This window comes from Chaetura pelagica, unplaced genomic scaffold (genome assembly GCF_000747805.2).
Source record: "Chaetura pelagica isolate M959 unplaced genomic scaffold, ChaPel_1.0 scaffold737, whole genome shotgun sequence".
NCBI classification, from domain to species: Eukaryota; Metazoa; Chordata; class Aves; order Apodiformes; family Apodidae; genus Chaetura; species Chaetura pelagica.
This window is the reverse complement of record NW_009953813.1, coordinates 587166-650855: the sequence shown is the minus strand read 5'-3', so window position 1 is coordinate 650855 and position 63690 is coordinate 587166. Positions and strand designations below refer to the sequence as shown.

Genomic DNA, 63690 nt, shown 5'->3' with positions numbered 1-63690 from the left:
CTGAGAAGCATCTTTCTTCTACTTGACTTGAGCAACAACCAGCACTGGCACCAGGCCCTCCTCCTGAGGACCAGCAGCTAGAGAGAGGTGACACTGTCCAAGCTGGAGGGGGGGAAGGAAAAAAATCTCTGGATCCTTCCCACCTCCTGTCCATCCCAATGCTGCGTGGTTCTCTCCACTCTCCCACAAGCCCTCTTCCACCCAGTCCAGCACATCACCTCTTCCCATCTCCTACAGTCCTGCTATGCCTGTCCTCTGCCTTTGCACACCCTGCCAAACTGCTCCTTCTCCTTCTCTCTGAACAGCAAAGCACAAACCTGGGGGCCTACAGACCAAAAGGAACAGGCAATAACAGACCTAGGGCTCTGCCCCAACAGAGTATCATCCATCTTATCTGTAACAACTCCCAGGGTAGGAGGTTTCCTAGCCTCCCTAGGTGGTCTTGCAACAGTTTCATGATGATAACAAGAAATTTTCTCAATATCCAGTCTAAATCATCCTGGCAAATTAGCAAATCAGTAAATTAATCTGCCATGGAAATTCAAGACCTTTAGTAACCACTATTACATGTTGGCAGACTGCTAGATTGCACAATAGTTTTCTTTTTGTTGCACTGAATAAATTTAGTTCTTTCAACCTCTTCTCACGTTTTGCAATTTCTTTTTGTTTCTTTCTGGACACTTTCCAGTATCCCTGTGTCCTCCTTGGAGCAGGACACCCAAAACTGTATTCAATGGCAATGATAATGCTTCTGCAGTGCCACACACAAGTCAGTCACCTCTCACACCTTATGGAGGACACTCCTTTAATATAACTTGAAATAGTATTTCTCTCTTTGGCAATAGCATCTCTTTGATGATTCATTTGTGATCCACAAGAATTCCTCAGTCTTTTTCTACCCATCCCTCTCCATCTAAAACCTGTCTCCGTAAATGTGCATTTAGATTTTTTTCTTTGCAAACAAAGGTCTCTGTTGCTGATTTTATCTTATCTGGACACACTCTCCAATTTCTTAAGGTCACTCTAAACCCTGACCCTGCCCTTCCAAGTGCCTGCAACCACTCCCAATTTGATGTCATTTGAAAGTTTTAAAAACATACTTTCACCTTCCAAACCATGGCCAACATATCACAAGTTTTTCCTCAGAAAGTGACCTTGCTGCTATATCACCCATTACTGCACTACTTGGATTAGTGGGGAGATGAAAGCGTGAATCTTCTTCAAGCTTCATTCTCTGTGAAGGTATTTAGAAATGCCACACTTATCTGGTAGGCTGCAACTTCTGCAAATACAGACATTAATGAAAAACTAATTCATGTGGTAAAGGTAGGATGCATTAAATTCAGTAGGAACTAACTAATGAAATTAGTAAATACAAGGAGAAGGCTATTTCCCAGTGAACTCTCTTTCTGGAGTCAGGCAGCTACAATTTGTCAGTCACAGGCTTAGACAACCAAAGCTGTTGGATGAACCCAGCCAGCGCAACCTTATCCATCCTGCCATATGAAGACAAAGATTCAGCAAATAATGAATCATAACTGATTTCTGGGATCAACACAACAAGAGAAGTATATCAGGGTACAGTTAATTTCAAACTGTCACTTTACTTTCATAATGTTGAAGCCACTAGGCACCATTTCTAAATTATTTTAGTATCACAGTATACAGAAGACAAATCAGATTTCTCAGAGTTAAGAATCTAAAATTATTCCATTTAAAAATGCTAAGATCAGAACAAGTTATTGCTCCAGCCCTACTCAAGATCCCTAAGCAAAGCATGAAGATAAGGACCAGCGGAGTCTCCACCACCCGACACGAAAGGAGCTTGGGAAATTCTGCTTACAAAATTTCTATAGTTGAATGAATACAACCTCTGAGAAAACACTCTGGAGATTTAAGAAACAGACACTTAAAAACCTATTTTAATTGGAAAAACCATTTTTCTATTATTTTTTTTCCCAGTGCTTATAACCCTACAAACCATTATTTTCCTATTTTTCAGCTGTAGCTTTTCCATGACATGCACAAGATGGCATGACAGGCAGCACCTTCTGAAACAAGTACAGGGGAAAGCACATGCAACCCTATGCAGTTAATACCAGCATCACCAATGCAACTCATTCTCAGCCTCCAGAAACTAACCCATGAGAAGGAATTTTCCCCCTTCTCTTTCCAGTGTGCTCAAGCTCACTGTCATTCAGCCTGATTGCATTATACAGTTGTACTTTTTAGGCTCTAAATTGTATTTTCTAAGAATCTGTGCATACAAACAGATTTCCGCCTCACATATTTATAAATAACACTATGCAAAATTCTCACCCATAAACCAGAAGTTCATGCAGTTCCGAAGACTCAGAGTTGCTGACAGCAGGGTGACACAGCTAAATACCTGCAGCTCCTCACCAGGTGCAAGCAACTACCTCTCTGTTTGCAACACCTTTAAAGAAAACCACTTCTACTAACCACAAAGTGGCTCTGTAATGAGAAGGCAATGAGTACCTGGAAAGACTTCTGGATACAAAAAAAGTCAGCACTAAATAAAGCAGACAGGACGTGGCAGGAGATGCACACTTCACAATGGCTTCCACTGGCCAGCTCCCTGCCCAACCTACACGTGTGAATTAAGCTCTATTTATAAGCCTTCCACCATTTTCTTTTTTTTTTAAATTATCTTAACACAGTACAGTTGTTATTTTGTTTCTGTTGAACGTAGCAACAGGAAGCCCCGTCAGTCCTGCAGCAAACTTTCCATTCCCCTGGCACTCCCATTCCTGCACCAGAAAAGCCGCATTTCTAAGGAGGTGTTTGACAGGGTGGGGGAGGAGAGGAAGAAGAGAAGAAAGCACATGCACAAAAAATTAAAATGCCTGTAAAATCTGCAAAATAGAAGCCAAATTCAATGTTTCTTTTCTTTTTTCCCCTTATCAAAAGGAAACGGTGATGCTATAATTTACGTTTTCTACAGATATCTTACTTTATTACCAGATACCTAAGTGCTAGACATGAAAATTATCTTTTAAAAAGGGTCAGTAAAAAAATAATCAGCATCTTTATACTCATGCATTCCAGTAATGAAAAATTTTCTAATTGTTCAGCACAAAATTTAGCATGGAAAGTTATTCTCTCTAGTCCCGGGCTAACACACTGAGTAAACAGCTACAAAAATTAAGCCTTAACTTGTTAAAAACAAAATAAACCTGATTTTATTACAAGCTTTGGCAAGACTGCTTTACTGCAGGATGAGCAAAGTTTTTGGGTGCTCCACCCTGCAACGTTAACTCATCTCCGCAGTATTTTCTCTTTCCACAGCCTCACAATGGCACGGGTAACACACACAGCTGCTCAGTGGAAACGTGCACCAACACAGGCTGCCAGCAATTTAGCTTTTACAAAACACCTTCTTTTCTTCAGGAACAAGAAACTATACATAAAATGTAGGAGCAAACACAAATCCAACTAGGAAAGACAAAAGAACCCACAACAAACCCAACTCTTTATAAAGCAGAATATGTATTAGGGATGCTTGAAACCAAAACTATGTTCCTGTCAAGCCCAATATCAATTATTTTTTTTTAAATCATAGACAGTCCTGAAATGTGGCAAAGCACAAGAAATAAAAAATAATACCAACTAATTTCTGATCCCTGGCATGATCTTCTACCATTATTTTACCGACATGAGGAATACGGGGAGTCCCCCCACATTTGATCCCTGAACATCTTCCCATTATTAATTTTTCTTCCAGCAAAGGCACTAATGCTCCCACCAGCAATGCCTTTTGACCTTGGAGTCTGTGAACACACCAACATTGACCACAGCCATGATTCCCTTTGCCAAAGCCTCCCTGGAGGGCAAAGCATGAGATAGGATGGAAGGACCCGCCAGGAACCCACACAAGGCAGCCAGCTGCAGGGACCTCGAAGGCAGCAACACCAACCCCGTATGTGTTACAGGGCATGACTTGATTATCAACTTACATACACATCTTGGTACAGCCCTGCCTCAGGGTCAACCTCTGTCACAAACAGAGACAACATAAAAGTGGCTTAATCCAAACGCAAGCTGTTTTTGAAAGGCTAAAAAAATATCACAGTGATGGACGCCGTTCAGCTTTGCAAAGGCTACAGAAAGGAAACCAGGTTAGGTGGCTGGTCACAGAAGGTGTGTCTTTAAAAAGCACAGAAAAAGGCAAAGTGACAAGGCACAAATGGTACTTACCGCTTCCTCTCGGGCTCTGCTCTCATCACGATCCTTCAGAAAATCCACCTCATCTTCAGTTTTCATTTCCAACTTCCCTGTGAAAACAGAGGGTTTGCACAGGCAATTTAAAAACAAACTTCTTTCAGCGCTGCTGATATTTTTCTGTTTATTTAAAACCAGTCTAAAAAAAAAAAAAAAAAAAGAAAAAAAGAAGTAAATCCAACTGAAAAACCCCTTCAACAAGTCTACTTGACTTCCAACATCTGGTTTCATTCCCGACTTTGCCGCTTGTTTGTTATTAGTTTTAACAACTATCGTGTCTGGGACTGAAGGAAACTATGAAACAGCAGCAAGCATGGGGTAAAACTCCTGAAAAGCTCTAAGCAAGGCTGAGCACATCTGCATTTATTTGCCCATGTGTTTTCTTGGCTCCTGTTCATCTAGTTAAAGAACAACATTTTTGCTGTTTTTCTTCTTAACATAACCTGAAGATAATGCAAGAAACCAGCCTGGCCTCCTCTCAAACAGGTATTTTAAGTATTGAAAAAATATAATCACAAACTTCAAAAATTCATCCCACCTGCAGTGCTTTAAGGTCCCTGGACTAGGAAGGCAAACCCTCTTCTGCTGAAGTTTACAAAGTCCCAGCTGACTTTCCCCTTCCTCATGCTCCCATGATGGTGTCACCGCTGCAGGGCTACAAACATCATGTCCCAGCTGCTTTCTCTGCCCAGCAAAGCTTTCATTACTCACCATTCCCCTAGGGTTCTCCCTTGTGCGCACCTTTTCCTGGCACAAAGTCAACGTCCTGCTACTCTTTCAGCCCTAAGCTAATGACTCTCATGACACTCAGGATACTTTTAGAGGAGTGAAGTGATTTGACCAAAGCCACCCAGATGGAGAGCAGCTGCTTTAGGGCTAAAGCTCCTCTAATCCCACTCTCACATTTCTACTAAAAACAAACACTGGATGGATGACAACGCCTTCTTAAGGGCGACGTATGTTTGCAGTGAATTTACCTGTTCAGGGATTTAGTAAGAGGAGCCTCCCATCTTCACGGGAAATTGCTCTAACAACTATCTCCAATGGTTTTCCATTAGCATTAAAGTCTACCCTTGATTTTGGGATTATCTGTTTTTCCGAAATGTTCTATTCATAAACTAATTCAGTATCATTAAGTCAAACTGGCATGATTTTGGCTCAACTGGGTGAGTTTATGGGCAGACTCTCAGAAATCAGAAGTAAGCTACAAATTTCTACAAGTCTCATTCTTTAGCAAAGCAGAAATCACCATCACAATGAGATCTGCTCACAGTTGTGCCAATGCCGCGATGGTGGAGATCTTGGTCCAAAGACAGAACGCACAAAGAGAAAAAACCTCTGATGCACTGAGGCCAGGTAAACAAGCAGTGTGGTGCTGGGTAAGAACTAGAGGACAAATACATGTGCCCTCAGGATGAAATTCATGGGGACAATTTTTTGCACTCTGCCACATCTTCCTAAACTTCTACTAAGAACCTTATCTCAAACAAAAAGCACCATAATGCTACCACAGAGATCTCTGGGGCACAGAGCACCTTAACACATCGCACATCGTTAGTGACGTTTGCTATCAGTGCATCCTGCTGTTCTAACAGGGGAAGGAAACTGCAGTAAGTGTTCTTCCATAGGGAAAATGCTATTAATGAGAGTGAGGCAAACACTTGTAAAAATCAAAATAAGGCTATAGTATTCTATCTGGCAATGAGTATTTTCTTTAAATGCTGAGATCTACAAGAGATACACCAGGGATATTTCTCTCAGGAGACAAGTTAGGGAGCAGTGATTACAGCATTTGTTAATTTCAGATGCCAAATCCCAACCATACCTCACCTTGCTGGGGTTGCTTTCTGCCAAGAAGCTTCATCTATTCAGAGGTGTTTTGTCAGCATACACACCATCTCTCCTCTTCTCACCCAGCCTAGCTACTGTGGTATGACTTCATATCATAACTGCCTGCAGTGAGTAACATCTCTCTGCCTGACTTACAAATAATGTGCTTGCAGAAGCCATTACCCAGCTGTAATGCAGTTCTCAGCCTACAGCTATCAGCATGAGGAGCTGCCTTATGAAAGTTGGATCTTCTAGCTTCATTGCCTTCCTTCAGTGTTGTGGTCAGTCACTAGCTATTTGTCTGGATAAGGCAATCAGCCCTTTAAAGCTTCTCTTTTGGGGGATAGGCTGAAAGTTAGTGGAGGCAGAGAGACAAAGAGGTATATATTTGTGAGAAATTTCACAATACAAATAAAAAAATTAAAGAGCTCAACGATTTGGAGCAATGCCAACAGCAATTATCAGCTGGTCACATCTCTGATAAATTAGCATGACAATAAAACCCTCTGACCACACGCATTTCTGAGAAACAGCCTTGTGACATACATTTCCTTTGGGAAGGCTTTATTGTAGTTCACAGAAAAAAAGATCTGATTCATTCTGAGCACTGACAACTCCTGCATGGCTACAAACTACTCTGTACAAACCCAGACTGCAGGGAAAACTCCTCAGCACTGACACAGCCAACCAGAACTGACACAAAGAACTGCAGACTGCCACTGAACTTGGACACAAAACACACTACCCAAGGCTTAGACATCAACATGAAGAATGTACACAGCAATAATAACAAACAATAAATCTGTTCTCTTGAATCACTGCCATACCAGAGTTCTAGATACTGCTTTATAGGAGGTGAATTTCAGAAATAATTCAAATAGTGAGCTTGGATTCATAGTAGTCACTTGTCTCTGCTTTAAACTATTTTAATCCTAAAGTTCTTAAAGAGAATATACTCGAGCTGAAATTTTGCTTTGTGTAGCAGCCAATAAACAAGTCTTCTATATGGAGAGGTCAGAATGTTGTATTCCAAGACCTTTTAGCCCTAAATTTTTATGTACTTTAAATCAGTAACAGGGTCACCTCGTTTTCCTCCACCCACCCCTTTCTGTACCCTAACAGAAAATGATACCTTAATACTAATTTCCTACTTCAGTCACTATCTTACTGGACTGTTTAGTCCTTTCTCCTTTTAAAACCTTGCCTAGACAACGTCATGCCTCCAAGAATCCAAGCAGAGATAAAGACCTAGGCTGTGCGGAGGGAGCCGGCAGCACAGGAGGCTCCCAGAGGAAGGAGCCCTGCCACGGACTGACTCCCAGTCACTCCCATCTCATTGAACTGTCAATCCACCACAGCACTCAAACAGTTTCTTTCAGAAAATAGCTTTCTAGTCCACCTTAAAATCTTTCTATTTATTTACCAATGATCTCCTGATAAACGTTTACTGGTGATCTCTTGACACAAACTTTCTAAAAATCCTGAACAAAAATAGGATTTTCTGGACTCACCACTGAATGTGCCCCGCCAGCGCCCAAACCAATCCTTTCCCCTGCCCCCAGTTATTCTGCTATCACATATAAAACCAAATCCTCTGCCATCACACTATTCTGCATTTAGACTGAAGAAGAAGCTCCCAGCATTAGAACAGTGAAACAGCTTTATAGCTTTACAACTTCATGATTTATATCATGGCAGATCGTTGTGTTTTTTTTAATTGTTTAAATGTTTTGCTTGTTTGCTTGTTCCATGCTGGGAAAGCAAGAGGCATGGTATCATTTTCTCTAAGCAAAGAAAAAAAATGGCAACTGAAAAAGTTCAGCTGCTTCCATCTAACAGCTGCCTGAACAGGTGGAATATCATGATCAGATTAGCTCTATACTTCAGTAGCAAATTCACCTATGATTTAATTCCAGGCTGGAGCAACAAACCTATTTCTCTCAGTTTATCCCTTTATTACCCTTTTTGGTGTTACCTGGTGAGGTTTTCTATTAGCTCCTGCCACACTGGCACCAGACGTCTACGCTGTCCCCCAAGTCCCACTGCTGTCCCACATCACCACACATCCGCACGGAATGCTGGTCTCACTTCCCAGCCGATGGCAGCAAGAAAACTCATCATCCGAGTTCCAGTACTGCTTAAAATGCACTGGAAAACACCACCGTCTGCTCTGACCAACAAAAAGCTTTGCAGCCCGGAAAAGGCAGTGGGGGTAGGGCTCACTGGCTGTTTTAAATGACCTAATACTGCCAATTAGGAAGTGGCTTTGCACAGTTCAGAAGGACACTGGCAGCTGTTTCAAGTGGATGAGCAAAGAAAATGCAAGAGAGCCCCGTTGTACCCTCTGACTTGCACGTTAACAAAAATAAAGGGGAGAGGCAAGGAAACAGCACTAAGCAAATAAACCCTCAGGCCCATATGAAAGCATATAACTTGAAGATAAGGTAATCCAAACAGCTCCCTCCCATTCATTCCTTCTCCAGGGAGGATGCACGAGCTAGAAATTCTTCTCTGAAAATTCATAGAAGATGTCCTATTCTTAACTTCCGTGCAAGCCAACAACATGCACTTGACCTCAAAGTTTTAATGTGTAGCTTCAGATTCCTTCTTTCTCAGAAGAAAAACCCCAAACACCTACGCTTCCTCTGCAAGGCAGGCCGCCTGCTCTTACTGCCTTTCCTTTGCTGATGAGATGTTAGAGACACACCTACAAAGAAAAAAATAAAAAGCAGGGAAACAACTGACATTTCCTACCTGTAACAGGCTCCGCTTCCTGCACTGCTGGGCTCTTCTTAGTCAAGGAACTTAAATCCACTTCTCCATTGAGGCTGGCTCCAACATCCACTGCAGCCTGTGGCTGAAGTCCTGCTTTTTCTGCAGCTAGTAATTCAGGGGAACAAGGTGTCTCTGCTGCAAAAACCACCGCATCAAAACTTTTCACCATTTTAGGAACTTTATCCAGAGAGGATCCATCATCTGCAGAAACCAAACTCTTTACTCCCACATTTTCCAGTGACTCATCATCACGTAAAAGGCCCAAACATGGCAAGAAGGGCAATTCAGGTACAACTTGGCTTTGCTTTCCATCAGGCTCAGCCAAGACCTCCCCCTGAGCTGCTTTTGCAGCAGGACCAGCATCACCCTCGCCAGCCGGACACACGGTGTCGGTGCTGGAGTCGCTGTCACACGTGGGCTCCTCTGCAATGGGGTGAAGCGCTGCCCGGGGCAGAACACTTTCCACATCCTCCTGTTCTTCTGGATATGCTACAATGGGGGTTGTTGCCACCGGCCTTAACACTTCCTTACCCCCACGTGCATCACTTAGGGCCTCCACTTCTGAAGAAATTTCTTCCATTTTCTTTAATTCAGGGGTGCTGTTGCATGGGGAGATTAGCTGTTGGGTTTGTCTGGGACCATCCTCTTGGTTCAGCCCAGCAGCCAGACAAGAGTTGTTCTCCACACCCAGCAACTCGCCTGCTGATATGTGTCCACGACCGGTGCCTTTTCCTGCACCCACAGCCCCACACGCCTCCTCGGTGGGGCCTGTCCCTCTCAGCCCAGCATCCACATCACTGCCGCCTGCCACAGGCGCCCCCTGACAGCAGGCAGAGGGTTTCACAACAGCAGAAAGAAGTTCCTCTGAGAGAACCTGCTCAGTGCCACTTGCACAAGCCTCAGGCTCGGTTTCGCCTCCTTCAGCCTGCTGGGAGAGGCTCTGTTCCGGGGAGGCCTCGTCCCCTGCATGGTCCCCAGGCCAGCAGGCCCCAGCAGCTACCCTGCCATGCTCCTTGCCTCGCTGCTGGGCGAGCTCTGCCAAACCCGCCGCCACTGCCACTTCCTGGTTTTGTTCAGATTCTTCATCATGACTTACAGAGGGTGTGCCTATTAAATTATCCTCCCCACGGTCTGCGCCCTTGGCACACGGAGCTAATGCCGGGTCATTACCTTGCAGAGCTGCCTCTTGCCTGGGAGGTGCCACTGCAGCTTCTCCCTCCCAACCTGCAGCCGGCCTCTCTCCTCTGGGGAGGGCAGTGAGAGATTTAATCTCACCACTCAGCCCCTCCTGCTCCAGAGCACTCTCTGCTATCTCTGCTTCGCTTTGTGAAGGCTCTTTATCTGCCGGGCATGTGCTGGCATCCTCTGGAGGGAGCGATGCAGGCTCACGTTTGCTCTCTTGAGCAGTGTCTGATTCTAATCTGTCACCCATTTCATCCTTAGCAACAGTTTGATCAGCAGAAGGGCAGCAGTATGCAACTTCCTGACCACCTCTGTCTGCAGAATCTGTGCTTCCTCCATCTCCGCTGCTGCTGCTAGTATCAGTTCCTGCTGGCTCCTCTCCATGGGCTTCACTGCCCTCCATTGCTTCAGCTGCATGTTCAGTGATCTTGCCACTTTCCTGGCAACACGTAGGTTCTGCACTGCTTTGGTTAGATCCACCAGCATCATCGTATTCAGGTTTAGCATCAGGACCATCAGTTTCCACAATGTCTTCCATTGAAGACGAGCTGGAATCCCCTTCCACCTGCCCTTCTCGCTCTCCACGCTTACCACTGGCATGAATTTCCAAACCAGGATCAGGTTTTGATGCACATGCAGGAACCTTCACCCCATTCACTGCTGGCAACACTGCTCCAGCACTCTCAGTGGCATCTTGCCTCACTGCAACACGTGCACTGCCTTGGCTTTCCAAGCAGCCGCTGTTTACCTGATCAGTGCTTGAGTCCACTCCAGTCTCTTCATTATCACAAGTCTTGCAAATGTCAATAGGGACATCCCCAGTGCCACCATCCACATTCGTACCGTCACTTGCTGGTACAGCTTCCACTTTTGCATCCTCCCCATCTGCACACTCAGTGCCATTAAAACCACTGAGTAAGGGCTGAGCAGCACCAGCTGACTCTTCTTCAGCTGGTGATGGTTCTTCTAGGTTAGCAGTCCTCCTTTCAGCAGCCTCAGCCATCCCATCCTCTACCTGCTGCCGGCCCGCAGCCCTCTCAGCCGCCCCTGTACAGTTCCTGCACTCAGTTTGGCCCATAGCCACATCCACGCCCTCCAAGGAAGCTGGGGCTTCGCCTGCTGCTTCACCCGCAGCAACAGCACTGTCAGCTGCACGTCCCTCGGCAGCTTGCGCTTCCTGATGGGGACTATCTTTACTGCACAAGCTGTCTTGATCGAAACCAACTCCAGCAGATGTCATTCCAGCTTCCTCATTTGTATTTCCACAGGATGGAAGATTTACAGCACCGTTTACACTTGAACACAGGCTCAGTGTGCAGTTCTTCTCATCTGATGCAGTCCCAGAGCCTTCAGCAGAGGTTGGCCCCTCCTCTTCCTTTTTACTCAATGTCACTGTATTTTTACTTCCACAGAAGCACTCTGGGCTCTTTGCATCCCCCAGACTCAGCAAGTCTTTTGGCGCCTCATTAAAAGCTCCCAAACTCCTGCTGTTGCATTTCTCCTCTTGGTGGGTTTGGTCTGAGAGCTGCCTCATGTCCACCTGAGCAAGATCAAATGGACTCTCCTGCCTTCCTTCTCTTGCCGTTTCTTCTAGGCTCTGAGAGGTAGTGGCCAGGTGACTACCTGGCTCTGCTCCTTTATCACAGCTGTCTCCAGAATCTCCCAGCACAGGCTCTGTTGGCTGCCTTAAACTCTAGAACAAGACAAATAAAAATTATTTAGCTTTGTCACACATTTACACTGTCTTCATCCTTTGCTAGATCTGTACCTATGTAATGCTACTTTATGTGACTTCTCTACCTGGTGCCCCTGGAACAGTGTTACAAACATATTGCTGTATTTTGCCTGTTGGTTTTGTTACACAGTAATATTGAAATAATTTGTATGATAGAGAGGTTGGTTGGAAAGAGCACCTGGAGATCTTCTAGTCCAACTCCTTGCCTGAAGCTGGACTATGGCCAATGCAACATCAGGTCAGCCATGACTTTGTCCTGCCAAGTCCCCATAATCTCTGATGACAAAGTACCCACCACCTCTCTGGGCAATCTGTTCCCACACCACTCTCCCATGAAGTTTTCCTAACAGCCAGCCTGAACCCCCGGAAGCTGAACTTTTTTCCCCTCTACTCCCTTGTTACACTATCTGCCATCACTGAGAAGAGTTGTTATCTTTGTAGTTGTCCATCAAGCAGCTGTAGTCACAGTTCTTGAGCCCACTTAAATTCAAGATCAGTAAACAGCAGAATCAACTTACCAAATAACACAAATTTATACCAGTCTAGGCCCAAAGGGCTTGAGCAAATGCTGCTTAACAGCAACTTCAGACCCCTGCCCAATGGCACTCCCCTGTTCTCATCAGTGTTGCTCCATTTTCTCTTTATTGATAGAAATGCTACTTCAGACATGGGAACTGGCTACGTCCCAAAACTGCCACTTTTTTCCTACTCTTAGGGCTGAACTAATCACCTAATCTATTCCTGACAATTGCACACATAATTAAATAGCTGAAATGTACTTCCTAAATATAAATTAAAATCTAAGAATTACAGCATACTATTAAAATTAATATGTGCATCATCACAGAACAGCTGCAACGTACTCAATTCCTCTCTAATTTGCATTTTTCTTCCAGAGCATCTCCTTTGTCACGGATCCCCTGTGCTTTCAGTTTGTTACAATCAAACCTTTAATGAAAAAGGTCTGTTTCAATATCTTCTTTTTTATTCTCTTTGCTGCACATCAATGTCCACACCTTAGAAAAAGTGACTTGTTAAATTAACAGGGAACCTCAATCCTTCAACGCACATGCCACAGACCTCCCTTGATTTTCTGTGGCAGGCTCGAGGTTTTGCACCATAAGCTTTTGAGGTCTGGCTGGTGTCTTAGGAAATGCCTGTGACTCTCAACATACACAAAACTGTAATAAACTATTTCAAACCTGTTATTTCTCACATTCATTTGTAAAAATACTCCAAAAATTACATGCATCCCAAAAGCCAAATTTAAACAGGTCCCTGCGAATTTTAAGACTCTAGTTCTCAGAGAAGTAGAATTTCAGACCAAAAATACCAGCTTAAACACCCCTTTTCTCCCTGAATATTAAAAAGGCCAATATGTTGGCTGATGGATCATAGGGAAATTCTGGGTATTCCTATACAAATAGTGGCTAAAATCATTATTGCTACATTGACGGTACTGCATTTACACATCTTCCCATATTCTGAGGACTACAAACTGAGCACCATCACCAAATCACAGACCACTAAAGGTGCTTCTGCTGTTTGCCATGATTCTCCTATTTAAAATCATTCCACTGCCCAGCTCCCTTAAGTGCTGTCACCTACACCAGCAGTCTCTGTTTTTGAGGCATCCCAAGACATGTTGGCATGGGAGGCAGGCAGGGATGAATTGCCATCCATCACGTAGCCCCAGGGAGGGGACACAAGGCTCTGCCTGCAGCTGTACCCACAGGCTGCAGCTATTTTTTTGCAAGGGCAAAAAAACAGGATCAAATAGCTTGCCGGCTGTCTGGTGGCTATAACCCAGCTGCAGAGCACAGAGGCTGTGATGCTGGTTTCCAGCCAGGCTGAGCAGATAGAGACAACACAGCCAGGATGAACTGACACAGACAACAGTGACACTTGCTTGGGGACAAGCAAGTTTTTCATGAGGAGGGGCCGTGGCAGCCCCAGCACCCTCACGGTGAAGTCACTCTGGCAATAGCCTGAAAAATAGAGCTGTCTCCAAAGGAAGCCAACTGGCTTTTAACTGACCCAAAATGAACCTAAATGAAATAATTACAAGGCTGCTTTCCAAATTCAAATCAGATTAGATGTGAAGTGAAACAGTGCTGGAAAGAAAAAGTCTAAACATAGCCTTTTCTGATTTCATTGTCAGGCAAAATGTACCCATCTGGCATTCGCACGAGCAAACACGCAGCGAGCTGGACGTGCTGGCTGTGCTTTCGTGTCTTTTGATGGAAAGGGGAAGCAATTTCACAGCTAGCCTGGCTTTGCCACTCATACCACCAGTTCCTGTTGAGATCGGGAGTAATTAACATCTCAGGCACCCAGGGAAGGGTGGAATGGCTCATGGCGACCCACACCACTCAATGTCCAACCCCAGAGCCCACTGCCTTCAGGCAGCAATTCCCCCCCTTCCTTAGTTAAAGGAACAAAAATATCCTGTTATTTAGATCCCACAGCTCTGTAATAGTGGATGAACCAGCTGATGAAGAAATGCCCCCAAGTGATGCCAGCTGCACAAGACCTCTGGGTATTTCTTAGAAGTGGCACAGAAGTGTCCTGCTGTTTCACCTTCCCATGCCAACTGAGTCCCCATGTCACCCATTTTAAAGCAGTGAGGAAGCCCTTTCAAAGCCCCATGGTTCTGACCACTGTGGGGTCCAAGAAGATCACAGCAAGGGGAGCACTATGGACATACATCCTGCATGGCCAGGACAGGTTTGTCCTCCAAGTCCTACACCAAGGGGCTATGGTAATGGCTATTTTCTCCATCACCTGCTCCAGAGATGTGTTCCCTCAGATTCCTCTCTGACCCTGAAATTTCCACCTGAACAGAGATGTACCCACTGCACGCAGCCCCCAGAGACCCAGCCCTGCTCTGGAACCTGCCTTATGCTGCCTGATGGCTGCCAGACACCCTGGAGCGACAGTCCAACTCAAGGGAGGTTTCCCTGTCCATCCAAGCAGGTCTCAACATAACAGAGAAGGCAGGAGCTGGGAGCAGAGAGAGCCCAAGCAGAAGCAGCATTGCACAGTCCCAAGACTGCTTCTCTTCTGAGAGAGAAAATTTGCAGCCTAGTTCATGTTTATATGATCTCCCCATGCTTAAATGAGAAGGAAACAGGCTGGTGCCCACCTGGATGTTTGCTAACAACAACCAGAAAAAAACATACAGGTAAATACAACCCTAAAGTGTGTCTTTGTGGGGAAGTCCTCCCCAGGTGCCAGGCTGCCTGTGAGACAGCAACCAGCCAGCTCCATTTCTCTTTCATCCTTTCAGGTAGTTCCTTACCATGTGCTGGTGGCTCTGCATGTGCATCTGAAGGTGCCTTATGTCACTCTCCAAGCTGGCTGCTGCCCCTTCCTTGGCTTCAGCCGTCAGCATGTAAACATCCAGCCCACGGTGGTGCTTGATGCTGTAGTCCCCTGAGTGCACAGTGTGGGACAAGGTGCTCCAGGAATCCGGTTCCTTGGCTTCCTCTCTGCAATAAAACAAGGGCAGGTTAATCTGCAGGCAAGGAGGGATGCTGCATTGCAGGACACGCACGCTGTTCTTCTCTCTGGACAGTCATCTAATCAACAGCCCAAGTGAAACAGAGCTCTGGCTCCAGGGCCAGACAGGCAAATACATATGCATGCTCCTCAGTCTTGAAAATTAAAGTGATTCAGAACTAATGCCAGTCACAAACTTTATTTCACCTGCTCCTTCCCCCCCTCCGGACTACAAAACACAAGCAGCAAAGGGTACAACAATTACTTTCTAAAACTGAATTTATTGCAGGTGAAGATCACCAAAGCAGCTGTTGCAGAAAAAGAGACACCTGAAAGACAGAACTGCAGGGGGACAACTCAGAGCAAACAAGGATACAGATGCTACAACTTCTACACTGAAACCAGCTCATCACTTCACAAACACTCAACAGCCATTAAACTGGAGCGATTTTTTCACTCCTGAAATGAATTTAGCTTGCTCTGTGAAACTGTTTCTGAGCCAAGATATTCTCAGTGTTGTGAGAGAGCTGTTCTTCTGCAGCAGTATCACAGATTTGCCTTTAATCAATCAAAAGGAAAGAAATGAAAAAAAGACGCTGTTGTAGATCAGAATAAAAACCATAACTCAGCAGTTACATGTATTCAATAGAAATTTAAATTAGCTCATCTCTTCTTGAATGTCAAACCCTGATTTTGCACAGGCTTGCAACTCAAAGCAGTCATTTTTCAGGTCTCATGGAGCTACACAGAAGCTACATTGCTCCTTTAAGAGGGTGAGGAAACATTATCTTACCAAGGTATTCATCTAAAGCTTCAGGTTTATAGCTTTTATTTTTAATCAGAACTGATCCTCTCAGGAAAGCCAAGATCTGTTTTAATTGTCCTGGGACACAGCAGCTTGCCTAGTACCCTCCTGAGCATAGTATCCCCCAGGAGAGATGTGGAGCTGAGCTGGAACATTACGGGAAGGGGGGCTTACACTGATCTGCTCGGTGGTCTAAGAAATTGAAATTTCGCTGTTTCACTTTCACTAGGGCTGCATCTACTGAGAGAAAGTCCCAGCTGACAGCAGGTCCCTTCCCTGTCAAGGAGACCAGCCACTGCCATAGCAGGCACCCCCATGATCTCCCTCTGCAGCACAGTTAGAGATTTCCCCAAAAGGGAGCTGTGATTGTGTGCAATTAGGAACTGAAGAAGGTACGTAGACAGCAAATTCATACCATCAACCAGGCAATTGCACACAGATTTCAGCATCTTTGCCATCTGGTTTCTTAATTCAAAAGCAGCAAACCTTTCTAATGGACAGGCACCCACCTAAGAAACCACAGGGCTACCTCTCTGGAATGCCACGCAATTTCAAAAGCAAAGTAATAACGAGCAAATGATACCACAACTGGCAAAAGGAATGGGCAGAACAGGGTGGGGAAAGGTCAGACAGTTCATCACACAGCACAGAAACCTGTGCAGATGATGGTGGTGGCAGGGACTGTCACTGCTCTGGCTCAGCACAACCACTTGCCACCTCCCATGACTCCTTTTGGGCTACATCTGCAAGGAAATTCAGACAAAGCAAAACTATCTTACACCTATTTGCTGCCATTTAATTCAACTGACTTCAGTACAATTAGTCTTGACTTAAACAGAATATTCCTACAGAGAAACAGAAGGAAGAATTCAGTTTTTGATGACAATTAGTACAAATCCATGGAGGCACTGAAGTCAACTGAGCCATTCCAAGTGACTAAATAAATGACCTTCCTTTATCAAGGAAATTCAGGTATTTCTGTCTGCTATAGTTTTTCTTTTCAGCTGTAATATATATGAGAAACTTCTGGACTCAGGATCACTCTCAGTGTACAACAAGGCAGTCAGCACAAAACCCATCAACATCACCCAGATTCAAGAACGCTCCAGAGTGTGCTCCACTTTCTCATCAGCTTCAAGTACCCTTACGAGCATCTTCAAATCAGTACCCACCAAGCAGCTTACACAACTTGAGCCTTAAAGGACCCTCGGTGACTTCAACAGCCTCAAAATCTGCAGCAAGATGACATGCAAGCACAGTCCCCTGCAAGACCATAAACACACCCACCCCTCCTGCCATCAGCCACTTTCACTCAGCCCAGACAGATCAAATCACCACTTCTGCTTACAAAAACCACATTTTCTTTTCATATTCAAGCTGTCGACCTGTCACAATCTATAAAGGGCTTTAAAACTTTAAAACTATGTTTTTTAAAATTTCCAGTATAGTCCAAATCAACTCATCCCTGGAGGATAAGGAGCCGCACAGTACTTGTGTGCTGAATCTCTTCTCAGGTACTCATGTGCTGAATCTCCTGAAGGAGCAGAGAATGGCCCCAGGCCAGACAGCAGCAGAAAGAGGGAGAGGAAAGCCTGCACCCACACAGTGTGACTCCCAGCTGCCTACAGACATGGACAAGATATTTTTTAAGAAGAGGAAAGATACGTGAGAAAGGGAGAACAAAACCCCTGGCCCCCTTCCAAAGTTGCAGAAAAGGTGCTCAGTAGCCCAGCTTTGAAATTGAAATTCAGTGGTGCCAGTGCTCCCGGCAGGTGTGTGTTCTGGTACAGACGTAACAGGTCTTCAATGGAGGGGAGAGGAAGAGGAGGGTGAAGAGATCAGAAAAAGAACGAAAAAGCCTCAGTGGGTTAAGCAGAACCTCAAGTCAGGAAGATTTATCCCACAGTTTTACAAATTGGGAAGGAAGGCAGTGTGGGAACTCAAGGTGTTACTTCCTGGGGATATCCCCTCCAGATTTCTGAGCTGAAATCAGCTGAGACAAAACAAACTCAGTAGTGTTGCCAGCTCTTATGATGTTATTGCAAGTCTGACAACAGCTGTGGGTTTATCCTGAAAGCATCAGCACTTAGATTTATGTGATAAAGAAAAAAAAACCAACAACAACTAAATTTTTTTTCTTCTTTAATTAAACAAAGCTCCTAGTATTATGATTGCAGTGAAAACCTAGGAAATAGTAGGATTTAGATGCTCCTATCTGCTAGGTAAATAAAAACTAAAGTGAACTGAATTTTCAACCTTACATCCTTTTAAAATTTGGAATGATTCCTGTTAATATATCATCACAGGGAAAATACTAGATCAGACAGACTGTGATCAGGGATAAACAAGGAATGGTGCCTACTGGGACAGGATGCTGGACTTGGTGGCAACTGCACAACACAGCCATAGCACAGGCAACTTAAATCAAGCCAACAATCCCACAAGGGAAGATTCAGAGCCTCACACAATTCCCAGCTTGTAGTAAGAGCACACAGGTAAAGGGGGCTCAGCCCATGTGTTCCCAGGGGTATAAGCACCCTGCTTCCATAGAGCTGCCATGACCAGACACTGAAGTCAGCAATGTTTTCAGCCCCAGTAAACTACTTCAGAAAGCATCTGCACCACAGACTTCTCTTTGCCCATGCAAAAACTGAATTCAGTGGAACAACTTCAATTTAAAATATCAACCTTTTGACTATCATCCCAATTTGGCACTATAAGAAATGCTTCCTTTTAAGAGCACACTTAAACTCTCTGCCGAACATGAACCGGATGTTTTGGAAATCATAGTGTTAAAGGACTTTCTAAATTGGAGTGTAAAGAAAGGTGGTACCAGGCAAATCCTCTTGCAGCTCTGGCTCAGAAAAGCAGAAAAGTGTATTCAATTATAGTAGTAAAGTTACTGAAAAAGCTTCCTCATTTGAGAGGCACTACAGATTACAGCACAGACTTCATCAATTACTTATGTAAAATCAGAACAATAGCAAGTGATAACAATGGATTGCAAAATGTTCATAAAACCCTTCTGCTACCAGGGAGTTATTCCTCATGTGTTTTAATTAAATCAGTTTAATTCTGGAAATACAGACTTGTACTGACTTCTAGGTTCACATGCTGAGCCACCTGGTTGTTACAGGGAGATCTGAAGGAAGAACAATTCCTGAGCTACACAGAAATGCTTTATAGCAATAAGCAAGTAGGGAAACCAGCAAAAGCATAACTAGTATTACAGTAAAAAACTGAGAGACAAAGACTGTTACAGTCTGTAAAGTCTTGTTTGCAGGGATTTCAAAAATCTAAGAGTGCTTTTATGGGCTTTACTTTTTTTCTTACTCTCCTTTTCAATGGATATAAATCTCTCTCAGCTGTAAATGAACAACAAACATTTGGCTTCACAGAAAGAAAACGACACTCTGGGGCTACTAGACAGCACTCTGCTCTGCAGAAATGAAATTAGAAATAAAATCTGTATTTCTATGTTTTACAACGCAGCACTTCCAACTTCTCTGAAATTCTGCCCACTTGCTATTTCTTGGAGCCATTTTCCTTGCCTGACTTTGAGAGCACTAAAGAACATGGAGCTGGCAGGCAGATTATATTACTACACCGAACTGCACTCAAAAACATCAACTCCTGCAAACTGCAGCTGCCCTGTTGCAGAAGCCAAGTTACTGACAAGGAGAATACTACCCCTGTTTAATAAACTGTGCTACCTCTTCAGAGCCAGTCCTCTGCCCACAGCCCACACCAGCATTGCCCAGCTCCAACGCAGGGACGTAGCAGGCTCGAAGGAAAGACCCTTCACTTTGGAATTTGCTTCCATCAGGCTCAGAAATTGTTGAAACCCAGAGGGCTATGCAACCTGCTTAGCTTACAAAGCTTAGCAAGTGAAGATAATTTATTTAAATAGTATTTAAACTTTGCATTTACGTTTTTTCTTTAAAAAAGAAAATCTATTAACAAAGCTATTTGCAAACAAGAACATTCCTAGAAAAAATCCTTATATATTTTTTTTCCTAAAACACTTCTACCCTTATCCACTGCCCTATTCCATCTGCACTGCAGGACAATGTTTACTGTGCAGTTTTAATCTCAAAGACAAAATGAAGAACCCTCAGGAATGATACAGAACTGAAGAATAAACCCTGCTGTTGGCATCCTGCTCTCCATCGACCTAAGCGTGCTCTATCACAGCTCCTCAGTTTGGAAAGAAACAGCACATGCACCTTTCCTGCCAGAGGATGCAGAAGTACACAAGCTTGAGACTAGAGAAAGGAGTACTTCAAGGGCTGCAAAATTTAAATTGGAAGCCTCTTTCATTTTTATTTTTTTTACATGAAGAACTGCAACAGTTGAAAAGTAAAAGCTAATCTAATAAACAGAAATTCAAAATGTCACCCATGCAATTAGTTTTTGAGAAAAATATTTACACTGCAGCTGAATCAAGTTGCTTTGCAGCCAAAGTCTGGCAAAACTGCAACAACAGAGAACATTCTGTGTCTGCTTTTTAATTATTGTATCCTAATTACAGCAAAATTTCACCCCTTCCCAATGCTGGCTGGGAGAATCATTGTAAAATGCACGGTCCTGCAAATTAGCAAGTAAGTGAACAATAAAATCCCCCCAAGGATAATGCATCACAAAACACACTGCATTCACTTATTTGGTGATGTGCAGCTTAATTACTTGTAAAAATAATTACTCCTTTGTAGGGGCTCTCACTAACATGCGTTGCTGCTCTGTATTTTGCTGAGTGGTAGGAGCTGGGTGCCAAATCTGCGTGCGTGGATCATACTCTGCAGAAGCAGAGTGCAGACAAGAGGCTGTACAGTATCCACTGTGTTTGGATAGCACATAAATTATATATATATTCTCTCTGTGGAATTTGGCTGCTTTTCTGTATTTTGAAACTCAGTATTTCTCCTCTCAACAGGGATTTTCAAGTTTCAATCCCATTCTCATTGCAGAAAGTGCTAAGAAAACAAAAACAGGGGAATGAGGGAAATCAGGCTGTGTCCGTTCTGCAGCCGCCACCCTCCCGCGTGGAAGGGCTGCAGTGCTTCCCGTGGCACGTGGTGCTCCCACCGCCCCACCAGCCCCAAGCTCACAGCACTCTGCTTCACCACTGTCCCACCCATTGAAAAAGGGAAACATGACTTCCAGCATCCACACATTTCTGTTTGCAGGGCTTCAGAGAGACAGCAAGGGTTTCAGAGTCCTGGGATATGTGGCATGGCTGTCAGATGTTTATCTGTTGTATTTCCACTCAGCGGTCCAAGAGGAAAACTAACAATAATTAACAGCTTAAGTATATACAAAGAATAGGTTTCAGGATCTTGATGGTAACATTACTGAAGTTCCTAGTGTCTTCTTTTCCAAGATGAACCTTAAGGGTCATCAGAGAAATCCCTTGGATTATACCAGTAGCATCAGTTTAAGTGAATGGCACAGGGCAATGCCATGTAATCCAAGTGCTCTTCTGTTTTTGTTCCACTGTGCAAGAATTGCTACTCCAGTATTGGAACTAGTTATGGAATACTCCACCAAATACATGAATAAATAGCTGTTGTAATAGTTTTGTTTATTTCTCATTTCTTTTTAAATTACCAGATCTAGTCATACTCAGATTGCAGTATTCGCTGTGAGCTCTATAATCAAGTTTTGGCCAGTTATGTATACTGGCACTGGTACCTGTTATCTACAAGATGCTGCCTTACTTCAATACAATTATCATTATTTAATTGAACCAAAACCCCTCCAAAACTCTGAAGAACAAATGCAAAAAATGCAACAGTCAACCACCACCATGAAGCCTGCCAGTATCCCTCTCTTGGGCAGCTGTACATGTTCAAAGAAGATCTTTTTCACTTGTGTTTGCATAAGGTTCATCTTAATTAATCAGTATTACAGTGAGTTGTTTTGGGCTTTAAGGGACAGCTGGCAACAGAACACTGTAAAACAGGCAAGGAGAACACAAGAATATTATTGCCTTTCCCCTAATCCCTAACAACCTGCTCCCATTGTTGCTAGCAAGAAAGGTAAAAGCAAAATTGCCTTTAGAACATACAGCAAAGGTAAGTGTGACACAGAACAGAAAACTAGCAGAGGAACCATCAAATCATCCTTACTCGGTCAAAAGCTGGTGCAGCTTCTGGTAGCCCCTCTCCAAGGCCAAGCTCACCGGCGTTGCCCCTTCGTTGTTGTGGATGCTGAGAGCTCCTCTTCCACCTGGCTGCTGGAGCAGAAACCATGTCAGCCGCAGCAGACCTAGCCTCACCGCAAAATGCATCAGAGTCTCCCGAGGGATGTTCTCTGGGAAGAAAGAAGAAGAAGAAAAAAGAAATGGCGATTTGTAGGCTGTGGGTTCAGTGGATACCACATCCGCACCTCCCAACCACACCACACACAATGACCAGCATGGAGCTGACAGCTCAAAAGCTGAGAAACCTGCAGCACCTGGAAAAGCACACTGGCTGCCAATATCCAGGAGATACCAATACTTTAAAGTGAGGGACATGCTATGGTACGCTCGAAGGGCTCAGGAACTCTCATGGTGAGACTGACCACAGAAGTCAATGTGAAAAAAAACACCATTTCATCAACAGCCATAGCAACCACCAAATTGCAGCACTTCCAAACAGGACCTGGCATGCTCAGGTGAGTTTTCCTAGATGTCCAAGCCTTCTCACAACCCAGAACCAGGTTTTAGGAACAGAGAAGTTTTGTTTTTTAACAGGATGCTGATTTGTCCCAAGGCATGAAGAAAATCAATTACATCTGAATCACAAATCTAAAACAGTTTTAAAAGACAACAGTTAAATACACTGTGTAAATAAAAGTGCTGGTTTGATTATGCCTCACACCAGCATTTCTCAGCTCCATCATTCTGAGGAGCAGCATTTTTAAACTAGCAATCTCTGCTGCTTTTTTGTTTAATAACCATGACCTTCTAATTTGATAAAAGTCACTCTTGAGCCTGAGCTTTCATCTCAGAAAAGTATCCCCCTACTCTAAAAGCTGCAGCCTTAAAACAAGGCTCTGAAAATCTTCAGCCAGAAATGAGCTCCAGATGCACTGCTGAAATACAGTATTTGCAGATCAAAGCCTGTTACTTCTATATGAAGGGCAAAAGCATTTGGGTTAAAAAAACTGTGAGAAATAAAAAAACAATGTTCTTATAATTAACAAAGGATTTCAGTAATGACTGGCAGCAGCAACAACAACAAAGCACTAACTGGGTCTCAGTAAACCATGCCAATGAGCACAACTGGTGTAATACCTTTAATATCATAGCAGTGATTTATTGGGTTATTAATTTGGTTGCCAGCCAAACCTATATGGCAGGTTTAAAAATGCAAGTGTATAATGGCTTTAGGATTTAGGTAAGCATTTTCTCCTCAAGAAGTATGCCCCAAGAGAAATTACTTCTTCAAAGTGCTGTTGTTTTTCTTTCTTGCTTGCTTTCTTAAGGGACATCATTAAGACCTTCAGTGAAAAACAAAGCAGAAATGGGGAGTTCTCCCCTGCCTGACGCACAATTTTTCCCAACTTTTTGGATCAATTCCTGAAGAACTAATTAGCACTCAAGAACCAAAAGCTTTCTGGCACCATATCCCTTCCAAATTACTCCAAATTAGTTCTCTGGGCTACAAACCAATTCTTCCCCCCAACCTCCTCCTGATTACCATAAAGCAAAAGCATGATGTCCTGAATACATGAGCATATCTGAATGGAGGTTCCAGCTGATCAGTGAATAGCTGAGCTCACCTAGAAATAAATTCTCAGCCTGTGGGATAGCAGTGGCAAAGATTTTGGTATAAAGTGCTATGAAGTGTAATGCTTTAGAAATAAACAATGCAACAAGGTACTTAATCCATCGTTGTCACAGTCTCAGACTTAAAGAATAATGAAAAGTAACACACCATATGGACAGACAAAGAAAAGGCTACTGATGAGGTTGCAAAAAGGAGAAAGTGTTGATACATGTGGATCTTAGCCAGAGTGAAAACAGATGCCAAAGGTTTCACTCAACTTGCACAACACTCCTACACTACCTGTACAAACACACTAGTGGAGTCACCAAGCACAACTGAAACTGTGCAACTCTTCCTACTGAGATGTAGGAGGCATAAAAGCACTTCTGTTAGTGCAAACGACTGCCATCTGAATATAGGATGTGTTACACTGGCCTGACCACATCTGTTCTAGCAAGATGCAGGCAAATACGGATCCTGTCCCTGATCCAGATGGTTGCTACTCTCTATCTCATCCTTTCATAGATGAAATGCCCCCTCCTCATTGCACATGTGATATAATCTGCTCTTCTAAATTCCACCTTTTCCCCATTCTTTTTCAACAATCTTTATCATCCAGTTAGTGAGCACAGCAGTCCCAGCGTTTGCGTGGATGCATCTACAAACACGACTGAACTGAGCACAGCCCTGCCCTGATGCCTTTGAGCAACAGCGACGTGCACAGAAGATCTGTACAAGAAGACATGGCGTGTTGCCATCCAGAACATATTAAACACACAAACTCACTATCCAGGCCTATTTGGAAAGATCTGCCTAAAATATAAACTGGCATGAGGCCATCCTAACAGATGGGCACAGATGATGGCAGCAAAGAGACAAAGTACCGTACATACAACAACTGCAGGGGCCCCAGGCACTGGCTTTAGAAGGTTTTGGAGTGTGCAAAACTTGCATGGCTGCAGTTATAAGGAGTATGCCATCTGTGGGCTGGATTAACTACTGATACACAATGAAAAATATATCTGTGGGTGTATGATGCTGCTCAGAGGCAGACAAGAGCTGGTCCGCATCAAATACGGAAGTGTTGCTGGATGGAAAGGAAGACTGATAGATCCTTCCAGCCTTCCTATCTCTTAAGGAGTGAAGCTTGTAGCACAAAATGTTGGAAATTCAGTCCATTATTTTAGAGTCGTCTTGTGGTGCAAAACGTCTGTCCCAGGCATGGAAAAACAAAAGCTTTAATATGCAATAGCCAGAGCTCCTTCTCCTGCCACAGATCAACCACAAGCTCCTCATCTTAAAATGGCTGTCCTTTGAATGTCAACAAAAAGGCTTCTTGTAACTAGGAAATTGTGGAAATACAAGACACACAATACTGGAAAGGACAAGGTTGTTTTGTTCCTTTCTCATTTCCTAGTAATAGCCAAGAGTTGAAACATATGATTATTGTCCCATAATGGCAGGGCACTCTAATCCAGCTGGCAAAACATAAGACTTTAGATACATTATTTTTATGTGCTTTTTTGCAGCTGTGATACATGGATAGTTTATCTGGGTAACTAAGGACAAAATTTCCACAGAAGACTGTCAAATCTACTTTGCCAACAGTAAAGGATGAAGGTTTAAGGTGTTGTTAGCAGAATACAAGTAAGAATTGAAGGGGGAAAAAAAAAGTTTGGGTATGACACAAAGTACACACAGAACGTTCTCTAAGTAAAAGCTTTCATTTTGATCTTGATTAAATGACAGAATGAAAATACTGTTCCTTTTTAAAAGTTGCTTGCTCTTCATGTAGAGCAACCCACACTTAACTCATTGTTTATCCTCCATGCCCTGAGACATCTCATCCAGGAACAGAGAACCATGGACCAGCCAGCACCTCTTACTAGTCTTCCTGTGATGGCAACCTTCACATGGTTCTCACCCAAAATCACATATACTTGTCAATTTTGAAATCTACCATCAAATCTGGTCTCAAAATCTTTTTAACTGCTGGCAATGTTCTCACTGGTGAGATCAATTCTTGAGGAACACAGAGAGCAAAAGGAGCAACAAGTGATGACTTAATGCTGAGGACTTAGAGGAAGGTTCCAGAAGACAACAGCACTGAAGAAAGGTCAAGGCAGGGCAGAGATGCTGTGTTTGGAGTTACAAGTTCAGTTAATGAAAAAATGTGCGGGTAATTCCTTTTTAATCTTATAAACAATACATTTTTCAAAGCACATGAAAAGATCTTCACAACCCCTTTTCCACTAATATCAAAGGGCAGAGAAACTTTCTCATGCCAATGATTTCTCAGCCACAGACTGAGCAATACATCTGAGTACTCAGCAGTACATTTCAGACACTGCCTGAACCAGAACCATTTTCTGCTTCCCATTTTCCACCACAAAGGAATTAAATTTAGGTATGGAAAAGATTTTTTACATCTTAACGAGAACAACAGCTGATCTATAGCTTTGTGCTGTTGGCACAGAAAAGATCTTATCACTTTATACCATACAGTCCTTTATCAGAGGGTAGAGAAAGTGAGCAATAGACTGAAAGGGTATGAAACCCACCTAATAGAACACCTATAACTATTACACTGAAACGGTTCAATAAGAAACTATAAAAAGAGGGCAGCTGAAGAACAGATTAAAGCTTGATGTCTGAAAAATTTAATAAACTTTTTAACTTTAATATTCTCCCATGGAAAAAAGATAGCTCCCAATCATAGCATTTCCTTCTAACTATTTCTGAAAGCTTTTAAAAGTTGTGGTTAGTTTTGCTTTTTGTTTTTTGGGGTTTGTTTTTATTTTATTTTATTTTGTTTTGTTTTTCTTCTTAAATATAAGGTACTTTTTTGATTACTTTCTCTCTTCAGACAAACTCTCTCTGTAACAAACACAAAGTCATAATTTCTAACCACAGTGACACTTGTGTTGCACTGTACACTGCAATTCTACCACGATTGTATGTAGTTATTCAACTAGTAACCCAAATCCATTCACACTATTTCAAAGCAGGGCAAAGCATTTCCCTCTCTACCCACCCTCCTACCTGGCAAGCTCACAGGTTTCACTTCTCAAGCAGCACTTTCTGCACCCAGGTATTTATTCCACAGCCTTTCTGGGAAGCTGTACATATTCAAGACAGTAACTGCCATTCCTAAAGTTAACGAGCTGTTAAGTGTTGTACCTAATGAGATGGTCTCCTGGTTATCTGCCTGCAATCATGGCTGACTATCTCGAAGCTGATCAAAGGGACTGCTGATCCTTACGCTCCCAGAGGATGGCTCCACACCACGGATGATCACTGCAACCTTCTGCCAACATTAACTAGCTCTTGGAAGCACCATCTCAGAAAGCTCACACCACTGAAACTGAACTGTTTGGGTTTCACCACTTACTTTTAATGAGCAAGATGAAACTACGGTTTCCTCGGGTTTTGTCAGACTGTTACTTAAAAGAAATTTTGAAAGTGATTTGTTTTATACTGATAATTAACTCGGAGATTAAGTTCTCTAAGCTTTTCATACCTGAGCCTTGGATAGTCTCTAATTCTTTTTTCTGCAACACAACAAGCCATAATCATCACTCATACCTTTGAATACTCTTAGTTTTCTAGTCAGCTTATTTTTAGTCATTTAAAACAGAAAATCACAGTCCTGTATTTATTTTGCATGGATCCCCACAATACATATTAAATTTTGATTTATAGATACAAAGTGTAACAATCTGTTCCATTTGAACAGCTACCTTTAATTGCCACTTTAAACAGTAAATAACCCTACTTTTGACAGTAGTAACAACTATGTTCTTTAGAAAGTTACAGTGTGTTTACAGTGGCAATGAAGATGGACACCATTACACAGCACCTAAAAGTAATGCTGTGTTTGGAATACCATGGTAACAAGAGTAATCCTTAATTATGGATATTCTGAAATTGCAGGTGCTGTTCAAGCTCATATGGATGGACAGATAATTAAGAGGAAGGCCCAGGAACCCTTCATTGCAGAGGGACAATATGTGGCTGGGATAAGAGCTCTGTCCTTGGGGGACAATTGCCCCAGCACAGAAGCACCAGGGACGGCAGCTGTGCAGGGAGTAGGTCAGGACACACTTGCCCAAATGGTTCAGACCCACTCTTTACCTGCAGTGCAGATCCCTCTCACACATACACACGTGTCCTGCCTTGCCCTGCCACACTCCAGCTGAGCAGGATCATGACACCATGCACAGTGGTGCTGTCTCCATCTCCTTCGGCCTCAGCAAGGGAAGATAGAGCCCAAGCACCTCCAAAGTCAGGAAACTTAGGTGCTCCCATCCCTGCTTCTGCTAGCATAGCTCCAACTGGGGTCAGGAAGGTATTTTACTCTCCCAAAGTCCCAACATCTAGGACCTCTGTAAAATATTTTATATCTGTGGATGAAGAGATACTTAATGCAAGTCTCTCTGGGGTCCTCTTCTCTAAGCTAAAAATTAAAAGCTCAGAGTGTTCTCCGAGATCTTCTGCAAATAACCAGCAGGATTCTGAACCTCATGTTCTACACAGCAGGTGGGTTCAGGGAGAATGAGAAAAATAGAGAGGAAAGTCAACTTGGAAGTCAGATGCACAACATACTAAGAACGAACCAAACAGCAAAAAACACAGCCACCGTTACTGGAGAAAAGACCAAAGCACCACAGGTCCCTCCTAACTGCTTTTGTAAAAGCTGGACTGCTACTTCAGTCCTTCGAAAAGCAACTTCTAAACATGCTTGACAGCCACCTCTGAGCCGCAGCCCCATCCCGCTGCGGCACTCGGGGCACTGGCTGAGGCTCCCGGCCCTCTCCTGCCTTCACAGGGTTTGCTGAACAGCAGCGTTTTGTTCCCAATCCACAAGAGCCCATAGAGACATGCCAGCTTAGAGGCAGCCTTAAAAATCTTTCAAGAAGGGATCTGACATTTTCTTTTGTTCTCATTTCTATACTATTTTCTCCTTAGAGAAGGTTATTTGAAGTATCTGGTGCTGACATTTAGCACAATGTGAAATATGAATTGGAATAGCTGTTCATAGGTAGTGACGCAGCGCAGGACATGGTGTCCCACTGGGGGGACACTGGCCAGAACACGTAATTGTTCAAATGCTCCCACAGTTTCTTTGCTGTGCTTTTTTCTCTCCCACACACAAATTAACCCACAAGCAGCAGTACAGGGTGCTACGTTTTACCACAGATGTTCTTCTCATCTATTGCTCCATCATAAATCAGGGACATCTCTTCCATCTCGCTTTAGCAAAACAGAGTTTTCTGACCAAAAGGATGCTTACACATGCAAATATTTCCTGTTACAAGCATAAAATTTCCCTCAAATTCCTTATGTATAATTATCTCACTGCAAAAAAAATTACCAGATAAACCTGCCTCTAGAAAAAAGCTGATCAGAAAACAAGAGACAGACCAAAACGCCAATAAACTGCTCTTTCACAGCTATTTATTGAAGGACTCACTGCAAAGGAACGTATTTTATAGCCCCTGTACTCTTGGATGAAAGCAGTTATATTTATCTACTTATACTTTTGTCTACAAAAAGTCACCACAAGCTGCCAAAAGGCTCAGCATTCAGGAGGTCAGCACTCCAGAGCTCCCCCTCCTCCCTGTAGATTCAGTGGATGCTCCACAGGTTCATTATCATACAGAGCCCTACAGGACCATGACTTCCAGGCACACAGCCACCTTACATGAAATTATTTGCCAAAATGCCATGAAAAAATCTTTGTAAGAATTCATGCACACTGGAACTAACCACCTAGTGCCTCAAAACGATTCTTTAAGCTCCCCTGTGACACAGCAGAACTCCAAGGACATGGACACATCACAGCATCCCAAACACTTTGGTATTTCTGCTTCAGTACTTTCCCAAGACTTTTTGAGAGCCTTAGGCTGATTTATAAGATATCAGTAGCCCTCACTGCTCTGGTTAAGGGTCAGGCTTTCCCACCTTCACACTCCTTCATTCTTAAAAACATCCAGGCTTATTCTGGGGAACAGGGGTGTTTGTCCAGCCAGAGTACAACCAGGAATGCAATACAAATCCTAAGGCGAAGAGCCTTAGCTTCTCCAAGAAAACTAAGATTTACTGTACACATTGCAGTCACTTTGCACCTGTGCTATAAAAACAACACTTAAGCAAAAGCTCCAGCACTTACCAACAGCCTTCATGGCACAAGGATAATACTTGCAGGACCATCAGACTTGGTCCACATAGGTTTCTTTCAGGAAACCTCAGGAGCCTGATGCTGACACACATACCACTGCATACACACCAAATAAAACCCTTCTGGGTATATGCTAAAATATTAACCATTTACAACAACTTGATCTATTTCATAAGAGAAGAAACAGAGCAAACACCAGTGCCTTGTATATTTTAAGGTGGCTGAAGTGCAAAGCACAGGATGCAGATGTAGCAGTGACAGGCTGGAGCACATCCCGTCTCTAAGCACAGTGGCCAAAACGTATTTGAAAGGCACATGGAGGCTTCCCAAAGCAAGCAATCCTTTCTCCCAGGCTTTTTTCCCCTTTCTCCCAGTCCACGTGTCTCATATGTGCCCCGCAGGTCCTTACCGGTCAGGGACTGGTCTGCTCCCAGCACGTTCCATTCCGCCGGCAGTTTCAGGTGTCGAAATGCCAAAGCCACTTTCTCATCCAAAAAGTCCACGTCAGCAGCAGGTGGTCTTGACCGGTCCAGGAACCGGGTGAAGTTTAGCGCCTGCTGATTGCCTGCACAGGTGGCCAAAAACTGGGCAGCATCGTAGGCTTCATCCTGGACAAACTGGAAAGTCTCTTCTGCCACAACCAAAACGGGATGACCTTCTCTAGAGGCACAAAGTGCCACCTTCACTGTCTCACAGCAGTCATGGCCTGCAAAATAAAATGAAGGGAAATGGTAAATAGAACAATCAGATGTGTTGAAGAAACAGAACTGAGCAACACCTTTGACATTTAAGAGTCTGTACATTATCTTAGGAATTTTTAGGTATAATCAGAAACAAGTATTTCTTACAGCCTTTAAAAGGAAAAGATGTGCCAAACATAGACAAGTTGCACAATATAAACCAAGAAATACAAGCCACTCTTACCTGAAAATACTATTTTTGGACACCCACAAGGAGACTCGAGAGAGTTAAGTAATTCAAGTTAAGACTTTTCAAACATACCAATGGAAATCAGAATCCAAACAGTCAGATTATACAGTCAAACTTTTCCAGCTCCACAGGACTCCAGTAACTCACCAGAAACCAGAACCCAAGTGCTGCAAATCTGTGTACTCTGAAGGCTGTCACAACAGCTGGCTTGTACATAAAACACTGCAATATCACCTAAAACACAGACCTAAAAAGAAGCAGCCATGGCTACGAGAGTGTGACCTGCCTGGGCATGCCCAGTACATGCCCCCTCATCTCACTGCTGCACCTGCCTTTTGCTTTTGGGTTCACATGACAAAACTAAAACTAAGCTGCTTCTCCTAAATAAAATCATGGAAATGGCCACTTTCCATATTTACATAACAAAAAGGGTTGGAAGTTTTACGGCTTCTAAGTTTATTTATTTATTTAAGGCAGGGGAGGCAAGAGAAAGGATGCCCTGGCATGGCAGCAAATTTCATTAGCCCGGAAACAAATAAAAAAAAATAAAAACAAAACCCACAACACCTTTTTGCAATTTTAAAAGGAAAAATTTACTATGTGTCCAACCCAGCTAGCACTTGTATTTGTCAGACATGCTCCTTCAATAATAAGGTTTGTGTTTCAAGTTCACCGTGTGGCAGTTTCTTGTTCCAGTCCCGGACTGACGTCATGGCTGTTTTTGCCAAAACAGCATGGACCCTGCACTAATTACTGGAAAAGCTTCTTTTTGCCCATGACCTCAGCATACTACTACATTCATGAAACTCTGGTTAATTAAATACAAAATGACGATTTATTTTTAAAGGCTTGAAAATTCTATTTAAGCCCCTATTTGCGGTCAGTGGGAAAGTTTCGTTCTTATGTCGGGGCCCTTTGCTGTTGATTTCCCTGACAAAAGGGAAAATATGTCCCTAATCTTCATGGTCTTTCAGCCAACCCTCCAAAGCTGTTCTGAGGCTTTTGGCATGTATACAGGTTTTGTCTGCTGAAAGAGGCGATCCTGAAGTTAATTGAAAGGTCAAGACTGCTATTTGGACACTGCGGGTAGCACCAAAATTGTCAGACAAGGCTGTGTGGCTTCCTAAGGAGAGAAAATGCAGTTGGAAAGGTATCAAAGACCAGTAAAGAAGGGGAAGAAAACACACGTGGATGTTGCTGCTACACCTCAATAATACAACTGGGAGACTCTGAAGCTGAAAAGTGAGAAAATGCCTTTCCTTCCAGCACCAGGCATCTATCTATTAGCAAGAGGGTGAAAGCTGAAGGAATAGATTTACTAATATCAATGCTATAGAAAAGTGTAAGGGTAGGAAGACCCAATTCTACTGTTCTTGGAAATATTGGACATGCACATCCCCAGTCAATAGGATGAGCAGTGGCAGGGATCTCAGTATCCCTAACAAAACAAATGCACAAACTCCACCCACCCTCACAGTAGGAGCCTCAAATATTCAAGGGAGAAGAGCAGAGACAGTACAGCTTTGGGGGAACCTGCCTGTAATGTGATTCTGTTAAGTGTACATCCCTCCACCTTCTTGCTTAGCTCATCTTCTTAAGGATATCAGAATAAGGAGCTTCAAAGACACTGATTTTGTTTAAAAGCTCCACAAAAGCAGCAAGTTGCATGCAGCCTGTTGACAACACTGTGTTACCTACAGGGCCTGACTCAAGTGCTGCAAACTTGGCTCTCCTTCATGCTAAGCAGTAGAAGCTAGAATGCAAAGTTAAAAAAATTCATAATAAGACTTCTTAAAAGCATGAGGAAAGCTACATTTTATTTTTTTAAACTATTTTCTGTCTATTTCCTTAAGAATCCCATCTGCAAAATAACAGCTGACTGCCAGGATTGAAGCAGAAAACAAACACGGCCTGTGAGCAACTACAGAGAAACACTTCAAGTCAGTCACTTCCCTATCATGAAGTCCACCAAACAACTCTTCTGTTCAGCAGCAAAAGCTCCTCCACTGTGACAAACACTAGAGAAACCTCAGTCAAGACACATGGTCTCCTTAACCTAGTACATCATGGATCCAGTGTTACATCATGGATTCAATGGTACATCATGGATCCATATGCTCCACCCGCGGGAACATGGATGAAGCACATGTGAAATACCAGCCCCTAACTTATGCAAAGCTACAGGATCGTTCAATCCAACACAAGGGAAGGTGACAAAAAGGCCCTGTCCTGATCTGCAGCCAATGATTGTTCTCTTGAAATTCCCCCAGATATCTAACACAGCCAGTAAAGTGAGGTGACAGAGTTGATGATCCATTTTCATCTAACAGGATCAAACAAGCGTCCTGCTAAACCCTGGGGATTGTTCTTCGAAAAGGCAACTGCTTTGATGTTTTCCTGCCCTAGATCTGAGGAGATGTCAGACTCAGGGGTAAGAGTCTGGGAGAGATTCTGACTTTTGGCAAAGAGTTCAAACGAAAGAGAGGAGCGAGTAAGTAACAAGCATGGCCAATACTACTGAGATTGCTCAAGAGGTCTCTGCCCTTTGCTTTGAAGCAACTACAGGAACGATGTAAGCAAACATGTCCCCAGCATATGAACCTTCTGAAAGACCCATCAGTGGGGCAACGTTTCTCCCTACATCAAAGACCTTTGCTTCCTTTGCCTAGGCTAGTATCTGACCCTAACAGCCCCCTTTTCCCAAAGCATTAGCAAAAGTGAGCTAAGTATTCTGGCGTTCTCAGGAGATAAGTGGTTATCATCTGTAAAACAAGCCCAAGTCTGAATTTATGAGGTTCAGTAACTTGCCCAAGATCACAAAGAGCTCCAGGCAGTGCCAGAACAGACATTATTGCTCTCTTATCATCTCTCTTCTGCTCTGGCTGGTAGATAGTGGGGCTTTCTCCTACCATGGGTTAAGCACACATCGGTGTGTTTGACTATCAACTGCTCTAACTCCCTCATACACCTTCCCCAGAAGTGGAACAGAAAAATGTCTGACTCATGAAACAGGCAAAAGAAAAACCAAACCCTGGGTGTGTCAGGAAAAGTGATGAGCCTATTTTAGCCTATTTATAAAGGTTTGCATTACGGTAGGCTGAAAACACATTAATAAATCACACGTATGAGCACATCCGCAGAAGGGAAAAGAAATCTCCTTGCTTTACAAGATCAGGTTCACAATGCCACCCAGCACCCCTCCTGCCTATCTTCAGCCTTCTCCAGAAACCAGGTCATTTGGCCAAAACAGCAAGCAAAAGGGCAAATGATGAAATACTGAACATTGCCACAATGGTATAATCCAGCTGTATCCCAGTTTGAATTTTAACTCTTCTGACACACACGACAGTGCTTCTACCTTCCTGATGTCTCAGACTGCACAGAATAACTTAATGTGGCCTTTCCTCTTCATGTATAATCTATTTTTCATCATAGTATGAAATTAGGTCACTTATATGCTGGCTTAACTGTGATAAAAGTCAAATAGCCCACCCCTTAATTCCTCACGCATTGCATTTTACTCCATTTCTCCTTCTGCTCCTCAGTTACTTTGAATTTAGCTTGGAAACACCCCACTACTTGGAGCTTTTTTGAGAAGTGCCAACATATTGCAGAAAAAACATAGAATTAAAAAACTATTTCAGTCTATATAGGGATAGGTGCAGTGACTGCTTCTGTTGTGTTAGAGTGTGTTCCTAATCTTCATGTAAAAAAACACTTTAGAAGTTATTTTAAATGAGACAATGACTCTTGAACTAAAGAATTCCTTACTGGGCTCTTTAATGAAACTTGCTTTGGGGAAGACACAAGAATAAAAAATGAAAACAGGGGGTTCTGGTGTCTCTGTAATTATCCCTGAAGAGATGAGATGCATCAGTATGAGACACTGACTCCTCTAAACAATAACCATGAAAACAATGAGTAGAAGAAAAGGTGGAGATTTCCAGCCTATAAGTAACTAGCAGACAAATTAATGTACAGCCTTAGACCTGGCCACCTAATTGGTACCTGTGTCTTTGACCTGGGGTGTGGTTAAAAAGGCAGCAGCAAAACCTGTGAGAGTGTTTCTCATTAAATAAGGAACATGGAGACAAAACACCCCTAAACAGAGCTTTTCTAAAACATTATTTCATTTCCTACTCCTCTAAAAGTGGAAATCCTGTCCAAACCTCCTATTTTCAGCATTCACATTAGAGCTATCAAACAATGGGCCCCCAGCCTGGGTGGTTATTTAAAGCCCTACTGGAAGCACATGTTTGGGTTTGCCTGGTAGGTGACTAAGGACTCCAGTGCTAATTGCATCCTCTGAGTTACCATGGTGGGGCTGGGTTGAAAGAGGTCTTATAGAGAGATTTAAGCAGGACAGGAAAGCCAAAGAGCAAATGTGATGATTTTCATGGAGTACCCTGGATTTGCACCCTCAAGATGTTCCCATCTGGTGGCTCGTGGGCAGGGAGGCCTATGGCCTTCAAAAAAGTGCTTCTTTTCTGCTTCAGAAAACCAGATTCTGGTTTTGAAAATCAGAGCCCACTCTTAATGTGCATTTTTGTGATTTAGACAGTTATTGTGTTCACTCTTGCAACACAGGAAACCTTATGAAATACATAGGCACAGCACCAGCAAGAGACAGGATCCTTTGTTGTTCCTTTTAAACCCTATTCATATGGAAAGTGTAGAAAACATTTTTAAGGCCCTTTATACTGCGGATGCTTAAAAATATGCAGAAGTGTAAGACCCCACACATTACATCTTAAATAATTCCAATACAGATTCAATCACTTTTTCCTGTGACTGATGTCATCTAGAACTGGCATCATTTCCTTTTAATTACACTGCCTAGAGCAATTAAGTACACCAAAGAGGATGGACTGCAAAAAGTCTTCCTGGCTGCACTATTTTATTCTATTTTAGGGGGGTTTTTGTTTCATAATTAAGAGTATTTTCAAATACACAACTGGTATTGCCAAGTGGTCATTTGTTATGCAACTTGTTTACCCTTTTGGTCTACCAGTACAAAGATTGCAATTCATGAAATACAGCTTTTTCTATGAAAAGTTGTTTCTTAGGGGAAAAAACAGTTTGCGGCAGAATAGAATAAAGCATGAACATATGTAAAGGATTTCACAGTAAAAGTTTGAAATGAAGATATTGCCAAGCTAATTAAAATTAATTGTAGTTGATGCTTTTAAATAGCAGGGAGAAAGTAAGAAACAACCAAAACCTATGGAATTATGAACAAGTTAAAGACTGAACCTGCTTCTCCACCTTTGCTTAAGCATGGAGAAAGCTCCCAATGAGTCCAGTTATTTGGAGTAAATGGGAGATTTTTCAGCCTCATGGAAACTGCTGGCAACCAGCTACCAGCAGACAGACAGCCTCTCAGCCCTCTTTCTGCAGCTAATTTTGCTCCTCCTCCCCTCTGAAAAACATAGAGGACCTTTTGAGGTCAACCAACAAGATAAAAGGGATTTAGGTATACAGAGGAAAGGCCTAGAGTGATAAAACACACTGCAACAGTACACAAAAAGGTACACATGAAAATATCTGATTTACTGTTTCAGTGACTTGGCTGATAGACAGGGTACTTCTTACCCTTACTGGACGAATAGCTGCTGCAGCTCTGGATTTACAGTACTGTCCCTATTTGAAATTTCATTTCTAATTTCCTCCACTGAGCTCTTCTGCATCTCCACACATTACACTCCAGTCTCTACTCACAAAAAAATGTGCCAAATAATGCAGCTGCACACAGACTTGCACCAGAAGCACTGCACAACTACTCCAGCTCTAAGCACAGCATCCTGCTTTGTGAGCTTTGCCCTGCAAGAAAGTTCTCCCAGATGTGCCCAACAGCTTCCCAACACCAAGATGCCTCCACTGCCCACAGCAGGCTGTGGTTAAGGCTTTTGACTCGTGGACAGGGATGGGGTTGTTCCTTCTTTTGTTGGTTTGTTTGCCAGATCATGATTTGAGGCTTTTTATGATTAGGGTTGGTTTTTCCCCAGCAAGGGAAAAGCTGTTCTAGCAGAAGTGGGAGATGAGGCTGCTGTTTTGCAGTCAAGTTTCGCCTCCCCACTTTATCACAGACTTTCTACACTATCACATGCAATCTGCTTGGCCACTTAATGTTTCAGTTACCCTCCCTAACCTGCAGAAATGTTGGAAAAAATAAAAAATAATAAAAAAATTAAAGGCTGTGACAGCCTCAGTTACTTTCATAACAAGGACTTGTAGACAAGTTCTGTTTATGGCCAGTGCTAAGTAGGACAAGCCTCTGTGACTTAAGTGGACACATCCATCCCCAGCAGTACAATTTCAGCAGCAAGAACACTCTAGCCATAGCAGCAGAGCTGACATCATCTCCCTCCATCCTTCCATGCTCAATCTTTAGCATATTATTAATACCAAAACTTCACCAACCAAGATTTTGCAACTAATTGCTTAAGTAATATCCAGTGCCATTAGATCTCTGTGAACCATGTCAATGGACCTTCATGTGGTGCCTGACCAGACAGCACTTAAAATTGTTCTGCAGAACTACAGAGTGCCTCTGATACTGAGGAAATCTTCTTCAATGATGGAGAATTTGAACCAGATCATTTAGAAATTGAAGCAGTGCAACAGTGACAGTAAAGCAATAGTTAAATGTTTCTGGTACCTTTTCATCAAGGCAAATAGAAATTCAGTTTGGACAATGTAACCTGATTTGTCCTGAGGCTGGCAAGAGAGGTACTGGAAACACACAAAGCATCATCCACTGTCTAATCCTTGTACCTCAGCAGCTTATTTTGATACTTCAAGTTACGACAGATGAGCTCAATGAAAATCTGTTTCTTACAAGGAGAAATTATTTCCTTTAAATTATCACAGTCATTAGCAGGACAGGATTAGCACCCTGATCCATCCTTCAGAGCAACTGCAGAAACACAGGGAAGTAGTTTGTCCTTTGAGTGATTGCTGAATCTACATTTAGCCACATCCTCAAGTAAATAAAACTGCTCCCATAAATTTAGGATCCAAAGTCCTTTCCCCTATTATGTACAGAAATAAATGCTTACATTATAATAGTGTTGTTAAGTATATATATATTCAGTGTTTAAGGCTGATGATAGCATACGAAAGAGGCAGATTGCTCTAGTAATTATAAAATGCAGCAGTCACTTGACTGCAGTTGTAAGGTTTTATTTAGGTAAAGTCTTTCAGGATACAGAGAATTTTCAAACACAATGAGAATTTAGGAGGTGTTCTGACAGTTTGTATTTCCATTCCATTTTCTTTAATTTTGCATCTACAACCACCTCATGCTGTCAAGGTTATATTTTTTTTTTAATGTGATTTCCTTTGAAAGGTGAGCTAAAACAGTCTACTTAATTTTGGCAGCAAACATAATCAAACCATTTCTCTTTCTGTTTTTAATGCCTCCAGACATCACCAAAACTACTGACAAAGTCAAGGAAAAATATGAAATCTGGTTTTGTTTTTACATTAGCTTTAATAGAATTTTGGTTACTCCTTTCACCCCAGCCCCTGACGGACTTCATCTGAAGTCTCCTGGGGATCATGTGAAGGACTGAGGATTTGGGATGAGGATTAGGGAAGAGCCTCCAAGTGCAGAAGAAGAGCAGAGGAGGTTCAAGACAAGCAGGCCAAGAGGCTCAGTCTGCTCATGAGTGAATCCTTCATCCACCTGAGCGATCCCTGATGCATTGCTGTGCTCCCAGGGATGTGCAGCATGTCTTGCATTGCAGGGACAAACAAAAGATGCTCAAAGCTGGAAATGAAGGATGATATTTTGGCTAACAGCTGAGTTTCCTTGCAGAGCACTTGCTAAGTGCCAGGGGCTGGGTGTTCAAACAAGGGCTGGTCTCTCACACACTGCCTCTTGTTCATGGCTAATCCTGCAGTGAGGTCAAATAAGCCAGCTCTGAGTCACCACAACCATCTCCAAGGCAACTGGCTGAATATACAGTGTAAACACATGATTACAGATTCACTGTCGAGTTCAGGAAAGAGGAGGACGAAGAGCTGGGCTGAAGTAAGTCATGCTCTTATTGAAATCAGAACAGTCAGTGCTGAAGAAACTGGAGAAACACGGTGTCAGCGGAGAGTATGAAAAATGTTTTTTCCAGTTTTGCTTCTCCCCAGCATCTCCTTCAGCACTGAAGTCTCTTTTTCTCAGGTGATTGCTCCAAAATAAGGTAAAAGCACAGAAAAGGGTGTTATCCAAATGGCTCTTTACATCTGAGATGTCACCTATGCCCTCGCACTGCAGCCCTGGACGGTGCTTTCTGGGAGAAATGGGACTACATTTCTGAAAGGTTTGTTACATCTTTGATACAAGCTGCATTTTGGGACTGTACCCACCCCTACCTAGCATCCCATGCCAAAGTTCATGACTTTAGTGGGGAAAAACAACAAAAAAAGCCTATTATAACTAAAGGAACAATTGAGAACAATTCCCTCCTTTCCCTTTGAACCACAAACAGAGTCAGATTTCCCATAAACACCAACAAAATGCCCCCCTGGGAACCCTCCCCAGTGACACTATTATATTTGGGGTGGGCAGGAAGGCAGAGCCCAGAGCACTACCCTGGGTCCTGCCTGGCAGCTACTACCCCAACTCATCCCTGATACTCCCAGGACATCGGGGCCAGGGGGGATCAGAAAGCATCGCCCAGAAATTCCAGCCAATCCACCAGTTCCTGCAGGGGCTGAGGGGGAACACTGAAGCTTTTCAGTTCCTTTCTTGGCGACGCAGCCGCGGTCCCGAGGGGGAGGTGAGGTCATGGCAAGCGGGGCTGGCAGAGCCCTGTGCCTGCCACACAAAGGCAGGGAAGGAGTCACCCCCTCTTCTCCCTCCTCAGGGACAAAATAAGCACTAATCTAATTGATTGCATGGGGCTCCAGTCATCGGTAACTGTAAAAAAGACTCCTCTTCCCAAGCCAACTGAAGAACTCAAACAGCACAAAAAGAGGAGGAAATGAAAAAAATACAGTGGCCAACTTTCAGCTCCTCATCACCAGGAGGAAAAACTCCTTGGCCCAAGTTGTGCTTCACACGCATCTCGCAGAACAGCACTTAGGAAAGAGATAAAAAAGCAAACTCAAGAAACCCACTTGATCACTTAAGCTATACTGTGCACAGCGAAAACGTCAGGCGCTTTCTCACACTAGCACCAACGTGCTGCATAGCAACAAGTCAGAAGGAAAGGTTAATGGTAAGGACAGCAGCCTGGAACACGCTCATTCCCACGGTCCTCAAGTCACCAGAGTAAAATGCTGTGCCCGTTTGTTTTGTCCTGTTAACGGCACAAAGGCTGAAAAAGAGTGGGGGGCTTCAATGGGAAAACCCACCCCATCTGAACTAGCTGGGGTGGAGTGATGGCACCAAGCACCAGCCTCAAACTGCCTGTTTTCATAAATTTGAACCAGTTCTCTAATTTTTGCCTGAGCGTTCACAGTAGCTGCAGTGTTGATAGCTCCAGTGTAACTTCCTGCCACTGCAAGAGTTCCAGAAACTTGGTGTTGGCTCTGACCTGCATGACATTTAGGGAAAAAGGGCTGTATTACACCACGACTGCAGTAATGAACTTCACCATGTCAAGCAGATCCTAACTGTAGGTAGGACTTACCAGGCTGTAGACCCTTTGCACAGTAGTATCTCTAACCCAGCAAATGTGTTTCCCACCATTTTGCTCACATTTAAAAGCTTTTTACTATGTGTAAATACATACAAGAGAACCCCATATTTACACAGCGGATAATTGCAATCTCAGTGTCATATAATTCTAGGGAAATCAAGAAAGTAGTTTTAAAAGGCAGAAGCAGTCATCCAAACCACACATCCCACTCTTTGTGAATGTGTAAACGAGGAAAAAAGTCAACCAACAAAGCCTCCTTGAATTAATCAAATTTCATAGACTGATACACTGATAGACAAAGAAAGGTAAATGTTTACCAGGAGAAATTGTCTCGAGACTCCCAGGATTAATCTTTCTTGTGCTTGTGCAGTGTTGGACAGTTGACCCAGTGAAGACCAAGTAAAAAACTACATCATCTTCAATTTTATCTTCCTCTGTCAGCTGCACTGTAATAACAGAGTCACCCTAGGAAAAAGAACAAGAGGTTAGGTTTACATTTGCAAGAACTGCATCGTGTAAAATAAAACTTCTCCAGCTCCATGGCCCCTGCTCCCTGTTCATACTGCCTTCCACACAACCCTGGGCCCATTCTGATTTTCAGATATGTAAGTCATCCTTAGCACATCACAGCCAGCCAACCAGCTAGCAAGTACATTGAGTGCAGCTCTGGGAAGAGCCATGTAGAAATCTCCAGGGTACATTCAAACTAGCAACTTAATACGGTGAAATGTTTTATGTACACACACATATGCAGATATATACATATCCCTCCACCAGTACACAGCTAAAGCAACAGAATTGGGACAGCAGCCTAAAATTGCCTCATTTTTCATAAAATGGAACAAATTCCCCAATTCTTGCTTGAGAGTTCTCATTAGCCACTGTATTGATAGTTCCAGTGTAGCCAACTTAATTGCTGAAGGCCTCTCTCATCCCCAGTTCATGAACACAAAAAGATATGTAAGTTTCATATCCACTAGGAGCTTTCCCACCTTCCTTACAAAAAGCAGTAACTGTGGCTGCACAGACAGTGGTAGCTCTTCCCACTCATCCATAAGCTCATGCCTTGGTGAAAAAGCTCTGTATTTTATGAAAAGCAGCAGTTCCTCAAGCCATGAAACCTGTCATGATCTGTCGGCTGAACACTCCTGGACAGTTTTAGGGAGGCTTTGTTTCAGTATCTCAGTATATTCTACCATTTTGCTCGTCTTTGCTATCAGCAAAAATTACACCCACAAAGGGCACACAGGGTATCATAGTTAACCCAGCACAGGACGCAGAAAATACACCTGAAATTCATACACCTGCATGAAAGGAGCAATATCCACCAGGCTTTCGCTAGGGAAGGGAAAGCTAGGAAAGAGGATGGCCTGCAGCTACCACAGCATTAAGTGAAGCATGTTCATTTGATCTCACCATACACCATTTATCCAGCCAAAATTTTATAGGAACAACGGACTGTGATGTGACCTTCTGCCCCTTCTCTATCAAGATCAAAACCAGTCAGATATCCCAGTTTTACACTGCAGCTGCCTTAGCCAGTTCTCTGCCACCACCCCACTGAGCATCTGGTGAAGGCTGCAAATCTGGAAAAGATTTTAATAATATTATTATTATTGCAGATTATGTAATTCTGATTTGCATACCAAATAGAATACACATGTAATTTCATTTAAAATCTTCTCCTGAGGATCACTCAGTTTGTCCTTTCACTTTATCAAATACAACCACTGCAGAAGAATCCCAGACTTCCAAGCCCCCCTGCCCACCTGTGTCATGTTGGCATCACCTCCCACAATCCAACTTACGTCTCCCCTCATTCTCCCTCATCTCAGCTCCTTTTAAAACCCCCCACCACTTCCTCCTCCAAGTTCATATCCAGTTCTTCTCCTCTGATCTGGCCTGTCTGATACATCTTGCCAGGGGCAAGACTGCACCTTGTTTTGATAGAAGTAAAGTTTTGCAGGGCAATACACAACTAGCCCCTGGTCTTAAAAACAAATATATGGGTCAGTCTTGTAACACGCAGGAAAGAAACCCATGAATTCACAAAGATAAATGCAGCAGTACGTCTAGTTTGCATTTCCAGAGGCTGCAGAGCTACAAACATAGGTTGTAAGAAGGTTTCACGTGATAATATCAGACCAGACTTCCAGCTGAGGAGAAAGGAACCACGTAGCAAAAATATATATTGTATATAGTAAGTGTTAAAATAAAAACAGGTGCAAAAAGAAATAAATCAAGCTTTAAATTCAAGCATGACCAGTTCACATGCTGAGTTGGAAACTAAATATTCCATTTCAAACAAACGGATCCAGTTTTGAGCGGATGCATTAAAAACAAAAGCTGAAGTTTTAACCTACAAACCCTTTGTGCTTTGTTTTTTTATATCCGTCTGTGTTCAAACTGTTCCTCCCTCAAGGCATGAACACACAAAGTACTTTAACGGACTTAAAATGCAGGTGACATTTCAGGACGCTCATCAACAGGGCTGATTGTTTAAAGTTGTATCTGTTAAAAGAGACTTTTGTTTTATTAAACTCAGTAATTAAGCTAGTCCAGTTTCTGTGAAAGGAAAGCAAACAAGCGCAGAGTGCATGGGAAGACACCTGTCTGTGTGAGCTACTCGCATCTCAAGGAAAAACAAGCGCAGAGTGCATGGGAAGACACCTGTGTGAGCTACTCGCATCTCAAGGAAGAGAGATTTAATTCACAGCATGATTGGAAAAGCAGATTTTGTTATTGACAAAAAGTGTAAATACATGTAGGAAATCTCAACATCAGAGGTTCCACATAACCTGAAAACATGTCTAAGACAGGTTTTAAAAAAAGGTAAGTTAGACTTCTGATACAGATACCTGACCTCACTTTCAAGGTGGCCCTGCTTTGGAGGGTGGGTGGACCAGATCACCTCCAGCAGTTCTTTCCAACCAAATTATTCCACTCTTTATATTTTCATTCAGTTTATTTCAGTTGTGGTTCAAGTCTAGGGGGAGCACAAATTATCAGCTGATATAAATTGAAAAAGCTCTTCAGCTGTGTCTAAGCAGCACGTTATGGTGGGATGGTTTCCACCACCCTGCTCCCTCCTCCTCTTCTGAGGATGCTCCAACCCAATATCCTTATTAAGATAACTAAACTTTTTTTTTTGCTTCCCCCCCCAAGTTTACTTGAAAGTTTACTTGAAAGTGCCTCCAAATACCTTTAGTAAGACCAATGATGTCCCACTTAACTACTGTGTGCTTCAGTTTACTTACAGGTGTCTTCTGAGCTACCTCTTAGTTGTACTGTGGCTGGTACAGCTCACTCAACTTGATGTGATCAGAGATGCCAGAAGCAAAAGAGCAAAGCACTAAATAAGAAAGACCATCCTCCTTCAACACACATCTCTGCTTCCCAGTTATTAACACTTTCACTGTCCACTGCCAATTTTATTTTTAAAAATTATCTTCAAGCAATGTATTTATTTGCAAAGGAAATCATGCACAGGAGAAAAGTCTGTCTTTCCAACACTCTGAGAGTTAAAGAAATCAGTTACAAATGCAGCCAAATTCCTCCAACCCACATAGAAGATTTTCCAACAGTCCTATTGCATTCAGACTCTCTAAAAACATTTTAATTGAAGTATGTTTACCTTTATTCATTTAATATTGTTTAAAAAATGTCATCTGTTCAGTATCACTGCCACACAAGGTGGTTATTATAACCCCTCTTTCATCCTGAATGGCTAGAAATGAGAGGCCAGCCTGCCAATATCCCTTTGGTGAAAGTACAGACAGATCAAAGCCATTCTCTGGAAGGTTCCAACAAACAAGAATAATTTAATTTCAAAACTAGTTTGGATTGACTAATATTTACTTGGCTTAAAGCCCATTGGAAATGAAAACATTCTATTTTGGTCCATTCATGAAAGAGGTCACCCTCTCCCTCATTCAGATCTGAAAATCTCTCGTTTCAGATAGCTGTAATGGGATGTAAAAAAGGTGGATGTGGCTCTTAAAATATATTCCCTTCCTCAAATTGAAAAGAGAAAAGCAGGTCTGCCTCACCAAGGGGCAGGTACACTGGAAAAGCCAAGTCTGACCCTGAGCTTCAAACTACTATAACTCAGAGAGGGTTTTCAGAGGGGCACATCTCTCAACCTACAGCAGCAGAAAAAACTATCTCTAACAAGGCCCAAATGTTGTTACTAAAACCCAAAACTAGACAGATAACACACCCGTCTGTCAATGTATTTTGCTGGCATTAGGACAACTCCACCTTTTTAGGTATTTGTTTTTCCAATACTGCCATTAAGAGCACTGGGATTGTGTGAAGGCAAAGCACGAGCAACTCTGAATAGCAATTTCTTCTTTCTCACAATTGGTTTCTGTGCATGTTAAACTACTCACCTCCAAAGGCATTTTCTTTCTTTTTTAAATACATGACTTCAGCAATATTTGTAAGTGACAATGAAGCAAACAAAATCTTTAACTTCAAAATAATTAAGGTCACTTATGTCATTAGCACAAAAGTACTACCCACCATCCCAAAAGAAATAGTTGTTTTAAGTGTGTAAAGACATCTTTCTTTTCCACTTTAGGCTCTGGAAATGTGTCTGGTTTGGGAGAATCAGTCATAAAAGATCTTATACAGGGGGACTGCAAGGACACCCCAGCAAACACAGCCTTCAAGACCTCCAGCTATAAACCATGAATTTAGCTGACAAGGACAAGTTTCCCCTTGGTGAGATCAGCTCAAGCAGCAACAGGTACACTTCTCTACAATGGTCTATGCTGGATAAGAAATTTTCAAGTTTCTAAGAAATAAAAGGGGAAGGCAAGTCGTATTTTTATAGCTGAATCATGTGATTGCTAAGCTGGTTTTCCCCCTCATGGTTATCCTGGGCATTCTGAAGTATGTTACCTAACACACTAACCACCCACACTGACCTCCCCACACACATACAGCCCAAAAATACTTATGAAAAAGCAGCACTTGTTAGATAGCAACACTGAAGCACTCCAGCACTACTTCAGCATTTTGCTTTTAATAACAAAACACTAACAACTAGTAATCCTGAATTTGTTCTACACAGAAAAATAAAATTGCTGCTGCTGACCAACGCCATCTCCAGCTGCTTCTTCCTGCAGGTAGAGCCTGGCCCGTGATGGCAAGTCCACGTGTCAGATGGTTAGAGATTCACACACAAGGGAAAAAACCTTCCTCCCCATGTATTTCCTTCTAAAGAGCTGTTGTAGACATTGGTGTGATGATGTTTTATTAAAGAGGCTGGATTAGGCAGTGGATTAGATGAGTAAACGTAACCTGTCACTGTAACAGAATTTGTTTTGTTTCTGCTATTCATAACATGAATCAGATCCTTGTTGGGTCATTGCTTATTGCATTATGTTGGGACACAAAAGGAGAAATATGCTTTCAAACCATTTTTCTTCCCCCTTTGGGAAGCTCTAAATAGCTCCTAAGAGAGCTGCACTGTCCCCAAGAGTACTGCACAAAATCAATTGTGGTTTCTTCCTCCTTCTTCAAGTAATTCAGGCTCATCGGTACCTTTATTTTTTGGATGGAGCTGGACGTGGTGTTACACCAGCTACTGCTCTGCAGAGTACACAGACTCAGGCTGTGATTACAGCAGGCAACGAGTCCATTCACATCCCTGTGCTTCCAGTTTCCCCATCAATGAAATGTAAATCGTATTTTTCATCCAAATGGCTTTTAAAGGCAAAGCTGGCTTTTCAATCAGATTATGTTTTCTTTGGGAAGTGCGTGCACAGGACCAACGGTAATTAAGTGAGACAAAATCAAAGGGAAAGTTGAGACAATCCCATCTCAAACTGGGAACTGCAGAATACTATGAAAGCAGCTGAAGGATGGAAAAAGCAATTGCAAGGCAGCTTTAGAAAATGTAGCAGAAATCACTTTGCAAGAAAAAAAGAGTAAAATATAATTTAGATACTCAATGATCCATTACCATCTACCTCTGCCAGTACTCTAGGTCAACAGCTAAACTTTTGCTCCCAGGGTCCCTGTATCAGCTGAGTATCCTGGAAGATTCCTCCCATCTAAGGTTACTTGTGGTTGGCGAAACATGTGCTTAAATCCCTGGAGAACCACATTTGGAAAGGACACCAGCAACACATGGACATCTCTACGCAGAACAAAGCCAGGTGCAGCTGGATGGGCTCCTGACTACAAAAGGAGATGGGGGTTCGGGCAACTCTTTTTAAAGCAAGCATGACAGCACGCTTATCTTGTGGAATAACCTTTTCAACTGAGAAAGGCTTGCATCTCGGTCTTCCCAAGTCTGACTAAGTACTCCAGCTGGTCAGCTGTGACACAGGCACTAAGCGCTATCAGTTCTGGCTCATAAAACCAAGGGATGTTCTTCGACCACAAGAAAGTAACATGTCCAGGATACTCTTCCAGGCTGCTATTCCCAGGTTAACAGAAGCAGATATGCAGCTCGACCCTGAGGGCTGGAATCTGGGAATGCGTCCTACCTTCAAAATATCCAGCTGAGTCCCCTTCCCTCTCTGCCTTAGCATGGGGTGAGTCTGTCAGTGGACCTCACTTCATCTTGAGAGCATTTTCTCTCATGGGAACATTATTAAAGCTTTTAAGTTACCTCTTGGTACTTCACTACCAGATGATGCAATCCTGCAGCTTGAAACATCTTTATCCTGTTGCAGACATGGCCATGTACCCTGCCAGCTCCCAGCACAGATGTATAAAAGGAATGGACCACAGCAAGAGGTCAGAGGTATCTCTTATAGCCAGATAACAGTAGTCATTACAGACATCCTCAATTTCACCAGTATGTACTGACTCACAGGAGCACTTAGGGGAAAAAAAAAAAAAATCACATCAAAAGTTTATTCTGCAGCCCTCCAGCCCTCAGAAACAAAGGTAGGGCTGTGAAATCTGCCTGAACATGAGCAGCTCAAGAAATCCCTCCTTGCCTGGAGAGATGCCTCTTGATAAAGGCAGTGACCTGGGTCAGCAGTGTGGAGAAAGATGGATGTTGTTCAGCTGGAGTGTTGCAACCTCCTGCAGATAAAACCTCCAGGGAAAGGTTCCAGAAATACATAGAATGGCAAGCTGCCAAGTTTGGGGTAGATTTGGGTCCTTTTTCATAGTCAATGGCTTCTAACTCCTTGATCTTAAAGAAGCTTGAAGCAGAGATGTTTTGTTCTTAAATTAAAAAAATGAAAAAAAAAAAAAAATCACAAAAGATAAGAATTTCTCCAATGGTTTAAAAAAACTATACAAATAAAATTAAGCCTCCAAACCTATTTCCCGTTAAGATTAACAGCAGTGCTATCACTTCTGCCAATGAAAGGTTTCAGGTTAATGGCACTGATACTGAGCCCCTCTGTGATGAGAAAGACAGATTCTGCAAAGCAGTCTCTCTCCCTTAGAAAAACGCAATTGCAGTCTGTAACCTCTTGCCCACAAGGCCACCAAAAAAGCAGGACAATGGTACATGTTTTTGTGCCAGCTCACAGAGCAACGCAAGGTGATACCTTCCATATTTCATGAAGGCTGCACTGAGCTAAGTGGACTCCTCTTCCAACACCAGCCACTAAGCAAGGATTGAAATACTGAAGCACCTCAGAGATTAATCTTTATTGAGTGTGAAAATACTATTATAGGTATTACATACATATTAATTCAGACAGCTTGAAGGAGATCTCTACCAACTGCCAACAGAAAATCCATCAAAGTAGGATCCCCTTAGTGCTGAAAAACACACATGATTTATCTTTATGGGGGCATCTTCATGACATATTGCTCTGGTGCACAGAGCCAGGCAAGCTGTAAGATTGGGCTGTTAATAGCTAATCAAGTGGCATCACTGCTTTAGCACAAGGCACTTATGGTACCAACATTTACTTAGAGCATATTTAGTGCATCTGTTTGGTGCTGGACTCTGCTGTGCAAACAGCCAAGGCAATGTCTAATAATCTTTAGCACAAAGGATGATGTGGCAAAAATCAACAATAAGATAAACTTTAAAGTGGCAAAAAAAATCAAAGTTAAGTAGAAAACCAGAAAGAATTGAGAATAATGCTGTTCGACAATTTATGCTACATGCAAACATCTAGGGAAGAGCTGCTATGATGATTTTACTGTTTGGATGAAAGTGGCAGCACAGTGAAGAAAATATTGATATAATTTTTTCATTTATTTGGGTAGTTTAGTATTAACCAGACCATTTATTTAAAACATTGTATGATTGCTGCCCTCCTTCACCATGGCCTGTACTGCCTGAAAAAAAAAAATACTGACCATGACCCCAAACACCTTCCACAGCAACTCCTGTACAGCTGCAGTACAGAGAAGGAGGAGGTATGGAGGAACAGAAGGAATAACTCACTGGGGGTTTGCCCTCTGAACTACTCAAGTCTCCATGTAATATCATCACATGAACATGAAGACAAGTTGAAAGATAAAAGGGATTTTCTCTGTAACACAGTGTCCCCGCCAGTTTCCACAGGGCTGATGTTACTAAAGGTTTTTCAGAAACTGTGAAAACAACTATATTCAATTCCTACAAAATACACCCAAACTCATAATAATGTCTTGCTCTGGTCTTACCTGTTCTCCACTACAATGTTAAAGAACCAAACCAGACAATTTTTTTACCCACTGCTTGAGTGACTGATAGTATTTCCTGCTAATTTCTCACATAGAAGAAACAACAAATTTGTAGTGCTTGGGAGAAATAGCAGGCAGCCTGAATTTATTCAGTGACTAACAAATTTAGCTATTCTCTTGGCATCAGAGAGGGGGAGAGAGTCACAATTCCTGGAAGATAAAGTACATATGATGACACACTATTTGAAACAATCTTCTATCACTGCAGTATTTTAACAAATGGCCTTGATGTGTCTTACAGGAGAAAAAAAAATAAAAATAAAAAAAAAATCAGGCTTGAATACTAAAATCCAAGGTCATAAAAAAGCAGAGGGCTGGTGTTTCCCTGGAACTTCAGCCTCCTCTACAGTACATCAAAACCCCCAAAGAGACAGAGCTCAGAGTGTTTCAGAGTGCTCATGTTCCTGCCAGCCCCAAAATATCCTTGTCAGACTTTAAATATTTCACAATAACAGTACTTGGAGCTACTGTTAACAATTGAGGCACTTTTTAAAGTGATATTTTTTGGCCATTAGAGAATAGAAACCTTTATAACCACTATCTTACTGAAAAAGTACCCCCTACAACCACTAGACAGATGAAACTTTTGCAATGCTTAGAAGAAACACTTTGAAACAAAGATCCAGGCACAGGCAGCCGGGCAGAACCCAGCACAGAAAACGTGTCCTGCAACAGAACTGCCACTTGATGGCAGTGCACAGCACCCATCTCTGCACACAACTAATCACAGTTCCTTTTACCTTCTACTTGAGCACAGTATGTCATTGCTCTACTGAGCGAGGCAGAGAATATGCGTCTGCAGAGACACAGCATGTGGCACAACCTTCAGAAGGAGAGCCTGGGGAGGTTTGAGAGGTTATTGGAAAGCACCGTGCCTCCAGCAAATCCTCATCCTCACAACCACTACTCTCACACCAGCTTGGCTGTCAGAGCTGCCTCTAGTCTAACAAAATAACTGTCAGCACTTAAAAAAATAAAAGTTTCTAAAACAAGTTACTAAAATAAAGTGGGGCTACATATCTTGACAAGATGAGAAATTTGTCTGGTCATTCTAAACGTACCAAGAGTACTTATAAACTCTTCATGTAGGTTCCACAGAGGAAGAGCAGAAGAATATTTTCATCCTCTTTAACATCAATTCCTGATCTCCACTGCTGACCCCTCCTGAGAGGAGGCAACAGCATCAGCCAGCACTGGGGACAGGACACAATCTCACAGCATCTTTCCAGAGATTAACCAGCTCCCTGGCTACCAGAATAAATAAAGAGCACTGAACTCAGAGCCTAAAGGGTATTTGTCATCTCACCTGGTTTCAATAAAACTTTTAGTGTGACAATGTAAGGTTTCCTTTTGCAGTTTCAAAAAACAGACTGAAGCAATCTAACAGCTCCCCAAAGAGGGGTCTGTCTGCTGTCCCTTCTGCTTTCACATCTCTACCTGTGTAGAGGTGTGGGCTGTACCAGCCCAAAGCATCTTTATTCTGGAAGTTTTATTGTTTAAAGTTCACATGTAATGCTGCAAAGTAGCAGTCACTTAAAGGTGGAATTTCAGACAAGTGTTCCAGGCTTTAACCTAGTCCATTTATTGTTCACCAGCACATTCATACCCATGACACAGGATCTCAAAATAAGAAATCAAATAAGTAATGATGGGAGGAGGACCTGCAACCCAAATGACCAGAATCTTCTGTTTCAGATCATGTGGAAGCAGCATTGAAGCAGCAGCCTTGCAGCTAGAATGTAACGAATGGCTCATCCTGGAGAAAGGTGATGCTGATGGTGAAGAGGCCTCTTCCAACTTCACCAGCCAAAGCTGCCTTCAGTAAATGCACAGAAAGGTCCATTTCACAAGAAGTCCTACACTACCATCTCACAGATCTCACGAGCTAATAAACAGCCCTATGGTAACCAGCCTTATGATTAACCAGTCTGTGGAACATAAAATCTTCAATGAGATTCTCAGGAATGGGAAAGCAGCAGGCAGCTCATCAGAGCATGGGGCAGAGCTCGGGTGGCAGGTGCCAGGTGCCCATTTCAATCAAAGGCATTACTTCTTGCCTGATGTAGCTCAAAATTTGGGAAGTGGAAGATTAAAAGATTCTGGATCCAGGACCTAAATAATAAAAACTTGTAAGATGGGGTCAAGCACAGTTTAGTGAGGAAACTACTTTGCCTGCAGAATGAAAGCAGAACCAGACAAGTTGCAATGTGCTCCTCTCAAGAGATCAGTTTATTCAGGCGCCCAAGCAACTTTCTTAAAGCCAACCAAGAAGCAGGTTCTCCCACAAGCAACACAAGCAAATATTCTATTTGTAAAAGGTGCTTATAGGCCTTCCACTCATTCATAATTCAAAGACATTTTGAAGGTGGGGCTGAAAACTACTTTGTCATTAAGAAAAAAAAAACAAGGACCCAACAAATAAAAGACAAGAGAATTATCAGATCCTCTCACCACTGAGCTCAACTAAACATCAGGACTGGTTCTACTCTTGCCTAAGGACCTTGAGAGAAACACAAGGTTTCTGTATAGTGATTTTAGTGAGAAATTCCCACACCAAAAATATGTGAGGTATGCTCTCCTTTTTCTGCTGCACTGCTTTCAGATATGCAGGCATCCCATTGGCCTTTGTCACCACAGATGCCACTAAGCAAACAAATTCAGTGTTAGTAGAAAAGTAACTAAATCACAGCTGCCAACCTCATGCCAACATTTTACTGTAGGATTATAAAGGTATTTCATTTTGTCCTTTTGGTAAAGATTTCTCAAGATCATTAATTATCTAGTACACAATAGTGCCCAAGTCACACCTGAGATGGTTTCAGCCATGATAACAAGTCACGCCTGCACATGGCATTAGGGACAGACACTGCTGCCACAAGCTTCCCTGTACTGTGAACTTTTTTTAATCTTTTATTATTTATTCAAAACAGGGCTTTTTCCTACAACGTGAACATCAGAGGTTAGAGCAATTGTTTTTCTCAGGAATAGTGCACTTCAGTAGGGCATCATTTTGTATGAAATATGTAAATAGGAAAAAATTACTATAAGCATTATCCTTTTCTTCCCATATTAGATTAAAGCAGGACACATTGGGAAATCTAAAGCAGTTAATTCATTAACAGAAGAGAAGACCTACTGTACCCAAAACCACGGTTATATTAAGAGAGGGTCAATGCATTCTTTCTGAGGCTTTTGAAGTTCATACTTCATTAAGTTGCATGGCATTTTGGCTGGGAAGTGGAAGCTCTCATCTCTATCAAAACTCTCCTTGAGAAACTCCGCAGGTTACACAGCTCATAAGTGGCAGTTTATACAAGAGACTCCATCCACCGACCTGATTAAAGACCAAAGTCAATGGGAGCATTTTTATCAATTAAGTGTTTGCCCTCCCATGCAATCAGCAGGTATGACACATGTGGGTTTGTCACTCCAAACAACATGGGCATATCTTAGACAAACCATGCAGAGAAGGAGTGCTGTGATTTAAAACAAGCTTGCTCCTTTTAATCAAAAAGGAAAAAGGAAAAGAGTCTGCAGGGATACATCATCCTTCTCCAGCTGCTAATCTTTTCCATTTCACACCCACTGATCATTATCACCCGGAAAAAACATTCCTCTCTTCAACACAGATCTAAGGTTGTATGTAGCCTTGGTAGTGTGCAAGAGAAGATGACACTTAACACTTCCCAACTCATCCCCTGCATGTCACTGCAGTCCTGTGTTCCAACACATTCATGCCCAGTACTGCTCTCAGGTTATTAAAAAAAAATCACATTGATTTCAGAGTGGTAGATGTAGGTGGGTTACAAGATAAATAACGTTTCAACACTCTTATAGCCAGCCAAAGCCGAAACTGGAAGGCAGGTAGGTCACTTCTGAAGTAAGATTTTCAGGACATTTTATGCAGCTGAAAACTTGACCTCAATCATTCACTCACAGGCACTCTATATTAATTAATGTTTGGTTAGAAATAAGGACACAGCTTGTGATCCTTGATCCTTTTGCAATTACATCTCCTGCTGCATACTCTGTTGGATTCTGAATTAATGATAACATTTATAAAAAGATCAACACTTCACATTTACAAAGCTCTCTCCCACTTTCTTTCTCTTGCCTGGAGTTTAGCAACAGCTGAGTTTAAGCTTAATTACTAATTTATTTAATTTATAAACAGAAACCTCAATGAATTACAGTAATAAAAAGGTCACTTAGTAATAAGCTTCCATTGTTTAGAGCAGTGTTAATCCTTTTTTTCCTATCCACAATACTCCTTGATATTCCGATAACATATTGAAAACAACTAGGAAATACCTTACAATATTTAAGCTTAAATTTTTATTTTTGCTGGTAGAGGGATACTTCTTTTATAAAGCTCTTATATGATCCATACAAATACACACTGGGAAGAAGACAACGCACGAGAGCAGCAGCAAGAGAAATCAGACACTCAGTCCAGTCAAACAACACTTGGTTTTTGTAACCTTAAGCCATGCTAGTGAAACAGTTCAGAAAAAAAGTTTCTCCTCTGTTAAACCCTCCCTGTGCTATGCTCAGGAGACCACCTTGGTCAAACTTGCAGCACAAAGTTGAAGACCACTGCTGGAACAGGGAGAGCTCAAACATTCATCATCTCAGTTATGTGAACCACAGAAGAGCTTGTCAACATTTTCCCCACTCTACTACTCCACTTCAGAGTATCATTGCTGGCAGCAAGATAGCAGCTCATGTTTGTAACCCATCAAGATACCTGAGGAAGTGGGTTGGAACATCTTTATTTCAAATTTACACCACAATATGAAGCCAAAGACTCTGCAAAGCAACACTGCCTTTTATGAAGGCAATTACATGTTGACAGTGGTACAGCTGGGATAGCTGCTTGACCTACACCCTGTTTAAGCACAAGCATTAATGCTATCACACCATGGTGAACCTTCCCTGTGCTATATTGAGGAATGCTTCAGTCCCCTATCTCTCCTGGCACGAGCTCCTCTGCCCCATGACCATGCTGCTGTGAGCAGCACCAAGCTCCAGGGGACGATTGGGCAGCACTAGGGGCAGGTAACTGACAGCTCTGGGTGAGAAATACAATGCTCCTGGGAGGACCAACTGAACAAGCTAAAAACCATCTGTTTGCAGAGGAAAGGCTGAGCTCATGTCCCAGCTCAAACCTGCAGCAATATAATGCTTAGCTCCAGTTCCTGGCAACCTCATCGACCAGCAAACAATCAGACACCACTTGAATGGGACAGACTTAATCACAAAAACACAACACTCATTATTACTACAGGACATGGCTGCTACCTTATCTCTTAATCTTTATACAAAGGCCAGTAGCCTCACTGTGACAGGCTGTGATCTCCCAGTGGTCATGAGCCCTGCAGAGGTAGGACAGCTGATTTTTACACAGGAGGTAAAAAGAAGCCCAAGCAGCCAAAAGAAGGTACCAAGAAGGATGCAGCAAGTGGTCTTCTCTAATTATGTACACCAACTTGAATACAGGAATATCTATCCCTCTATTAGTCCCTATGTGGAAGTACCATCTTTTCCATCACCCACAAAACTTTAGTCCCAAGTACACCAGACATCTCAGGGTTTCAAAACAGTTTTCGTAATTGTAAGGTATTAATCTAGGTAACCTATTAATTATCAGATAGAATAAAGTGTGTTCTAGCTCTCTAACTGGCTTCCAGGAACTCAACTGGAGATGTAATTTTTTACAATGTTCTCCTAAAAGGAGCTCAGTAATGCTGCTGATGATAAAAACAATTACCAAATGGACCTTTCAGGATGAAACTCATAGAAGGTTTTTAAAGATTAATTTAAATACAATCAATCCTTAAGCTACTGGTTTAAAAGAGAAATAACATAAACTATGCAATGCAAAGGTGTAAATAGCAGAGGGTGAAATCTGGGAGAAGCACTTTTTCCTGAGAGACCTAAACTTGTGTATTCTTTGTTATTTCCAGTTGTTTACTTAACAAAGATCAAATTCTGTATGGAGAAATTCACAGGATACTGTGACCTAGCAACAGCAAGGCAACAAAACTGTTGTGTCTGCCTTTTGAAAAATAAAATTATGAGGAAGATGCACCTTTCTTTATGGTCTGCTCACACCTAAGAACTCTAGACAAGATGAGCTGCCAATTTATAGCACATGGAAAACAAAATAGATCTTAAAATGTACAAAGTATTTATACTGAGAGCAAACAGGAAGACCAAATATTTAATTTTCAAGGTTCTTGAGTTTGACCTTGTTTGAAGGGAGCTAATTTGTGTGTATTACCTGGCCAGAAGAGGAGAAGGAAGGGAGAAAAGGGAGTCACTGATGTATTATTAATGTTGTTATCAACTTACATGAATTGCAAAGAAAAACTATACTGAGTGCCATAAAATCATTCTTTTACACTGGGCTACATTTGACCTCAGCCCAGTCCTCCTCATTATCACGTGGGGATGAGGGCTTTTAAGTAAACCACTCCAGTATCACATACTAAATACAAACCCACACAAAGCGGTGGGAAAATAAACTAAGTCATAAGATAAGACTGGGAAAACAAAGCCTCCAAATTAAAGTCATACACTGCTCAAAAGACATACAATTTTCTCCTGCTTTCTACCATTCATGTGTTTCTACCTCATATATTCACTACATCATATATTCGCATGTTTCATTATCTTTTATTGAGTCCTAAGTTTAAAATAAGTTTCTTCGAAGCCAAGGTGTCCTTAGTCTGTTTGTGATTTACCAAATCTCAAGCAACATTTAGCTTCATAGTAATACAGAATATGGCCACTCTCCCAAAGTCAAGTCACACTACATAGTGTTTTAATCTTGCTTCAAGCACAAGCAAATAGGGAATAAATTCCAACACTAACTTCCACCTGGTAATTAAAAGTAGGCAAAAATTAAAAGCTTCCATGGCATTAAAGGTCAATATAACCCGTTATATACAGCACACAACACTTTCCAAGACAGGTCTATCACCAGCTCTAATAGTTTCTCCTTGTTTCCTTTTAAAAGCCACATTTACAAGCAATTTTCCCTCCAAATTTTCCAACCTTGCATCCAGCTCTACCCTTGCTGGCAAGGTCTGTGGTGAGGACCATACACACAGGATGGCCTCAGCATCTCACCCTGCTCAGGCATGGCCAGGCACTATAGACAGCAAACAGTTACAAACCTGGCTGGCAGCTTTGGCACCAACTTAACACACGTGTGCACCTTCACAAATCCAGGTCCAATTTGACTGTCTCCATGTTCTGCAACAAAGCTGCTATTCAAGAGTGAGAGGAAGCTATTCCCTTATTAACGTAGCCACCGAAGTTACGAGCTTCCAGGAGACTGATGTAAACCATTCCCTGCTGCAGTCACAGTGCAGCCGAGCCCTTCCCGCTTCCAGTTCCTCCCTGCCACGTCTAAAACTCCAAGCAGAAAAACATTCTCACAGTGGGCAAGCACTGCACATGGGCATGTCCTGTTTTCCACACAAGCCATTTCTTCTTACAACCTCTCAACACATCAACTCGCAAGCACAGAGCCATGTGCTCCAGCACGCTTTGGGGAGGAAAAAAAATAAAAGCCAGGGGATGTCTGCACAGTGACAGCATTACAACATGTCTCACTTTAAAACTGTCTGCTGGAAGGACAGAGGAGCTCTGTGACTTACCTGAGTGTTACCACCAAGCATTTGCAAATCAACTAACACAAATAAGGTCTTTGGGGAGCGAAGACTAAAGGAGCTGCATCTCTAAAAAGGATGGAGGGAATAATTGTGTGAATAGCAAGTGAGGAAAAAAAACTGTTTAAATTTTGTACTCACATATAATGGAGCTTGCTGTGGATTAAGTTTCATGACCTCAGAACACTGAAACAAAAAAGAAGGCAAAATTTTACAAAAAAATACCTTAAGTACTTCAATCACTGTAGAATGTTAAGCTTTCAAAGCTGCATTAGCACCCGACATTATTTTTTCCAATAGTCAGTTTTGCACAACAATTTTCTATTTTATCTCTTTCAGATCAAAAAGGATCTGCCCACTAAGCAAAGACAACTCTAAAATTACTTATGGAGCAAAGCACTCATCTGAACTGTTGGCAAATGTTGGCACTGAGGATATTTTAAGTGACACTTGCTGCTTCTTCACGTCCATCTTTCCTCCTAGCAACCTTGTCCTTGCATCTGTCTTTTATGACAATTATCAACCCTTAATTGCTATCTGTCCATGCATTCCCTCACTCCCACTCAAAAAATGTTTTTAAAGATTTGTAATCCTTTGTTGGAGAAGATCAATTGCTCTGGCAAGTATCACCTTGCCTGTGATAATTTGGTGCCTCTCCTCCCCACTGGATTTTTCAAGAAACATTTCAAAACTATTTAAAAATGAAACTATCACAAATGCTCTTTGCAAAACAGAGTGAAAACTCACAGGACAACTCTCACAAGTCTGAATCAACATTTTACATAGACAAAAACTACCATTACTCAGCCTATCAAGTGATTTTACTCAAGAAAATTTTGTTTTTCAGTTATTTGGATTAAGCTTTTAATAGGTTGAACTAGAATTTCACTTGCATTAGTTTCTCCATTGCATCAGAAAATATTCACCCTAAATGAAAGCTGTAAGTTTTCATTTAATGTGTGTATTAAGCAGTCCAGGATCCTAAGAAGGAATGCAAAACAATTAAAAATGGAATTTCTTCTGTTGCTCATGTCTGCAGTACTAGTAATGCTCTGCAAATACTTCAAACCCTTTTTAAAAAAGGGATCAAATACCACTCTGCTTTTCACACAGAAAACACAGGATCTTGTTCATACTTCATTCCCTTCCAAACCCCACAGTTTGCCTTTAGAGAGACAGAAATTAAACCACAGCCGAAGTTTTCTTAGCAGAATTCCAACTATCCTTGCTCCCTCACATGCTCTCCTTATTTTACAAAGAAGCATTTTTGTATCCATTGCTTTAAAATGTCTGAGCTACCTGCCAAGCTTGCTCACTCAAACAGTCCCTGTGCAAAAGGTCCTGCAAGACAGCCAGGGATGGACGAATATTTTGCAATAGTTTAAAATGCAGTCAAATGCATACCTGTTTTTAACCTCAAGATTGCCCTTCCAACAGCAAGAATGCCTCAAAATGATTATGCTTGAGAGTTTTCCCTGTATTTTCAACTCTTAGAAAGACTGACCTACTCATGAAATGCGGGGACTAGCAGCACTAACTATCATTTGGGCAAGTGAGCTCCACACAGCTCTGCAGGCAACTCTCACTTCTGCCCTAGAACGTGCTCCTGCTATTCCAGCCCTACTGAGAGCTCAAAAAGAAAAAACAAACAAAACCAAATATCACACAAACCCTGCCAATCTCCATTCATGACATACCTGAGCCTCTCTCTTTTATTCTGAACCTGGGCATCTTGAACAGAGGTACCAAACCATTAGTCAACCAGGAGGGTTTATTGTATTTCATGGAAATTAAACCATGGTTGGAAAAAACTCCCTTGTAAGCCCACTTCACATTTGCATTTTTACAAAGTCTCATTGAGATACCCCAGCTCCCTCAGGAAGCATTGTTTTCTTACCACATATTTTCACATCTTGACAAGTAACTGAATAACTTTTTGCTGATAAAAGATAGTGTGATATAAAGACAAAGAATCTATACATTTGCATCTACATCAAAGATTAGGATTACATCTTATCCCCAAACTTCAGCCATCATTCTACACTGGGAATATTACTGCTGGTCTTCTACAGGATAAGGTGCAAGGCAAATTATGTCATATGAAAAATTTGAGAAAACACAACACAAAAGGTTTGTATTTGCCCAAGACACCCCAGGCACTACATATATTCTACTCAAGTTTCTTCTCTCAACTTCTCAAATAAAGGAAGTTATTCTAACGTACTCAAATATATGTATCCCTCCCTCTTTTGTTATTTAACAGCTTTACCTCTTCCCTATCATGGGTCACAGGTATTTTATTGTCACTCTTACAACTACACACAATACCTTCAGTGACCTGAAAGCAAATTACATCCATACTCACTCAAAAAGTAAAATTAACAAGCACACACGTGGGGAGGTCACACCTGGATTTCAACCGCAGCGGCTTCCTTTGCTTCGGCAAACCCACAGAGCACCAGCCAATTCTCAAGCTTAGCAGGGTGTTCTCACCACTGCCTCATCCCTCCCACTCCACTGTGTTTGCTCTTCTCAGTCACAGAGCCAATGCTTTCTAAAAAGTCCCATCCAAAGCCTCATGAAATGAGGAAGGCCCTAACTGCAAGCCTGGGGGCACGCACCTAATCCCAAAAAGCAGAAACAGGATCTATATTATTTTATTTTCCCCTTCCTTATGTAGGTTTGAGAAGCTGAGAGGTGTTGACAGGAGTAAACAGGTATCTAAGCTGAACCTTTTGTCTCCTCACTGAATGCTTCATTGGAACTTTAGCCTGCGTTCACAGCAAAGCCACAGAGGGGCCTGTACTACATCCTAACTAATGCTTCCTTATTTGACACTTGGGTTCCAACACCATAGGACTGGTCAGCTGTCAGTCCCCTCTCTGCTGTCACCTTTTTTGCATAAGGTGTTATTCTAGCACCTGCCACCAACACCCATCAGACCTTCATAAGGAGAAACCACAGTTGATGTGGTCCATCACAAGGTCTACTCTGCCAGGCTTATCCCTAGCAAGAAGCTGTCATGTTACACATCACACACTCAAGACATTGTCGCTGGACGTCCCAACATGCAAACACTGCCCAAGCTCCTTTGATGAAGATTTTCATCAGTGCTTTTCTATGGACCAGACTATGAGTTTAAGATCCTTGGTGCAAACTAGTAAAATGAGCTTTCCTGTTCTGTCTCACTCAAACAGGCTGCACGGAAGGTATCAAAAGCCTGTATGAAACATCATCTGCAGAAGAGCATGCCCTCAACAGAGCATTTAAGTTCCTGAAATGCAAGGAATAAAGAGAGATGGCATCCTCTGATCTTTGCCATCCTACAGCAGTGCAGAACATTTATTTTGTCCTGCTCTGTCACCTTCCTATCAGATGCCTGATGTCAGCTGAGTAGCGAGAGAAATGGGAAATAGGAGAAAGGCATGTACAGATCATTAAAGGATGTAATGACATTCAAAACTCCCAGAGGGTAACCTCTTTCTGTGGTAGAGTTGGTTTTAGCTGTAATGGAAGTGCCACAAGTCACAGGGGCTGAAAGAAGCAAAAACTTAATGGGAGAACACTGACACTTCAAGGAAAACAGTGAAGTCTTATGAGTTCAAAGTCATAAGTAGTTTTTGTTTGGTTTATTTGGCAAGAGAAGTACACAGCAGCAGCAAAATAAGGTGACACTACTGAACACTTGGTCTTGTGAAACAAGAAAGCAAAAATCCTGGAAATATTTCCTGCAGGAAGATATTTTGCACCCTCTTTTATCATACTAGTTGACCCTTACTTCAGCAACTTAAAAGTATTTCTCATTTCATAATACACATGTCAGTCCAATTATTCAAAGGATGCAAACTTAGTTTGCAAGGAGACAGGCAGGTTTGGAAGAGATTTTATTTTATCTTGTTAGGAAATGCTTTCGCAAAAACATGAGAAAAACTGAGTGACAGATAAGCTTCAATGACTACTCTGCGTCAGCAAAGGACTAAATTTAGGTTTCTAGACAAGTGAACTTCTCTAACCAGTGGGTAATCAGGGATCAGCCTCCAAAAAAACTTTTTAAAAGAATTACTTTAATACAATTTAAAAAAAGGGGAAACACAAGAAAGACCACACTGGTCATAATCAAACCAAGATTCATAAGGATCCTAATACAGTCAATTAATAAGGTGGATTACTTGAAGTGCAAAATTAAGTTGAGAAAAAGACTAAACTGTGTTTTCTCCTATGTTAGAGGAACACATCCTGCATTCTGATGCCTGCTCTGAGCCCCAGAAAGCAATTTCTGTATTTTAGGGCAGGAAGCACTTGCTCTCCCAGGTAACGCAGACTGCAGAGAGAACGCCTGGTCCTCTTGTGAGAGCAGCAGGACTGCACATGAAAGCCAAACTAACAAGAAAAGGCAAATAAAAATCCCACCTCCCTTGTCCAGCTCCCACCCAGCACAAGTCATACTATGGGCACCCTCCTGGCAGCCCATAGATTCTGCTCCAGTAGCAGTTGCCTGTACTTCAAACATTCAAATCATTTAAATGGTTGAATCTTTGGAATTTCAGCATCTGGGAGGTTGATCACATGTTCAACAGCCATCCACACACTTATCTTGCAGTCTTTCTGGAATCTTATTAGGTTTTCCCCCTTGGGATAACACAGTGAAATCCCTTGCTTTTGCAAATTTGAAAGTAGGACATGAAATAAAAATGCAGATTCAAGCTCTTAAAAGCAACAGCGGTTTTTGACATCACAAAGATCTGCACAGGTCAGTAAAATTAAAAGCTACTGAAGCCTTCTCAAAAGAGGAAGGATACCTTTCTTCTCTGCTAAACATTAAATACTTAATACAGAGAGTTGTATTAGAAGTCTCTTCCAGAGAACTTGACTTATTTTGCACAAAATTTCATGGATGAGGACAAACAACTGTTTGATTTCTCTAAGTATGGTAACATCTCACAGGGAAAGAAAGAAAGCAAGAAAGAAAAAAAACCAACACGTAGTTATTTGCTTTACTGTGGTTTCCAAAACCTTAGCCAGGATTAGGGCTCCACTGGTTACATACTGTAAAAAATGTCAATGCAAACAGTTTCTGCCCTGAAGAGTTTACAGATAAGCACAGGCAGTGGAAAGGGATACAAACACATAAGCAATAAATCCTCCTCATCCAGTACTGCCAGCTAGCATTTAATTTAACCGTAATTAGTTGGCTTATTTCTTATAGGCATCCCAGAAAAACTGTATCTGGAGGACAAATCCAAAAGTGATGCAAATGGTTCTTCAGATCAACCCAGCCCATATACAGCCAGAGATGCTGAAGGGCTTTGAGAACCACGTAGATAGCAGCTTCCAAAGGTTTTTTCATGTTCCTACTGTGCCCTGTTCAGGTTTTGGCAGCAAGAACACATCCAACACCAGTTTCACCACCCAATCACTGCATGCTGCCCAGCATCCATGACTTGCTGCTTCACTCCACGAAGCATATAAGGAGTATGTAAGAAAGAAAACATCCTGCTACTCTCAGGACCTCAGCCTCTGAATAGTCTATTGAGGGATTTAATTTTTCTAATCAGAACTGAGAACTAAAGCACAGTAAGAAACAAAAAAGACCACTCCCAACTCCAACAACCAACTAGAGCTGCAACAAGCAGGAGGAGTATGTCTGGGAAAGCCTTCCTACCCCCTTCCTTCTCCCTTATGCACTGAAGACATTTCAATTTTCAGTGTTTGAGCTTTTGCAAGCTTTTAAAGCTCAGTTTAAAGGGTTTTTTTTCAGGTAAACTTCAGCTTTAGATACACTCCAAAAGTTTAAGCGTTGTTGAATCTTACCTGAATCTCAGAACTTGACTTTTTTTCCATTTTAGCATTTGATTTTAGAAACAATGATCTGTATTTGCCAAGCTTTAACCATGAACTCCCAGCTGTACAAAAAAGCAATCTTAGCCACAAAGAGCTTGTGGTTGCGGGTAGAAAAGAACAGCCAAAGTACACATGGAGAATCTGATGAAGTTACAGATGGCATGGAAAGCATTCCAATAGATAAGCAGAAACATAGATCCAGCAGGATAGCTTTCCAGCTGTAACAGGGACCACATCACAGCATCTCTGGGCTGAAAGGCTAAGGAGGATTCTAATTTTTTTCTTTTTTGTTTTGTAAATGAAACAGAATTTACTTCATGCAAAACCATTCTGTAACAGTGGTCTGTAAGGACTTCAGTCCTTGAAACAACTGAACTTTGTGACTTCAAGGCTGTGGAGAAACAGCTCACCAGGTAGTCCAAACTATATATATTCCATAGAAATGAGAGAAGCACTGTTCATGCTGTCTGTAAGAGAGTAAGCCATAAACAGACTTTCTTTTGTAGTGTAACATTGCCCCCAAGACATATACCCATGGTGGGACAACCTGCTTCACAGCCAACCCTGAGATCCTTTAGACAAACAACCCACAGGCTGTAAAAAGTTTATAGGAACTCAAGGATTTCCCAAATACACACATCCAGCCCCCTCGCTGGGCTGCACCACCTCCTTCTTTACAGCTCCATTACAAAAATAAAATCAAGCTCTCAAAAACACATTACTTCTCATTCAACAAAGCCCAGTGTCCTCCAGGGCACTCCCCCACACTCTAGTTTCACAAAATGTTAATTTATGAAGTGCTTAGTAGTATCAGGAGGACTGAATTTCAGGAAATAAAGTGCTCCTGCTCTAAACCATACCAAATAAATAAAGATGGGGAAACAGCAAGTGGGGGGACCAGAAAGAAGACCAACCAGCCTTACACAGAGAAATTCC

At 42.3% G+C, this 63690-nt stretch overlaps 1 protein-coding gene across 1 annotated transcript; it reads right to left on the bottom strand.

Annotated features, from left to right (window-relative positions):
* Nucleotides 1-22194: 22194 nt before the first annotated feature.
* On the bottom strand, nt 22195-42491 carry LOC104391956 (A-kinase anchor protein 13-like). The gene is made up of 4 exons (XM_010001308.1): nt 42432-42491; nt 40894-41041; nt 30415-30711; nt 22195-22382 (listed from the first exon to the last, which is right to left on the bottom strand). The coding sequence occupies exons 1-4, from the start codon at nt 42489-42491 to the stop codon at nt 22195-22197; spliced, it is 693 nt and encodes a 230-aa protein (XP_009999610.1).
* Between the last annotated feature and the right edge of the window lie 21199 nt (nt 42492-63690).

Excerpts from the sequence above, each read along its gene's own strand:
- LOC104391956 (XM_010001308.1), bottom strand. The coding sequence starts at position 42,491 with ATGTATCAGACAGGCCAGATCAGAGGAGAAGAACTGGATATGAACTTG. Across the intron at positions 30,712-40,893 it reads TCTCGAGACAATTTCTCCTG|GCCATGACTGCTGTGAGACA; the intron begins GTAAACATTTAC and ends TTTATTTTGCAG. Across the intron at positions 22,383-30,414 it reads AGCAGACCAGTCCCTGACCG|AGAACATCCCTCGGGAGACT; the intron begins GTAAGGACCTGC and ends CTTTCTTCCCAG.